The sequence below is a fragment of the Jaculus jaculus genome, chromosome 13 (assembly GCF_020740685.1).
Source record: "Jaculus jaculus isolate mJacJac1 chromosome 13, mJacJac1.mat.Y.cur, whole genome shotgun sequence".
Taxonomy (NCBI): domain Eukaryota; kingdom Metazoa; phylum Chordata; class Mammalia; order Rodentia; family Dipodidae; genus Jaculus; species Jaculus jaculus.
Window position 1 is genome coordinate 49,721,721 of NC_059114.1, and position 72,089 is coordinate 49,793,809.

Below are 72,089 nucleotides of genomic sequence, written 5' to 3' on the forward strand. Positions count from 1 at the left end.
GCAAGTGGGTTTACATATTTGGAATGCAGAGTATTAAAATCAAAATCTCCTAACTACTTCTGCTGAAAAATAAAATATAGATGCTGTTATTGTGCCTCCTTCCTAATTCATGATATAGATTTGATCCTCTAATCAAAAGAATTTTTGTTTTAGTATTTGCAGATTACAATTGGAACATAAATGACTTTTTTTTTTTTCTTTCAGCTGAGCATTGTGGTGCAAGCCCATATTATGAGTATGTAGGAAGCTGAGACAGGAGGGTTGGAAGTTGGAGGTCAGCCTGGGATGTAAGACGACTCTGTTTCAAACAACAAAAACAACCACAACAACTATCAAACTGAAACACATTGTAATTTTCAAGACCTAGGCATTTTATTTTCACTTGAAAAGCTAACAAGAGGGTACTAAGGAGGTGACTCGTTAGGTAGAGCACTTGCTGCACAAGGGTGAGAACCTGAGTTAAGATTCTTGGGACCCACTTAAAGGCCTGTTACAATAAAGAGGATCTGCAACCCAAGTTCCCCTACAGCAAAGCAAGGTGGAGATAGGAGAATTCTGGGAGCTGGTAGGCCAGCCATTCTGGCTTTCACACCTGTAGTCACCAAAAAGACTTTGCCTCAAACAAGGTGGAAGGTGAGAACCAACACTTGGTATGAAAGTTTAAAAGAATGGCCCCCAGTATATTCAGGATTTTATTATAGTTTGTAATTTATATCTGTAGTCTCGTGGCTGAAGGATGTATCTATCACTGGGCAGATGTTAGGGTCCAGCTTTATGGTGTGGTGGTGGATTTGAAATTCAAATCTAAAGATAAGCAAAGTGCTGAGTTCTGCTTGGAGTTGCTTGTGTGTGTGTTTGGCTTGTGGCTTCTCCCTTTCTCTACTTGGTCCTTTAAACAGGAGCAGACTATTTTTTGCCATTATTGAACTTCCCCTGGATTTGTAAGCTTCAATAAATCCCTTTCTTTATAACCGTGCCATGTGTAGAAGTTTATCTCAGCAGCATGAGGCCATTGACTACATGTGGTGTGGTCTTCAGACTTCGACACTCATGTACCAGCACATGTACATCATACTTACACACACACACACACACACAGACATCATCATAATAAAACCCTAATGTTACTTTATTTTTAAAATTAATTTACTTTTTATAACAACTTCCATGATTGTAAACAATATCCCATGGTAATTCTCTCCCTCCCCCCACTTTCCCTTTTGAAACTCTGTTCTCTATCATATTCCCTCCCCCTTTCAATCAGTCTCTCTTTTATTTTGATATCATGATCTTTTACCTCCTATTATGATGGTCTTGTGTAGGTAGTGTCAGGCACTGTGAGGTCATGGATATCCAGACCATTTTGTGTCAGGAGAAGCACATTGTAAGGAGTCCTACCCTTCCTTTGACTCTTACATTCTTTCTGTCATCTCTTCCACAAAGGGCCCTGAGCCTTGGAAGGTGTGACAGAGATATTCTAGTGCTGAGAACTCTGTCACTTCTTCCTAGCACCATGATGCCTTCTGAGTCATCCCAAGGTCACTTCCATCTGAAAAGAGAAGGTTCTCTACCAAAAGTGAGAGTAGCATTAATATATGTGTATGAGCATTAAAAGAAATGGTTACTGGGTAGTTTGGTGAGCATAGTATATACACTTATCCAGACAGCAGCAGACATTACACTCCTAGTGCTCAACTACCCCTGTTGTAGGTTGTCATTGTTAGGCATGTATTCTCTCCCATGGAGCGGGCCTCCAGTCCAATTAGAGGACAGCTGGTTTCCACCACGACAGACGTGCCACTATTGCACTCATTGGCTCATTTGGCCTGGCTGGCCACATATAATAAGGCTTGCAGTGTCCACTGTTGAGTATCTTCACTGGGGATTTCTCTTCCATTGAACTTCCTGTAGCATGGCTTTTTCCAGCTTTCTGTCAGATGGCATAAATGGAGGAGGTTTTCAGCTCAGTGCCAGCAGGATTTCTCAGTGGCCTTGCAGCCCAAGTTATGGAGTCTTCAGCAATAGGGTCTTACCATCTATTTCTGGTGGGAAACCAAGGGCCTCAGCAATGGCCTGTAATGTTTTGGGGGCATCAGGGACCTCCCTGGCCAACAACTCATTGGAAGGTATCCCATCCCTGGCACTTAAAATTTTCTAGTAACAATCTTTGGCTCCTGAGTGTTCCATTGTCCAAAAAAGTAGGTTTCCATATGATTTATTTATATCCTCTTAGATTTTTATTAGTACTCCCTCCACCTTTCCTTTACTCAATCTCTTCCCCTGACCCCACTTAAGCCTTTTCACCCTATTAATCTATTCTTCTACTTACAAATATACAATACCATCCTATTAAGTATCTCCTCACTTCCTTTCTATTCCCTTTATATCTCCTTTCTAGCTTACTGGCCTTTGCTACTGAGATTTCTTCCTACTCACACAGAAGTCTAATCATCTATAGCTAGAATCCACATATGAGGGGGAACATATGATGTTTGGCTTTCTGGGCCTGGGTTACCTCACTAAGTATAATTCTTTCCAGATCCATCCATTGCCCTTAAAATTTCATAACTTAATTTTTCTTTACCACTGAGTAGAATTTCATTGTGTACATGTGCATATCTTCATTATCCACTCAGTTGAGGGACATATAGGCTGGTTCCCTTCCCCAGCTATTGTTCCCAGCTATAATAGAGCAACAATAAACATGGTTGAGCAAGTATCTCTAAGGTAGTGAGATGAGTCCTTAGGATATATGCCTAGGAGTGCTATAGCAGGGTCATATGGTAGATGTATAGATCTATTTTTAGTTGTGTTAGGAACCTCCACACTGATTTCCACAATGGCTGGACCAGATTGCATTCCCACCAATAGTGTAAGAGGGTTCCTCTTTTTCCGCATCCTTGCCAACATTTATGGTCATTTATTTTCATGATGGTAGCCAATTTGACAGGCATGAGATGGAATCTCAATGTAGTTTTTATCTGCATTTCCCTGATGACTAGGGATGTAGAAAATTATTTTTAGATGTTCATATGACATCAATATTTCTTCTTTTGAGAACTCTCTATTTAGTTCCATAGCCCATTCTTTAATTGGGTTGTTTGATTTCTTATTATTTAATTTTTTGAGTTTTTATATCTTCTAGATATTAATCCCATAACAGATGTATAGCTGGCAAAGATTTTTTCTCATATTGTAGCTTGCCTCTTTGCTTTAATCACAGTGTCCTTTACTGTACAAAATCTTTGTAATTTCACGAGGTCCCAGCAATTTTTATTTATTTTTATTTCCTGAGCAATTAAGGTTACATTCAAAAAGTCTTTGCCAAGACCAATAGGTTGAAGGCTTTCCTCTACTTTTCCCCCTAATAGTTTCAGAGTTTCAGGTCTGATGTTAAGGTCTTTAATCTATTTTTTCTTAATTCTTGTGCATAGAGAGAGAGAGAAGGATCTATTTTCATTCTTCTACAGAAACATATTCAGTCTCCCCAGCACCATTTGCTGAAGAGGCTGTCTTTTCTCCAATGAGTATTTTTGGAATTTTTATCGAATATCAGGTGGCTATAACTACCTGGACTTTCATCTGGGTCCTCTATTCTGTTCCATTGATCTACATGTCTGCTTCTGTGCCAGTACCATGCTGTTTTTGTTACTATGGCTCTGTAGTACAGGTTAAAATCAGGTATGGTGATACCACCAGCCTTATTTTTGTTGTTCAATATTGTTTTAGATATTTGAGATTTTTTTTTTTCAAGTTAGGGTCTCATTCTAGCTCAGGCTGATCTGTAATTCACTATGTAGTCTCAGGGTGGCCTCAAACTCATGGTGATCCTCCTACCTCTGCTTCTTGAGTACTGGGATTAAAGGTGTGTGCCATCACTCCTGGCACCTAATGAATTTTTTGATTGTTTTTCTATTTACATGAACAATGCCATTGGAATTTTGATGGGGATTGCATTAAATGTGTAGATTGCTTTTGGTAAGATTATCATTTTCACAATATTGATTCTTACATTCCAAGAACAAGGGATGTCTTTCCATTTCCTAGTGTCTTCTGTAATTTCTCACTTGAATGTTTTAAAGTTTTCCTTGTAGAGATCCTTCAATTCCTTAGTTAGGTTTATTCCAAGATACTTTATTTATTTATTTATTTATTTTTGATGCATTTGTGAATGGGAGTGATTCTTTTATTTCATCCTCTGTGTGTTTGTTGTTAGCATATAGGAAGGCAACTGATTTCTGTGTGGTTATTTTGTATCCTGCTATGTGGCTGTAGGTGTTTATCAGCTCTAACAGTTTGCTGGTAGAGTCTTTATGGTCCTTTATGTATAGAATTATGTCATCTGCAAATAGTGATAACTTGATCTCTTCCTTTGCAATTTATATCTCTTTTTGTGTATCTTTTGCCTTATTGCTATGTCTAAGACTTCCAGTACTATATTAAATAAAAGTAGGGACAGTGGACACCCTTGTCTTGTTCCTGACTTTAGTGGAAAAGCTTTCAGTTTTCCTCATTTAGTGATATGTTGGCTGTAGGCTTGTCATAAATAGCCTTTATTATGTTGAGATATCTTCCTTCTATTTCCAGTCTCTGTAGGACTTTTATCATGAAAGGATGTTGGATTTTGTCAAATGCTTTCTATGCATCTAATGAGAAGATCATGTGATTTTTGTCCTTCAGTCCATTTATATAATGTATTACATTTATCAATTTGCATATATTGAACCATCCCTCCACCTCTAAGATAAAGCCTACTTGGTCAGGGTGAATGATCTTTCTGATACATTCTTTTATTCTGTTTGCCAATACTTTGTTGAGAATTTTGGCATCTATGTTCATGAAGGAGGTTGGTCTGCCATTTTCTTTTTTTATTCTATCTTTGCCTAGTTTTGGTATCATGGTGATGCTGGCTTTGCGAAAGGAGTTTGGTAGGATTCCTTCTTTTTCTATTTTATGGAAAAGTTTAAGAAGCAATGGTGATAGTTCTTCCCTGAAGGTCTGGTAAAATTTACCAGTGAATCCATCTGGGCCCAGAGATTTTTAGCTGGGAGATTTTTGTTAACTGCTCAGATCACCATACTTGTTATAGGTCTATTTAAGTGATTAATCTCATCTTGATTTAATTTAGGTAGGTCATATAAATCAAGGAAATCATCCCTTTCTTTCAGATTTTCAAACTTAGTGGAATATATGTTCCTATATTGTGTCCCTATGATTTTTTGAATTTCTCTGTTGTGAAACTGCCTTTTCATCTCTAATTTTATTAATTTGTGTCTCTTCTCTCTCTCTTTTGATGAGAATTGCTAAGGGTTTATCAATCTTGTTTATCCTTTCAAAGAACCAACTCTTTGTTTCCTTGATTCTTTGGATTGTTTAATTTTTAATAATAATAATAATTTTTAGTTTCTATTATGTTAATTTCTGCCCCAATCTTTATTATTTCTTCCCATCTACTGATTTTTGGTTTGCCTTATTCTTCTTTTTCCAAGGCTTTAAGGTGAAGCATTAGGTTGTTTACTTGAGACCCTTCTCATTTCTTAATGTAGGGACTTAAAGCTATAAATTTTCCTCTTAGGACTGCCTTCATTGTGTCCTAAAGGTTTTCGTATGTTGTGTTCTCATTATCATTTGACTGTACGAATTTTCTGATTTCCTTCTTGATTTATTCATTGACCCATTCATCATTTAGTAGTGTATTGGAAACTTAGTAGTGTATTGTTTAGTTTCCATGATTTTGTGTATGCTCTATATTTTTTCTTGCCATTGATTTATAGTTTGATTCCATTGTGATCAGATACAAGGCAAAGAATTATTTCAATTTCCTGTACTTAAGATTTCCTGTATCTAAGATGCTAAGATTTGCTTTGTGTCCTAATATATGATCTATTTTAGAGAATGTTCCATGTGCTGCTGAAAAGAATGTGTATTCTGCAGAATTTGGATGAAATGTCCTGTATATATCTGTTAGGTCCATTTGTTCTATGAGCTCATTTAATCCAGATGCCTCTCTGTTTATTTTTTTGCTGGGATGACCTGTCAATTGATGAGAATGGGGTGTTGAAGTTACCCACTACAACTGTGTTTTGTGTCTGTGACCTTTGTTCAAATAGCATTTGTTTGATGAATTTGGGAACACCCCCATGTTAGGTGCATATATGTTTAGGATTGTAATATCCTCCGGTTGGAGTGTGCCTTTAATCAGTGTAAAGTGACCTTCCTTATCTTTCCTGACTAATGTTGGACTAAAGCCTACCTTGTCAGATATTAGGATAGCAACCCCTGCTTGTTTTCTAGGGCTTGTTTGCTTGAAACACCATTTTCCAACCTCTTACCCTAAGATAATGTCCATCCTTTGTAGAAAGGTGAGTTCTTAGAGGCAACAAATTGAAGGATCCTGTCTTTTAACCCAGTCTGCAAACCTATGTCTTTTGCTTGGGGCATTGAGGCCATTGATATTGAGAGATATTATTGAAAGGTATGGATTTATCTTTGCCATTTTTTTTTGTAGTTCTGGTTTTACCATTGCTCTCTTGTGACAACTAGTATTTGAGTATGGTTTGTTTTCTCCAGGTTGCTTACATATGTGCTTTTCTTTCTCTTCAGCATGGAGGATTATTTAAAGTATTTTCTGTAGAGCTGATTTTGTCTTCATATATTTTGTTAGCCTGCTTTTGTCATGGAATGTCCTGATTTCTCTGTCTGTTTGAATGGATAGCTTTGCAGGGTAAAGTAATCTTGGTTGACAGTTGTTATCTTTCAGAACTTGGAATACATCACTCCAAGCTCTCTGGCTTTAAAGTTTTTGTTGAGTAATCTGCTGTGATCCTGATAGGCTTGACTTTGTATGTAACTTGATTTTTCTCTCTAACTGCTTTCAATACATTTTCTTTGCTTTGTATGTTTGGTAGTTTAATTATAATATGATGAGGAGAGGTTGTTTCCAGGTTTTGTCTGTTTGGTGTTCTAAAGGCTTCCTGTATCTGCACTGGTAACTCTTTCTCAATTCAGGGGAAGTTTTCATGCATGATTTTGTTGAAAATGCCTAGTATGTGTTTGGAGTTAAATTCTTCTCCTTCTATTAAACCCTAAATTCTTATGTTTTATCTTTTCATGGTGTCCCAAATATCTTGAAATTCCCATTCATACTTTCCTATTAGTTTGTCTTTCTCTTTGTTGGACTGTATTAGATCTGCCACCTGATCTTCTAGTTTAGGTATTCTGTCCTCTCTTTCATCCATTCTACTGGTGGGATTTTCTACAGAGTTTTTTATTTCATTGAATCTGTTCTTCATTGCTAGTAATTCTGTCTGGTTTTTCTTTATTATTTCTATTTCCTTATTTATTCCCTATGTCTTGTATTGACCTCTGTATTTCATTAAATTTGTTTCCTGTGCCTTCTTTGATTCTTTTGATTTACTCTTTGACTTCTTTGAACATATTTACAATCATTGCTTTGAAATCTTTCTCAGGCATTTCCTCTAACTTATTCTCACTGTAGGTCATTTCTGATGCATTAATACTTTTTGGTGGATTTATATTGTATTCATTTTTGGTGTTTCTTGTGTTATAATGTACATTTTTAAAATTTTTATTTTTTGAGGTAGGGTCTTACCCTAGCTCAGGCTGACCTGGAATTCACTGTGTAGTCTCAGGGTGGCCTCATACTCATGGCTATCCTCCTATCTCTGCCTCCTGAGTGCTGGGTAAAGGTATGCACCACCACACCCAGCATAATGTACATTTTTTTTGTATCTTGGATTAATTTAATGCTTGGATTTTCTAATTAGTTGCAATATTATTAGATGTATTAATCAATCCGATGTTATATATCTTCAGGGTAGGAGTTTAAGGTGCTAGGTGTGGCTCTTAAGACTCTCAGAGTATCTACAAAAGTGACCCTAGATGTTGGGTTTGCCTGCTATGAGAGTATTCAAGCAGGCTTAGTGGAACAAACTACAGGCAGATTCTTAAATTTAACTAAACAATGTACACATTCAATGAAAAACAGCTCAGAGTATTTATGCGAGTATGTATTATGACAACCAGGTCCTCTAACAAAGTTACAGTCCCTTAGGATGTGTGTTACCCCACACCCTTAATCCTGTCAACTAGGAGGCTAACATTTCTGGTCTGTTGAGGGATCCAAGTCAGCTTGTGACCAAATGAGACCCTTCCCTAATGAATAACAGAACAGGAAACAAAGCCAGTATAAATCAGGAAGCAACAAATGACAAGCCCAAAATATAGCTTATTTAAGAATGGCAAAACTGAACATCCATCCATAAGATTTAGCATATAATTTATCCTAATATGGGAGGTGCAATTAGCACTCCTGTAGCCTATATAACAAGCTTATTTGGTGGGTTCTGACCTGTTGTAATCCCAGTTACCTTTTCAGATGATTTTGCTCTCATTTATACTGCACTTGTGCTTGGGTTGCTCTTTGCTGGGCTGTGGGTTTAGGTAGGCTGGCTGGGTCGCTGGATCTCTGCTTTGGTCACTGCTGCTGGGTTCTGTAAGTTCCCTTCCCCAGGTCTATGGTGCTTGCTCTGGCGGTGGGGGAGGGGAGGCTGTGGATGATGGTTCTAGTTCTCCCGCTAGTCCATGTGATCCTCTACCTCATGAGCTGCTCTTCCGTTGGTCACTGCAGTCCTCCCTTCACGTTTTTTGAATTTTTGAGGAGCTGTGGTGTGAGTGGAGAATCCCCTCACCTGGCTTTTCCTGCTGCTCAAGCCCAGCCTTGCAGCTGTTGCCCCATGGACGTGGTGCTGTGGCAGGGGAGCCACTTCTGCCTGCCTGTGTGTTCTGTAGATACTGTGGGTCTCTCCTACTTCCCTGCTTCAGTTGGTAATTTCTCATACACCTCACTTTTTAGTAGAAGAGTTTATTTTGCTGTTTTTTTTTTTTTTTGGCTTTTTCTCCCCTAGGCTACTTTGGCATGGTTCCTACACCACCATCTTAACCGTAAGTCCCCCTAATGTTACTTTCTCCAAGAAGCCTAATGCTTAAAATCATACTAATGTGGGGTGATTATGCAAACAAATCTGCTTTATGATAAGCATTTATTTTCATAAGAAATGAATTGCTTACTATAAATAAGGCTTGCTTTATTTACTTTATTAACTACGAAAAACATTTATTTGTTAAGATATTTTTGAATAGATGCATTGCTGATCTATTAAACTCACCTATCTAGTATTTGTCAAGTTGTTCTTTTAAAAACCACTTAGTCAGTAGTTGTTGTAGCTGGGTTTATTTGAAAGGAAAGGTACTCATTATAAAATAGGATAGATATTTCTATCTTAGTTATTGAAATCTAGCTGCAGATTGATTTTTGGATTAGCAAATGTTGGCAACTGACTTTTGCTGTTGTTACAGCTTATACTAGTTCTTTTCCATATCTGTTGCCATGGAGGAAACATATTTTATAGTACAGTCCCTGGAGTCTACATGTGTTCCAATCCCAGTTCTACCCATTCCTAATCATGTGATCAAGAGCAAAGTATAAACTTTTATGCAACATAAATTTTCCATTGGTATGCTAGAGATAAGAATGTTTCCATGACTTTCTGGAAAAATTAAAATGTGCTGTTGCATGAAAAACGCTTAGAGGTATTCCCAAAGGTTAGTAAAAAGCATAGCTTTCAGAAGGCTTTGCCTGCACACCTCATTCTTTCTCTATTATAATATGTTTAGTTTTGGGAAAAATAAAAGAAAATATTCTCTTCCACACTTCAGAGATTGTATGTGAGAGTAAAGAGTGGTTTTATGCTCAACTTAGGAAAACTGGTTTTTTCTTTTTTGCTTTTTAGTTTAAAAAATTTTATTTATTTATTTCTTTGAGACAGAGAGAGGGAGGGAGGGAGGAAGGGACAGAGGGAGAGAGAGGGAGAGAGAGAATTGGTACGCCAGGGCCTCTAGGCACTGCACACAAACTCTAGTCGCATGTGCCACCATATGCATCTGGCTAATGTGGGACCTGGAGAATCATACCTGGGTCTTTAGGCTTCATAGGCATGTGTTTTAACTGCTAAGCATCTCTCCAGCCCAAATGGTACTTTTTTAACAAAGAAAGGTTTTATAGGTTGCACTACTTATAATTGAGAAGAAAGTGATATATGGCAACTTTAACACTCATACCATCTTGTTAAGAGAATTGTTACTGGGACCTTTAATATATGAGCATATTGAAAATTAGTCATATTCTTATTGAGTTGTCCTCTTTTGTCCACTCTTCCCTGCCCCTTCTCCCCTGCCTCCATTCCATGGAGAGCCCTCATCAGTGGGGACATTGCTAATCACTTTGGGGTCACAAATGTACCAGTTTGTCCCAATACTGCTCCATAGTATGCCTTCCAACCCTGAGGCTCTTGCATTCTTTCAGCCCACTCTTCTGCAATGTTCCCTGAGTGTTGGAGGGGATGTTAGAAGTCTGCTTTAGTGTTGACCTCCTAGAAGCCTCTTATTTTCTGCTTTAATGAGTTTTTGTCTCCTCAGTGTCCACTGCTTTCTCCCTGGAGAAGATTCCCTAGCTGGCATTGAAAGCAGCATTCATATTTAACTCCCCACATCCTCTGCCATGTTTCATGGACCCTGGTTGGTGTGATAGAGATGATTCATCTTCTGCTGGGCCCTTGGATTTCTCTTCCTGTTATTTTGATGGGTATTGGATCTCCCTGGTCTTCATTCATTACCACCTGTAAAAAGCAGGTTCTCTAATCAATAGTGAGAACACTGATTAAAGAGGATCAGCATATACTTTTAGATGGATATAATCTCTTTAGCCAAAGAACACTGGAAGTTTTCTTCTACAGTCTATAACTTTCTAAGCTTTAATCTTCGGACTTGGTTCTCAGTACCAGCCATGAATTCCCTCTCTCTGTGCAGGCCTCATATCCAGAAAGCATGAAGCCCCGCTCCCCAGCTGCACGCCATTGCTGAAACACTTGGTTACCTACTGGAACTAGATGGTAAGACTGTATTGGTGAAGACACCACAGGCTGTGGCTGTAGGACATTGAGAAATCAAGCTAGAACTGACGTGGAAGTAATCTCCCTGCAGGGTAGCTGTGGTAGTGCTGGGAGGTGCTATGTGACCTGCTAGGGGACAGAGGTCACCAACAGTATGAATAAGCAGAACATCCTGCAAACTACAAAGTCAGGCAGCCTGGCAAGATGAACCAACCAGTGCAATAGTAGCATGTATGGGGTTTAATCAGCTGCTCTCATACCATTCTTTTGTGGAGCCCCTTTGTGGAAGCTTGTGATCCAGGAATTTACCCAACTCAACTCCCTTCTCTGTTGAAGCATGGTCTTCAGAAAGGTACATAGTGCATCAACTGACAGACCTCTTTGTGATTTACTGTGTATGCATTTTATTATTATTATCAGCAGTTTGGAATGGAATTTTAAGTAGAACCATTTCTTCTTAGATTTAGACTGTTTAACTAGTAGTTAACTTTGCTGTTGAAAAATTTTACACCACTATTATTTTTCTTGGTATTGATAGCTTGTTTTCTTTTTGTAAGTTTTTAGGATATTTGCATCTGTGACACTCTGAGGTTTTGTATTGGTGCATTTTTAATTGCTTTAATCATTTAAGCAAAGCATAGATGCATATATTTCAGTTTTGTAAAACTGTCTTATTTATTTGAATTATTTCTACCCACCATCTTTCCTGTTACCTCATTTTGGTAGATTTCTTATTTACTGATTCTTTGGGATCTACCCGAGTGAGGCATTAACTGCTTATGATTCCTTAGGAAAGGTTGGGGCCCTTATGCCCTCCTCCTCATCTGGGTCCAGTGTTGTCCAGGTCTTGGGCAGGTCACAACAGGCACTCTGAAGTCATGAATGCAATGGCCATGTCATGCCTGGATGACAGATTTCCATAGAACTCCTCCCTATCCTCTGGCGACTATATTCTTTCTGCTCCCTGTTCCATACTGATCCCTGAACCTTGGATGGAGTGATATGGATATCGCATTTAGCATGGAAGACTTCAGAGTTACTTATTCTCAGGACTTTGATGAGTTTTGAGTCTCTTCAGTAGTCACCACCATCTGCAAAGAGAAGCTAACTAACAAAGATGAGAATATTACAAATCTTTGGGCATAGACATACATATTTAGGGGTCAATTTGATGAACATACAACATATTAACTTAGCTAAATGATAGCAGTGGCTTCCATCTTAGGGCCTGTGATTGCCCCAGCCATGACTGACTAGGTTTTCAGTATCTCCATGAAGTGGCATTCAAATCCAGTCAGGGAGAAGTTGGTTACCCCCCTAACATCCATGTCACAATTGCACCACCGAGCACATGCTGCCTGGCTGATCAGCTGTACAGCTCACAGGGCCCGCTGCTGTGTCAGATTATTGATGACTTTTCTCACCCAGTGGCTGCAAAGCATCTTTTGGCACTGACAGCTAGCTAGCAGGGAGGAAGCTTCCAGATCAGTTCCAGCTTCAGTTTTCAATGTACTGTAACTTAAAGGAGTGGTATCTTCAAGAGGGTCTTTCCATCTAGCTTTGGTGGACAACCAAGAGCATTAGCAATAGCCTGTATTGTTTTGGGGTTCCATATGCCTCTCTGGACAGAAACTTAATCCTATCTATGGTAATGAGATTTTCTCATGATAATCTATAGTTTCTGGGAGTGTAATTATTCACCCACACAGGTCCTTCTGTTAAAACTCTTGTAATGTTTTATATATATTTATGGAGAGAGAGAGAGAGAGAGAGAGAGAGAGAGAGGGAAAGTGAGAGAGAGAGAGAGAGAGAGATTATATAGTGTATGTGGGTTTTCAGCTGCTGCAAATGAACTGCAGATGCATGTATCACTTTGAGCATCTGGTTTTTACCTAGGTACTAGGGAATTGAGCCCTGGCCAACAGGTTTTACAAGCAAGTGCTTTTTCACCATTGAGCCATCTCTACAGCCCCTGAAATTATATTTTTAATTGGCTAACAAAGAAGTAGATCTCCATTTGTTTTTTTTTTTTATTATCTTGAGTTTCAGTTAATCTTCCTACCTTCTCTCCTTCATTCTTTTATTCCTATCCACCCTTCAGCTGTTATATTCCCAGTATTCCATACCTTTATACAACTGACAGAGGATTAATATCTAGAATATACAAAGAACTAAAAAAACTAAAAAGCACGGGGCGTGGTGGAGCACACCTTTAATCCCAGCACTCGGGAGGTAGGAGGATTACCATGAGTTTGAGGCCACCCTGAGAATACCGAATGAATTCCAGGTGAGCCTGGACTGGAGTGAAACCTTACTTCGAAAAAAACTAAAAAAAAACCCAAAAAACAAAACAAAACGAAAAAAACCCCAAAACTAAAAAAGCTAGAAAACAAATAACCCAATGAAAAAGTGGGCTATGGAAGTGAATGGAAAGTTCTAAAAGGAATAAATACAAACAGTAAATCTTTTTAAATGTTCACTCTTCTTGGCTGTCAGGGAATGCAAAGTAAAAGTACTTTGAAATTCCATCTCCCTCTAGTCAGAATGGCTATCATCAAGAATCAAATAGCAACAAAGCTGGTGGATGGGAGTGAACAGTGGTATAGCCGCTGTGGAAATCAGTGTGGAGGCTTTTCAAAAACCTTCAATTAGTGGTACCTACCTGTACCACTTCTGGGCATACACCCTGAAGACTCTTTACCATACTTCAGAGATAATTACTCATACATGTTTACTGTTGCCCTGTTTACAGTATCTAGGAAATAGAGTTAGCCTAAATACCCATGGATAATAAAAATGTGGTACACATATACAATGGAGTTTCATTAAGCTGTAAAGAAAAAAAAATTACCAAGTTTGTAGGAAAATGGATGTATCTGGAAAAGATAATACTAAGTGAAATAACTCAGGGTCAGAAAGAAAAATGCCACATGATCTCTCTCATATATTGATTCTAACTTAGAAATTTTAATATATGTATGCAAGTAGGAGTGAGAATCAACAGAAGTCAGGAAGCTAGCAATGAGATGAGAGAAAATGGAAGAGGGATGGGCTGAAGGAGAGAGAACAGTGCAATACATGAAGACCTTTTATTACTGCAATTGGAACTCCAGAGACTTGTTGCTGGTTAGAATTAACACACTTGAAGATTTGTCACTGACAAGAGTTGTTGAACATGGAGCTATAGAGTTTGATGTTTGCCCTGTTTAAATCTTGTATTGGTTAAATATTTCTTTGCTATGCCCAATGCCATCTTTTGCAGTGTGAGTTTTTACTCTGTGCCATTATGTTTTCTGGAGGGATTTTTTTAGTATTATGGCTCAGTTAAAAGACCTTGGACTATGGAGATGTTTGAACATCATTAGGAGTGATAAGAACCAGGGAGACTTTTAAAGTTGGATAAATGTATTGCATTTTACATCATATATGGTGGTGTGATTCAGGTGTCCCTCATAAAGTTAGGTGTTCTGAATGCTAGGTTCCCAGCTGATAGAGATTTGGAAATTAACACCTCCTGGAGGCAGTGTATTGTTGGGGATGAGCTTATGGGTATTATAGCCAGTTTCCCCATGCCAGTGTTTGGCATATTATTCTGTCCCTGTTGTATATGTTATGCTGGCCAGGAGGTGATGTCCACCCTTTGCTCATGCCATTATTTCCCCCTGCCATCATGGAGCTTCCCCTCAAGTCTGTAAGCCAAAATGAACCTTTTTTCCACAAGCTGCTCTCGGCTGGGTGATTTCTGCCAGCAATGTGAGCCTGACTGCAACATTGCTCTAATCTTTTTGATTATTATTAATCTGACTAACTTGTGATTTAATTTTTCCAAGTCATATATGTTTAAGAATTTATTCATTTTTTAAGATTTTCCAGTTATTTTGAATATTATTGTTTAACTATGTCAAACAACTAATTCTCTAGATTTAATTGGAACCTATAATATTCTTCTTCTTCTTATGTCTAATTTTGTTAATTTGGTTTCCCTATCTCCCTTTTAGCTATTGTGTCTAGGAGTTTGTCATTCTTATTTTTTCAAAGGGCCAATTCTATATTTGATTCTATGTATTATTCTTTTAGTCATGATTCCACTAATTTCTGCCCTGATATTGTTTATTTCTTGCTATACACTGCCTTTGGGTTTGTATCATTATTGCTTTTTCTAGGACCCTGAGGTGAATCCTTATGTTATTTATCTGAGATAATTTTAATTTTAATGTAAGCATTCATAAACTTTCCTCTTAGAATTGTCTCAGTGTGTCCAAAAGGTTCTAGTAAGTTGTACATTTGGTTTGATTCTAGGAATTTTTTTTAATTCCCTCCTTGACTTCTTCAGTAATACATTTGCCAGTTAAAACTATATTGTTCAGTCTTGATGTGCTGCATAGGTCCTGAAGTTTTGCATATCACTGGTTTCTACTTTTATTTTGCTGTAACATGTTAATTTCTATACTTCGGATATTTTTTGATGATGGCTAATTTCCAAGAGAACTTGTTTTCTCTTTGTTAATTGTGTAGCCTTCTCATATTGTTTTGTTAATGTGATATATTTCTTCTCAATGAAGATATTAGTTATACTAATTTGAGGTTTTCCTCTACTGTTTTTTTTTTTTGTCTCTTCTTTGTTTTTATCTTTTCTTTCATGTTAGAAGGAGGTTGAAAAGTACAGGACTGTTTGAGCAGGTCTTGGTCTCAAATCTTGCTTATTTTGAAAATAATACTTTCTGAGTTCTTGGGTTGTTCTCTCTGTTAAGGTTTATGGACATACCCGAGGCTGTGGGTTATACATGCTATTTGATTTATGATGCTGCTACAAATTATAGTAAATGCTCATTTTTCCTCTGGAGGAGGGCCAAAAGCCTAAGGAGCTGGGGTCAGTGATGTAAGCATTGTTTGCTGCATGAACTGACTCTGGTAAGAACTCTGCGCCTCAAGGATCAGGCAGTCTTTCTTGCTTGGCAACATTTTTTTTTTAATTTAATTTATTAGTTTTCTTTTCAGTAAATACAGACAGTTTGGTACCATTACTTAGGCTCATCTGTGATCTACCCCTCCCATTAGACCCTCCTTGTTAATGAAAATGGGTCGTGCATTGTGGGGTTAGCCCCCACTTATTGGTATGATAAATGTCTCTGCAAATCATGACCCAACATGTTACTCTGACATTCTTTCCGCCCCCTCTTCCGCAAGATTTCCCTGAGCCATGTTGGGTTCATTTTTGGTCTGCTTCAGTGCTGAGGTGTTGGGGGCCTCTGAGGCTTTGGCTCTCTGATTTGGTAGGAGTTGATTTTTCTCTGGGTCGATCTCCTCCCCCTTTGTGCTGGTATCCGGTTCACAGGAAAACATCACCCTTGCTTATTTCGATTGCTTGGCAACATTTTGATGGAATCACATATCATTGTTGGGAGAGTTAAGTGTATCTTTATGTGACTGCAGTGGAGGTTCGCTGGTTTTAATGGTATCCTTTCATTACTATTTGATATAACCATGAGCATATCAACTTTTCTTAGTTCTTGAGTTTTATGAGTCATTGAGCCCAAAGATGATTTTGGGTACCCCCTAGCATACAAATGACTCCTAACTGCCTATCCACATTTCATGTAAATCACTTAGTGCATACTTAGATTCTCAGAACATGAAGAAAAAAAAAAGCTTCATTTCATAATGGAGCAGTGATGTTCAACTGTCCCTAAGGTCTTAGAAGCTACATAGTTGTTTTAAAATGCCAGTTTCCCTTGAGACTGACCTGCTGAAATAGTAAATTAAATACTAATCTTTTAATATTTTATGTGAGAAAATGGGAATTATGTCTACCTTACTTCTTTTTCATGCAGACATATAGCCACACTTGCAAGAAAAACCACAACTGCAATTATTTAAATTGAATTTACCATTTTCACCCACAGAAACCCCCTTTTACTTGAAAGCATGATTAATGAACAAACTACAGTAGTGCAGGTGTGAGTATCTGGAAGACATTTTAATCCTGCCGCTTAAAGGAAACAACTGACAGAATTTTCTTCCAATGAAAATATCAAGCTTAACAAAATTAAACATTTAGAAAACTCGACAGATTCCCAATACAGAATATTCTGATCAGTTTAGTGCTAACATTAGCAAGTGTGGTTTTCTGTACATTATATAATGAAATTTGCCAACACTATATATCTCAGTTCACTATATGACTATATAACTTAATGAACATCTAGACCCTTGCCATTGATATATGAATGATATTTAAAAACCAAGTATGAGGAAAAGATACATTTCCAGTGCAAGATGGACCAAAATATTTTAATGTAAAAGAGCAAAAATGTTCATTAGTGTGGCATTAGATTCTGCCTTGCAGTTAACCTTTAAGGAATTACTGCTTTGCAATTTATGGTATAGATTCAGTGTGCCATCATCTGAAAAGGGCTATTAAAATACTACTTTCTATTCTAATTGCATCTTACTGGGAGGGTACATTTTCTTCATATGCTTTGGTCAAAGTAGAATATTATAACTGGTTAAATGTGGAAATATGTGTAAGGTCCAGATGCCTCTTATTAAGACTGACATTAAAGAGATTGCATGCAACATGCAGCTCCACCATTGAATCATTTTCTGTCTTGGAAAATATAACTATTTTCATACATTATATTTTAAAGTTATGTTTGGGTTTATTATTGTTATTTTGGAATGTATTAACAAATATTTTTAAGTGCTCATTTAATTTTTAAAAAAATTTTTTAAATTAGTTTTCTATTCAGCAAATACAGGCAGTTTGGTACCATTATTAGGCTCATCCATGACCTACCCCCTCCCCAGTAGCCCCTCCTTATATGGGTCGTGCGTTGTGGAGTTAGCCTACAGTTATTGGTACGATAAATGTCTCTGCATATCATGACCCAACATGTGGCTCTGACATACTTTCTGCCCCCTCTTCCACAAAATTTCCCTGAGCTATGTTGGGTTCATTTTTGAGATGAGTTACATTTTATACTTGCCACTATTGCTTTGGCACAGGGGAATTAAACAGATGTCTGAGATGTATAATTTCTTTCTACATGACTGTCTCATGGAGTTTATCCATCTTACATAAGGGAGGAGGAACTTCTGCTCCGCTCTCTCTCCATGCTCCACATTGAAGTCGTTTTTCACCTGTGTTGAATGCCTATGAGCCACAGACCATTGGAAGCTTCAGGTATCATGAGTCAGGGGGAGATGGAGCCTCAGCAGTGTAACGAAGGCACTCCATGGAGCCCAGGGTGACTCTGAGGGATGTCAGTAAGCTCTGTCAGGTATGTTTTCCTTCATAGTCAACAAATGTTCATGTGGTACTCACTGTGTGTAAACTGGCACTGTAGCCACTTGAGAGGAGGCCATAACCCTTATCTTTTCTCTTACATGAGAAATTACATTGCCTACATAATAAGGAATGACTGAAGTGAATACTTTATAAAATCATGGCACTATCAAGAGTTAAAGTATAGTATCTAGCTTCTAGAATTTGCAGCATTAAAATTATGAAAATGAAGAACCCGAGGAGGACTGCTTCTGACTACACTATGAAAGTTACTTCATGAACTCATAGCAGCTGTAGTTTCCTGCACAAGACTGAGCCTGGGGGAAGGGATAAAACCCCACATGCCTCCCAAAGTAGCTAATGGCAGCCAACAGTTGCTAGGAGGGGGGGGGACATTTTCTTTAGTGGAATAGCCACTGATAAGTTGCCCATTCTCTAGTAAATAATAACCTTTCACCCATGATCATGCACACTACCCTAATTTAACTGAGTATGTGAAAAAGACCATTAACAAACAACAACCCCAAAAGAAAGCATGAGAGAAGGATGGGGATTAATTGGGAAGAAGCAGCATCTCAGTAGAAGGGAGTTAGGAGGAAGTAATTGGGAGAATAAGATCAAAATGCATTACATCCGTGTTTGAAAATTGTATCAAAATTAAAAAAAAATATTTCTTTTCAAATTGTATTCATGCATCATTAGACTTTATACCACACTTGGAATTCAGATAGTTTCCTACAATCTAGATTTTTCTTTTCATATGAATAGAGTCATTTGGGATATTTTAGTGATAGATAGGTATTTAGTAATAATGGTGACTAAGCAATGAAAAATAAAATTTGACTTGACAGGATAGACCACATAAACAGAATTACATTAGACAGAGGCAAGACAACGAGCTGTAATGAGGTCTAATGTTGTTTGCAGCAGTTCATGTGCTACTACTGGTCAGTGAAAGTTTAAAGCACAACAGAAGTATATTCTGCAGTAATGCATTTTACTTTGGCTCCACAGGAACTTAGATATGTAAATTACTGCAAAGTAATTAAAAATATTTTCCCCTCAATAAACAATCCTCTTTAACCAATGCCCTCTAATTTCTTGATAACATAGACAATACTATCTAATACGAAGCAATGGTCTCTTTAAAATTAACTGAATATTGAATCAACCACTGTCTAGCACTAATGATAAAAGAAGGGGTGAAATATTGAACCATAGAGGAAGCTGAGAGAATAGATAAATAATATGTGAATCATGATGACTAAGTTAACAAAGGACTACTAATTTACATCCTGGACTTAGAGGAGTAACAATGTCTTTCAATTTCTTGCCTTGTTCTAAAAAGTTCTAAAGCTTAAAGGGGTGTGTGTGTGTGTGTGTGTGTGTGTGTGTGTGTGTGTGTGTGTAGAGGGAGAGGAAAGTTGCTGCATAAATACATGGGTAGTAACATGAAGCAAGAGATTACATAATTATATTGAGAACTTTATTTATATAAATATTGCATAATGGTCATATTATTATTGGGTTATACTCTCAAGGTCCCTGTCCTCCTAACCCCATTCAACTGAGGGTCCTCTATCCTCCAGTGGGGTTATTGGTATTCACTATGGGGTCATGAATATGCCAGTCAATCTCTGGGAAAGGGGACAATGCCTCAGAACATGCTTCCCCTCACGTGGTTCTTACATTCTTCTAGGCCCCTCTTTACAATGTTCCTCTTTTAATGTCAAACTCTCAATAGCCTCTAACTTTCTGCAACGAGTCTCAGTGTCTACTGCCATCTCCGTGGAGGAGGTTCTCAAGCTGGCAGTAAGAGCAGCTCTTACACTGAATCTGCCATTTCTTCTGTAGTGCTTCCTGGGCCCCTGACAGATGTGATGGAGATGCCTCGTCTTGTGCTAGGCAGTCAGATTTCTTTTCTTGTCATACTGATAGGTCTTATGTCTTCCTGGTATTCATTACTATCTATGAAAAGCACATTTTTCTAGCCAACAGTGAGAGCAGCATTGATCAAAGGGGGAAAACATAGATATTTAGAAGCTTTTCTGATGTGCATAGCCTCTCCTTTTAGCCAAAGAAAGTGGAAGTGTCCCTCTGTGGCTTATGATAGTCTAAGCCATAGGCTTGGTTCTCAGTACCAGGTAGGACTTCCTTCCCACTGATGGGTCTCATATCCCATCAGAGAGCAGTTGATTATGCCCATAGTGCCTGTGGCACTATTGCATTGATGTGTATGTCTTACCTGGGTGGTTGATTTTATAGCTTCCAGTATCCATTGCTTGTTCACATTGTTGGTGACCATTATACCCCAGTAGCTCATATAGCACTTTGTTGCACTATGAGACCAAATCAGCACACAGCAGCCTTCCATCTCAGTTCCAACATTATATCTCAACATCCTGTAACCACAGCCTGTGGTGCCTTCAGGAAGAAAGAATTACTATTTAGATCTTGTAGGTAACCAAATGCTTTGGCAATGACCTGCATACCAACAGCATATGGTATCTTTGGCAGTAGTGTCTTACCATTAACCTTTGGTGGGTAAATAAGTGCTCTGACAGAAAGCTGTCTTCTTTAGGGAAACCTCGTAGGTCTCTCTGGTCAATAACTCATTGTGGATGTCTGCATCCTAGTACTGAGGGTTACAGGCCAGTGCCAAGGGAAAAGAAGAAAGAAAATGATAGGTAATATAAAAGAGAAAGAGAGAAGAGAGGAGGAGAGCGAGAGAGAGGGAGAGAGACAGACAGAGAGAGAGAGAGAGCGAGAGAGAGGGAGAAAGACAGACAGAGAGAGCGAGAGAGAGAGAGATAAACAGACAGACAGAGATAGATAGAGAGAGATTCAGAGAGAGAGAGAGAGAGAGAGATAAACAGGAGAAGATTAAGGCTAGTCTTCATCATACCCTTTCCAGGGTCCTTGATTCAGGTGTTCCCTCCAAGGACCCGATGAAGATGTGAAGTGGGTGTTTGCCATTTGTATTTCTTCCTCTGAAAACTCCCTGTTCAGTTCTCTGCCCCATTTTGTGAGTGGGCTGTTTGATTTTTTATTGTTTAGGTTTTTGAGTTATTTGAAGAATCTAGAAATTAGGCCTGACAGGTTGTATAGCCAGCAAAACTTTCTCCCATTCTGTGGGTAATCTATTGTCTCTGCTTCTTGTATGTGTGTCTGTGAAAACAACTCTTCAGCTTCATGGGTCCCAGTGGTTGAGGAATGGTTTAATTTCCTGAGCTACTGGGGTTTTGTTCAGGAAGCCTTTTCCCACTCCCATATCATGGAATGTTCCTCCTATTTTTTCTTCCAGTAGTAGCAGGGTTTCTAGTCTTGTGTTGGGGTCTTTGATCCATTTGTACTTTATTTATTTGTTAGAGACAGAGAGGGGGGAGAGAAAGAGAATGGGCATGCCAGGGCCTCTAGCCTCTGCAAACAAACTCCAGATGCACATATCAATATGTGCATCTGGCTTATGTGGGACATGGAGAATCAAACCTGGGTCCTTAGGCTCTGTAGGCATGTGCCTTAACCACTAAGCCACCTCTCCAGCCCTGGACTTGATTTTTGTACATGGCGAGATCTGTGGATCTAATTTCATTTTCCTGCATATGGTTATGCCTTTTGTCCAGCACCATTTGTTGAAGATGCTGTCTTTTTTTCCAGTCTACATTATTAGGGCCTTTGTTGAATATCAAGTATCTCTAGTTACTTGACCCAAAGTCTGGGTCCTCTATTCTGTTCCATTGGTCTAAAGTCCTGTTTTAATGCCAGTACCACATTTTTTTTTTGTTACTATGGCTTTGTAATATAGCTTTATATCAGGTATGGTGATGCCTCCAGAGGTGTATCTTTTGCTGAGGATGTGTGTATATATCTGGGGCCTTCTGCCATTCCATAAGAATATTTTGAGATCATTTTTTCCATCACTGTGAAGAAAAATGTAGGGATGGATCTCTATATTTTTATGATGGAGGCACTTATAGCTCTTCTCTCTTAGGTCTACCTTCATTGTGTCTCATAAGTTTTGGTATATTTTATTTCTATTGGAATTCAGTTCTAGAAATTTTTTGATGTCTTTAACTGCCATTCATTGTTCAATAACGTCTTGTTAAATTTCCAGGATTGATGTATTTTCTGTTGTTTTTCCCATTGTTAATTTCTAGCTTTATTGCACTGTGGTGAGATATAATACAGGAAATCATTTCAGTTTTCCTGAATTCAAGGAGACTTGTTTGACGGACTAATATGTGATCTATTTTTTGAGAAAGTTTCATGAACTGCTCAGAAGAATGTTTATTCTTTGTGGTTTATCAGGAATGTTTTGTAAATGTCTGTTAAGTTAATTTGATTTATGGTGTTGTTTTGCTCCATAATTTCTCAAATTTTCTTCAGATGATAGTTCTACTGACAATAGTGGGACACTAATGTCCCCCATTGATATTGCGTTGGATTCATCTCTAATTTGATGCCTAGTAGAGTTTGCTTTATAAAATTTGGGACACTTGTGTTTCTTGATATTTTTATGATTATAATATATCCTTGTTGAATTGTTTCCTTGATTAATATGAAGGGGTCTTCTTTATCTCTTTTGAATACTTTTGGTTTTGAAGTCTGTTTTGCAGGTATTAGTATAGTCCCACCTGCTTGTTTCTTATTTCCATTTGCTTATAATATCTTTTTCCATTATTTCACCCTGAGGTTGTATTTCTTTAATGATCAGGTGGGTTTCTGAAGGACAGGAAATGGATGGATGCAGTTTTCTGACCTAGCCTGTTAACCTGTATCTTTTGAATGGTGAGATGAGTCCATTGACATTCAGAGTTACAATTGTATGGTACATGTTAATCCCTATCAATTTGAAGGTGTTGTGGAGTTTGATGTTGTGGTAGTTTGCATGTATGGCCCCTGGTATATTCAGTGTATTATTAGTTTGTAGTCTGGACCTGCAGCCACCTGGCTGGAAGGGGCATCACTGGGCTGATGTTAGGGCCCAGCCCTATGTTGTGGTGGTGGATTTGCAGCTCCAATCTAAAGATGCACAAAGTGCCTGGAGTTCTTGAAGTGTGTTTATTTGTGGTGTGGCTTTTAGATTTGCTCTCTCTGTCTGCTTGGACCTGAGAAAGAAGACTAGTTTCTTCTGCCATTATGGAACTTCCCCCAGAGCTGTAAGCTTCAATAAATATACCTTCTTCCATAATTGTGCCTTGTTTGGAAATTCATCTCAGTGACCCAAAGCTGTCTACTGTAGTTATCTTCTTGATTTTCATTTTATTTCCCATCTGTTCTAGTTTAGATTATTGTTTTTTTATTCCATGTTGTAGCCTCTCCAGTATGTTTGTTCTTCTCTTTAGTACAAAATATTTCATCTAGTATTCTGTGTTGGGCTACCTCTGTGCACTTTACATCAGCTTTTATGAAGGAAAATTTTTCTTTTACCTGCTATTATAAAGGATAATTTTGCTGGGTATAGCAATTTGGGTTGGCATCAGTGGTCTTTCAAGATTTGAAATATTCCATTCTAACCTCTTTTGGCTTTTAAAATTTCCATTGAAAAGTTGGATGTAATTTTGATGGGCTTACCTTTGTATGTGATGAGCTGTTTTTCCATTGCATATTTTAGTACTTTCCCTTTGTTTTATGTGTTTAGGTTTTTTTTTTTTTTTTTTTTTTCTCGAGGTAGGGTCTCACTCTGGCTCAAGCTGACCTTCAGTGGTGACCTTCAAGGGTGGCCTTGAACTCATGGTGATCCTCTTGCCTCTGCCTCCCAAGTGCTGGGATTAAAGGCATGCAACACCACGCCTGGCTAAGTGTTTTAATTATAATGTGACATGGAGAATTTCTTCTCTGGTCCTGTGTATTTGGTGTTTTGTTCTGTTTCCTTTAACTGGATGGGCCTCTTTACTTGTAAAATTCACAAAATATTTTTGTATAATTGTATTGAAGATATTCTCTATGTTTTTAGCCTGTAGTTCTTCCTCTTCTTGTGTACCCATGATTTTAATGTTTGGTCTTTTTTAAGTGTCCCACATTTTCCTCATGTTTTGTTCCTATTTTTTAACTTGTTATTGATTTTGGCTTCCTGATATATCTCCTCTGTCTTGTCTTTAAGCCCTGATATCTGTCCTCCACATGATTTATTCTTCTGGTAAGGCTTTCTTGGGAGTTTTTTAAATGGGTTATTTCATTTTTGTTTTCCATATATATTTTTTTTATTTTTGCATGTATCTTCTAATTTTGGTTTTTTAAAGTTTTATTTTATATGTAATATGATAGCTTGTACTCTTCCATCCTATTTCCCCAGCCCTCACCACCCAGGATGCCCTGTTCCATGGTATTATTCCACTGTGGGGAATGAAGGTCACAGTTAGTCCCTGTGGGATAACAGGGGCCTCTGTCTCAGGGTAGTCCTATCTACTCTGTGGCTCTTAGAATATTTCTGATCCCTGTTTGCAATGTTCTATAAGCCATGGCTACCTTGTTGGCAGTCTGATTTAGAGTTGAGTTGAAACCTCTGGATTTCTGTTTTGAAAGGATTTAATTGATTATCATGTCTGTCACCATCACCCTAAAGCTGGTTGTCAGGCTAGCAGATAGAACAGCATTCATGTCACCACTTCATCTATAATTTCTCCTGGACTCTGGCCTATGTGGTTGAAGTGGCACATCTCATGATGGGCAATAGGATAGCTTCTTGTCTTACATGGATCTGCTCATTTTCTCTGCCATCTGCCCCCAGGAAGCATGCTTTCCAGTTGTGCACCTGCCCCCAGTGAGCATATGTCCCACTCCATTAGGCTTTTCTTTAGCATCTCCATTTCTTTATTGAATTCTGTTTCACTTCTTGATTAGACTTTCTTATTGTCTCTTGGAATTAATTCTGCATTTTATATTGTTGACATTGAGTTTATTCCACTGTCCATTAAGTTCAATTTTTGTCCATTTCATTCAAACTATTGAGATGTTTTTTAATTCTCTTCCATTTTTCCAGATGCCTGTTGAGTTCTTTTTGTTATTTCTCTTCCATTTCCTTCAGCTGATTGTTTATGGCCTCATTAAGTTTGTTGAATATGGCTAACATAATTGCATTTTAGACTTGTATGTCCAGAGTTTTCTTTAAGTAGTTTTCTTTTTTTTTTTTTTTCAAAGCTGTGAAAATGCAATAAAGAGCACAACACATTTTGGTCACTTTATTAAATGACATTAAATAGTTTAAATTTCAACTACTAAACAACACTTTGAATGGTGACAACACAGATAGTATATTGTCATACTTGAATGCTTTTCTTTAAAAACACAATTCCAGTCCTTATACAGCCTTACAGGAAGAAGTTACATCTTTTCTACAGTACTTAAGATACGCAATACAGAACTGAAAAGCAGTCTAACAGAAACAAAGGCAAGTCTTCACAGCTGTATGATTTCAGCAGCCAAAGCTGGATGATGGACTGAACCATTACTATACAACTGGGACAAAGCATATACATTATCACAATACTAAGCAAAAACACTTTACACCCAAAGAAATAAAACAGGTTACAAAATGTGGAGAATTTAGCAGGCAAAACTGTATTACAAACAACAACTTAAATTGTCATTTTAAGCCATTGCAACTATTTAAAACATCTAAAACAAATATAAAAATGAGCCTTTTAGTACCTTATTGATGTGACTTTTGTCTTTAAATATTTGTTAGAACATGATGTTATTCTCAAAGTACATATTATGTAGCTAAAATGTTAAGTGAGAAGAGTGTATGCAAAGTGGTCCAAGTCTTTGAGTAGTTTTCACTGGAGGATTCTACTGTGGGACAAGGCATTCTTGGTGGAGTTATCTTGCTTTACTCTCTTGTGTTATTTGTTTTGTGTTGGGATTTGCCCATCTGGAGATATTCCCTCTGTCTTGCTGAGAGTGCAGCAGCAGCAGCTCTTGTGTCGTCTGTGCTAGTGGTCTAGTTAGTCTTGAGTCAGGTATGCAGGGGATGGTCATCTATCCATGGGTTTGGCCTGGGTACACTGAAAGCTGGATAGGCTTCTCCCTGTATATGCAGTCTCCAAGAAGATCTGTTCTGGACCTTTGGTGGCATAGTCAGTGTCTGGGTCTGGGAATTATGATCTGCTCAGATTCCCTACTCAGGTAGCATGTAGGCAGACAGACAGGGTTTAAGGTTAGAGCCAAATGGGGCAGATTCCCAATCTCAGTGAGTGGGGGTCATGGTATTACCCACTTGGTGTGGGTGGTTGGGTTGGGGAAGTGTTCACCTACACCTGTGGGTTCCTGGGTCCTTGCTCCAGGGCTGGCCGCAGTGTCCCTGAAGGCACCCAGCCAACTGGGTTGGGTGAGTGTGCAAAAGCAAAAGACTTTTGGGATATAGTTTCAGTGAACAGCTCTCTTATTGTCTGGGAAATGGGTTTATAAGCAGTTGAAGGTGGGAAGAGGACCCTAAGGGGATTGGTGGGTTTAAATGTTGCTAGTCTATGCCTAGAGATGTTCTTTCTGTCGTATAGGGGTCAGCTGCAGCATGTAGGGAGAGGGTGATCTACAGAGGGTTGCTGGACTGTGTGAAGGCTGCTGGCTGATAACTAGTTTCCTAGGCAACTGGCTAAAGATCACAGGGCTATGAGCAAAGCCTAAGTTCAGGTATGTGGGGCTTGGGGAGGGAGTGGCCTCCTGTAGCCCAGGGGTCCTTAGCCTTGCCTGGCAGCTCAGGCCCCTCTCCTGAAGGCTCCAGCCTGTGCCTGGAAGTGTCTGACATGTACCCTGTGAAGCCTACTTATTATCCAAGGCTAGGGAGTATGATTAGCTCAGGATTCCATACTCTGCCATTGCACACAGGCAGGAAGGCCTAGATTTGATTGACAAATGTCAATCATAGAGACCCACAAAGAGTTTATGTTTGTATCTGAAATTCTAGCAGCCATTTAGAAAACATGTCGGGTGAGGTATACTTGAGATATAAACATATTTGTGTCTGCAGAGATGCAAATATATCCTTGAGCCTGGGGATAGGAAGATGTTTTCTGAAATCATAATAAGTATGGCATAATGAGATATAATGAGTAATCTTCTCAACAGAGAATTACATTGTAGTGATACATTTCTATTGGTGGCTGACTGGGTAAGCATCCATGCAGGTCCATGACTTCCCACCCAACCACAATTTAGCAAAATAGTTCTAATCAGGGGCAACTACACTTTGGACTATGTACTAGCTAGGTAGAAGGAATAGAATTTTCACCTGAGGCAACAGTGATCTGGCAAAGAATTTCAAATAGTTGGTCTTGCCCTGCTTTCCTGCCTTTTGTGCTGTTATAATTTTAGAAAGTTGAGAAATGACTAAGTATAAGTTGGTCACACAGAGAAGGCAGTGGCTTTGAGGATCAAAGTTAGAACTGAAGAAAAAAAAAACTAAGGCTCATTATATGCATTAAGCAGCTCATAACTCCCTATTCTCATTCATTGTAGAACCACACAAGTGCACCAATACAGGTTTTTTTTTTAATCATCTAGATGAATGGGCATTTGTGTAAGCACAGACTTATCTAGAGTATGCATAAAATGAATGCATGCCTCAATGATCCTTCCTGTCTTTCCAAGACTCAGTGCAGCTGATTCAGATTCACCCACTTTGTACAAGTTTAACAGTCATTGTTTGAATGGGATTGTCTGCAGTGCCTGGGATTGTGTTACTGGAAGTTTTAGGAGGATTGTTTTGCCAGAGTGGACTAATGTCTAATTTTCTTCCATTTGCAACAAGGTTAAAGGACATATTGATATTACAAAAGGGACAACAATACTGTATTCACAAAACTGAGCTCTTTTTGTCAAGAAGTGATAGTTTCTTCATAAATAAATGGTAGAGCTATAAAGCCCACAGTGACGTGTAGCCTGCCTACCCCTGCTGTATGTTCTGTTAGAGTTGTGCCTAGTGCACCTTTCACACCTTTCAATGTCTATAATCCTCAAAAAGTCAAAACCATAGCTCACAAAATGAAAATGCATCAGTGGTTTTACTTGAATCTTCAACTAATGCAAGAACACTGAGATGAAAGTCTGGTTGCAAGAGCATTTGAAGAACTGGGGCATTTATAGCAAATCCAATAAGATATTAGGAGATGGTGGCTAAGTTAAATTGGAATCTGGTTAGTGACGTAAAAGGCAATGCATAGATTATAACATGGAGTTACTTTCCCTGATAGAAATAATTTGGATGAAATTTCTTAATACTCCCTTTCTGGAATTGGTTTAATATAGTTAATCTGACTTATCAGGCACCCTAATCTCAGTAAAGGTGATATAGCTTTTATTGTGTTTTAATATTAATTTTTATTAATTTATCCTGAAAGAATATACATGGTTTTCTTTTGTATTAAAGAGATTTCTTGGGCTTATGGCCAAAATAGTATCCACCTAACCACACTTCAGCTCCCAGGGTAACATCATGCAAGGTCTCCAGTGTGAGTAGGTCTTAGCAGAACTGTAGGGCAAGGTCATGGAGGGGCACAGTAGGAAATCTGCTGATTCCCATGCTCTCAGGTAGTTCACTAGACCTCCAGACCACCTTAATCACTTGTTCCAGCCACCACACCCATGGCCAGGTTCTCTGCTGTGCTATCTGTAGGCTCTGCTGACAGGGGTATGAGCACCTTCCCCTCTCTCCTAAGCCAACCAGTCCCATGCCATCCTCTCCCAAGCTAACCAGCCCATGCCAGCCCCTCCCTCCTAAGCCAAACAGCCTGTGCTGTCCCCTCCTGAGCCAACTGTCCAGCCCTGCACTGGCCCCTCCCCTCAAACCAATGGCCCCATGCTGTCCTCTCCCTCCCAAGCAGACTGGCCCATGCCATTCCCTGTCTCCCGGAGACTGCCCCACTTCATTGGTCTATGGCCCTCTCATACTGCTGTCTGTGTCCACTCATACTTCCTTGCCTCCCAGATTCCCTTCTCCACTGAGTCTGTAGCACCCACTTTTCCTGTCTCCTAGAGGCCCGTCCCCCAGTATGTCCAACTCATGCCTGGCTCCTGCAGGTTCCACAGTCTGAGTCATGTCTACTTGCACTCCTGCCTCTTGCCATGCTTCCCTGTCTTGCATCCTTGGTGGACTGGCCTGCAGGCTGTCGCCCCTTCTAGTAGATCCTCCACACCCCGTGTTGCCTATAGGAACCCTTGTGTGTGCCCTTTAGCCACTGCCCACGTTTCGCTCATACCAACACACTTCCTGATCTCTCCTGGTCTGTGGAGCCCACAGACCCTCACCATCTCTCCAACAATCTGCCCCATTGCCAATGACTACTTTGGGCATTGCTTCAGTCCCAGAAGGGGCACACAGAAAAACCAGGCCATCTCCTGCCTGGAGGAACAAGTGAGTCCTCCTTAAACTGTCCATGTAAATTTAACAGGAGAGCATGGGCAAGTGGTCTGGCACTGGAGCCAGAGGCAGCTTGCAGCTGAGGCCAGGGAGAAGGGATCCCAGATGTCCAGTCCCACCAGTGAGCACCAGGCCAGGGTGGCTGGTTTACTTATGCCTTTCACAACCTGCCCACCACAGAGTACATCACTAGTCTATTCTAGTTGAACATAAAAGGGAACAGTTACTGAAAACACTATAAGGGAAAAATCCTGCTCCCTCCTTAATTAAATAAGATTCCCACACTGTGATGGGCAGACCACACAAAAGAAATGGAAGGAATCTCAACAAGGTTGCCTAGTTCCACAATGGCAGTCTCCAACCAAACTATTGAAGAGGCAACAGGAATAGAACCCCAAAATGAAGATGTAAGATATGTGATTCTGACCAAGAAAATGGCAGAACTGGCAGCAAATCATCATCATCATCAACAACAACAACAAAAGCCACATAAATGAAATCCACCCCGTAGTCTTTACTAGGCTGGACCTAATAGACAAAATCCAGTCAGACCTCAAAAGAGAGTTAAGTGAATTGAAAATGAGCAAAAAATAGAGGACCTCAATAATCAGCTGATTAAGCTGAATGAAAACATATATAAATGAAAGAATGAATTCCAAGAAACATTAAGAAAATCAAAAAATGACCTGAAACTGGAACTCAACAAAGGGATAAACACTATGTAGAAAAGGGAATAGAAAATACAAACCAAATTCAACTAGTGCAACCCTCTCTAGGAGCCCTCAAGAACAGAGCTAATCTTGTGGCAGGAAGAACCTCAGAGTTCAAAGACAAAACAAAATAAACAGTTTAGCAGTCCAAAAACTTTAATAAGTTCAAAAATTCTTGTGAACAGAACATGAGGGAACTGTGGGATACCCCAAAATGTCCTAACATTTGGATGATGGTATACCAAACGAGGAAGAAATTCAGACCAAAAGTCATGGAGAACTTATACAACAAAATTATTGACGAAAACTCTCACAGCCTCTCAAAAGAGAGTCCTGTTAGATACAATAAGCTAAAAGAACTCCAAACAGACTGCCCTAAAGGAGAAACTCTCCAAGACACATTTCTGTTAGAACTCTAAACAATGAGAACAAGGAGAAAGTTCTAGAAGCAGCAAGAGAGAAACAACACATTACATACAAAGGCAATTCCATCAGAATTACCTCATATTTCTCAGTGGAAACCCTGAAAGATAGAAAGGCTGAAATGAGCACTTCAAAGTCTAAAAAGCTATGGGTTCCAACCCAAACTACTGTACCAAGTGAAAGTATCCCTCATATAGATGAGGCAAGAAAAACTTTCCATGATAAAAGCCATCTCTATGATTATATGATCACAAAGCCAAACCTATGGAGAATACTTCAGGGAATTCTCCACACAGAAGAGTTAAACAACCAACATCAAGAGCCTACAAAACTCAAACTACAATAACCAAAACTAGTGAAGTTTCAAAAAAGTACCAAGTCCAAAAAACACCAAATCCCATAAAGCACCACAACATGGCAAGGATTCAATAAAAACAGCTGCTACCTTAAATATTAATGGCCTTATTTCACCCATATAAAGATACAAATTAACTAGGTGGATCAGGAAAATGGACCCTTTACATTGCTATCTTCAAGAAACACACTCCATCACTAAAGACATGCACCTCTTCAGGTTGAAAGGATGGAAAATGATATTCAAAGCCAACAGAAATAAGAAACAAACAGGAGTTGCTATACTAATATCTGATAAAATAGACTTCAACCAAAAGTAATCAAAAAGGACAAAGAAGGACACTTCTTATTCATCAAGGGAACAATCCAACAGGAGCACATCATAATCATAAATTTATATGCACCAAACTCAGGTGTACCACAGTTTAGAAAACAAAACATACTTGAGAACAAAACAGAAATAAATGCCAGTACCATCATAGTTGAAAACTTCAATACCCTACTATCATCAATAGATGGATCATCCTAACAGAAAATCAACAGGGAAGTAAGAGAGCTCAACAACACCATAGATCAACTAGACCTAATGGCAATCTATTGAACATTTTATTCAAAATATACAGAATACACATTCTTCTCAGCAGCCCATAGAACTTTCTCCAAAATAGATCATATATTAGGCCATAAACTCTGCCTCCATATATTCAGGAAAGTTGACATAATTTCCTGCATAATATCAGATCACAATGCTATAAAGCTAGAAATTAACAACAAGAGACACTCAAGGAATTTCAACAGCTCCTGGAGATTGAACTTTTAAACAATCAATGGGGAGTAGAAGAAATCAAAATGGAAGTTGTAAAATTTCTAAACTTGAATGACAATGAGAACACAATTTACCCAAACTTATGACACAAAATGAAGGAAGTCCTTAGAGGAAAATTCATAACACTAAATGCCTTCTTAACAAAGATAAAGTGATCCAAAATTAATAACCTAACTGTCTATATAAAGGCATTGGAAAAGTAAGAAGAATCCAGCCCAAAGAGCTCCAGAAGGAAAGAAATAATCAAGATCACAGCCGAAATTAATGAAATGGAAAGTAAGAAAAGAACATTGATAAAAACAAAGGGCTGATTCTTTGAAAAAAATCAACAAGATTGCTAAATCACTGGCCAATTTGATCAAGTAAAAAAAAAGAATGATGATTCAAATTAACAAAATTATAAATGAAATAGGAGCGGTCACAATAGACATACATGAAATTGGAAGAATCATCAGACCTACTTCCAAAACTTCTACTCCAAAAAGTTGGATAATCTTGAAAAAATGGATATGTTCCCAGACACATACAACCTACCAAAACTAAACTCAGAGTAGATCAATATCCTAAAGAAACCTATAACCCATAGAGATTGAAAAGGTAACAAACAACCTCCCCCAAAAGGAGGCTTCTCAGGACCAGATGGATTCTCACCTGAATTCTATTAAACTTTCATGGAAGAACTGAAACCAATTTTTCTCAAACTGTTCCACATAATTGTAGAACAGAAAATGATCCACAACTCCTGTTATAAAGGTAGCATCACCCTAATACCAAAACCAGATGGAGACACATTGAGAATAGAAGACTATAGGTCTATATCCCTGATGAACTCAGATGCAAAGATCCTGAACAAAATCCTCACAAACTGAATTCAACAGCACATCAAAAGCATTATCCACTTTCATCCCAGGGATGCAGAGGTGGTTCAATATATGGAAATTGGTCAACTTATTGCACCACAAAAATAAACTCAACCACAAGAACCACATAATCATTTCAATAGATGCAGAGGTCTTTGACAAAATACAATATCGCTTCATGATCAAAGTGCTGGACGGAATAGGCATGGGGAATTTATATCTCAAAATAATAAAGGCTATATTTAAAGCACCCAGAGTGCAAATAATAGTTAATGGGGAAAGACTCAAGGAGTTCCCATCGAGATCCGGAGCAAGACAGAGGTGCCTTCTCACCACTGTTCTTCAACATAGTACTAGAAGTCCTAGCCCAAGCAATATGATAAGAGAAGGAAATAAAAGGGATAAAGTTGGAAAAGAAGAAGTCAAGCTTGCCCTATTTGCAGATGACAAGATCCTAAACATAAGTGACCCAAAAGTTTCTATCCCAAAACTTCTAAAGGTGATCAATTCCTTCAGTAAAGTGGCAGGATACAAAATAAACACACAAAAATCAGTGGTCTTTGCATATGCAAAGGACAAATATACAGAAAAATAAATTGGCAAGACTGTTCCATTTTCTTTGGCAACAAAAAACATTAACACTAGTGTAATAACAGTAACAAAGTATGTGGAAGTCCTATATAATGAAAACAAAAACATTCAAGAAAGAAACTGAGGAGGACTTGAGAAGATGGAAAGGCCTCCTATGCTCCTGGCTAGGTAGAATTAATATTGTGAAAATGACAATTCTACCAAAAGCATTATACAGATTTCACACAATACCAATATAAATTCCAGCATTATTCCTCACAGAGATAGAAACAATGATCTCAAAACTCTTATGGAATGGTAGCATATCCTTAGCCAAAGAAACACCTCTGAAAGCATCACTATGCCTGATCTAAAGCTATAGCACAAAGCTATAGTAACAAAAACAGCATGGTATTGGCATAAAAACAGAAATATAGATGAATGGAACAGAATTGAAGACCCAGGCTTTAGGTCAGGTCACTACAGCTATTTGATTTTTAAAAAAATATATTCTATTTATTTATTAGAGAGAGAATGGGCATGCCAGGGCCTCCAGCCATTGCAAATGAACCCAAGATACATGTGCTCCCTTGTACTTCTGGCTTATGTGGATCCTGGAGAGTTGAATCAAGAGCCTTTGGCTTTGCAGGCAAACCTTAACCGCTAAGCCATCTCTCCAGCTGCCTCCACACCGTTTTAAGTATATTTCATCTACTTATTTTTGACAAAGGTGCCAATAATGTAGAGTGGCAAAAAGGCAGCATCTTCAACAAATGGTGCTGGACAAATTGCACAGCCATATACAGAAAAATGAAACTAGACCCGCACACCTCACCATTCACAAAAATCAAGTCCAAATGGATTATACAACTCAACAGAAGACTTGAAATTCTTCTCCCACTTGAAGAACAAAAAAGGATGGAATATCTACATTATAGGATTGGGGAAAGACTTCCTGAAAAAAAAAAACCCAGTAGCCCCAGAACTTAAACAGTCACTCAACTAATGGGATATCATGAATCTAAAAAGCTTTTGCACAAACAGTATAAGCATAGCCAATAGGTTATCCACTAAATGGGAGAAGATCTTCACCAGCTAGACCACTGACAGAAGCCTACTATCTACAATCTGCAAAGAACTCAAAAACCAAACAATAAAAACTCAAACAACCCACTCCAAAAATGGGGCAGAGAACTGAATAGGGAGTTCTCTGAGGAAGATATTCAAATGCCTAACACATATTTAAGAATATGTTCAACATCCCTAGCCATCCCCTAATGGTTATTAATACAAATTAAAACAACTATGAGATTCCACCTTACTCCAGTAAGGATGGCAGTCATTAAAATGTCTAACAACAGGGCTGGAGAGATGGCTCACTGGCTAAGGCACTTGACTGAAAAGCCAAAGGACTCAGGTTTGATTACTCAGGACCCATGTAAGCCAGATGCACAAGGGGGCACACACATCTGGAGTTCATCTGCAGTGCCTAGAGGCCCTGGCCTGCCCATTCTCTCTCTCTCTCTCTCTTCCTATTTCTCTCTCTTTCAAATGAATAACTAAAAGCAAAATATTAAAAAATTCTAACAACACTAAATGTTGAGAAGGATGTGGGGAAAGAGGAACGAACCCCCATTCATTGTTGGTGGGAAAGTACACTTGTACAATCACTAAGGATATTCCTGAAAAGGATGAACATAGAGCTACCGACAGACCCAGGTATTTCCTTACTGGTCATTTATGCTAAAAAAGTCCATACTTCACTACGTATTTTCTCAGCCACGTTCTTAGCTGTTCAATTCATTATGGCTTAGAACTGGAATCAACCCAGTTGCCCATAATTGGATGAATGGGTAACTAAGCTGTGGTACATTTACACAATGGAATTCTACTCAGCAGTAAGAAAAAAAAAATGACACAACGAAATTTGCAGAAAAATGGTTGGACATGAAACATCATATTCAATGAACTCACAAAATCACTGAAAGAGAATCATCACATAGTCTTACTTATCTCTAATTCCTAACCTGGATCAGCTTGAGCTGCTGACATACTTGATAGACAATCCAAGGACCAAATAATAGGGAGGGAAAGGCTTGGAGGGAGGAAAAAGGTAGGAAGGGAAAACAAAAATGAACCCAAAATGAACTGGTACCATGGAAACCTTTATCCTTGAAGATAGACTAAAAGGTTGAACCCTCAACAGAAGCATGGGGGGAGCCCTGGAGAGGGTGGGATGAAGCCTAACCTTAACATTTTTCTTCTCTTATTTTTCCCCTTGGCTCTGACCTGTAACTTCCAGCACCAGGATGTGATTATGGCTCATATTGAGCTGTTGATTGAAGGGACTTGCAAGGTCTTCAGTTTGGTGAGCATATATATGTATTTAGCCAGACACTAGCAGGTGTTACACCCCTAGAGCTCATGGCCTCCCCCATCATAGGTTTTCAATACTAGACCTGTATTCCCTCATGTGGAGTGGGCCTCCAGTCCAATTAGTGAGCAGTTTGTTTCTCCCATAACAGAAATACCACTAATGTACCCAGTGGCTCATTTGGCTTGGCTGACCAAACTTAAGGCTTGCAGTATGCATTGTAAGCAGTGTCCCCCTGTTATTTATCTCCACTGATGACTTTTCTCTCTCACAGGGCTGAATTTGACAGCTGATATACTTGGAGGAGGTTTTAAGCATAGCTCTAGCAAGACTTCTCAGTGATCTTGCAGCCCAAGCATGTGGAGTCTTCAGCAACAGGGTCTTACTATCTATTCCTGGTGGGAAACCAAGAACCTTGGCAATAGCCTGTAATGTTTTGGGAGCATCAGGGATCTCCCTTGTCAACAACTGATTGGAAGGTATCCCATCCCTGACACTGAATTTTTTCTAGTAACAATCTATGGCTTCTGGGTGCACCATTGTCCAAAAAAGTAGGTTTCTATATGGCTTATTCATAGCCTCTTAGATTTTGATTAAGATTTTACCTTTGAATGATGTGTTAAAAACCAGGGAAATGTTCTCTGATTGGCTGAGCACTCCATTGATAAGGAATAAGGAAAATGATTTTCCTCTGCTTACACTGAGCAAGCAGGGCTGTTCCTCCTTTCTGCAAAGATATTTTTTGGAATATAATGGACCAGAATCTTCATCTCAATGTTTTGGTTCATAAATAAAGTTTTCCCAGGGCTAGAGTGATTTATATGTCTTTTTTTAAAACACTAAGATATATCTCCAAGTCCACCACTGTATTCTTTCTAGAAATACAAATGTCCAGGGAGACAACACTTCAGTCAGGGTAGTACAATGTAGTAACAATTTGGCTCTGCCATGGTTATGGTCTTTTGGCTTTTTTTGTGATTCTTTTTAAGATGGGAGAAATTAGCTCTATAACTAAAGAAACAAATAATTGCAGAGGTAATGTTAATGGCAAAGGGAAATGTTTATAGGACAAAAGAAAACAGTTTTACATGAGTTTTTTTTTTTTTTTTAAATCTCTACACTGCACACATTTCTCTTTAATCAGGCTAGGGCTGTTTGTAGGAGCAAATACTTTAGACCAGTGATTCTCAAAATGGCCCAGAACCAGCAGCATTAGCATTATTGCTAATTATACAGAAGTGAAAACTGTTAGACGTCATGTGACATCAGGTTTTTGAAGTAGAAGCTCCGGGGCTGGGACACCAGCAGTCATCTAATCTGTTATTTGGGTTTCTCTGATGAAGGCTACCGTTTGGGAATGTCTGCCATTGCCATCCACTCACGAACTAGTTCCAGCATGTCTCCTGATTTTCTACAGTAATCTGCTTCTTCCCTATTCTGCATTGTTAATTCTTTATCAACTAACATTGCCTAAGTGCTACCATGAGGTTACTCTCAGAACTATGGGTTTGGTAGTAACTGAAAAAATAACTCACACAAAGGAAGCATTTTAGTATGATGAGAAGATGGTTTCTTCAGGAAGGTCTATAAAGATTGGATGAACCGTCAACTATTTTGGGTGTCTCCAGTCAGGAAGTGCTAGCAGGTAGAGGATGGACCAAGCCAGTGTGAATTTGCACAGTTTTCTCAAGGCAAATAGTATTAGAAGGCATAATTTTCTAACTGAAAAATCACAGCAGAATCAAGTTGATTCGTACAGTGCAGAGCAAAGGACAGACATTCAGTGTATTTTGTATTGTATCACTGGTCCACTTAGGAAACAGTAATGACAAGTTACACATGTTTTTAACTGGTAGAATTTTGGTGACATTTGTGCCTCTTGTTACCAGAATTGGTTAACGTGTGCGGTGCTGCCTTTCACTTACTTTGTGCGGCCTTACAAGAGGGGGTGCATTTTACCTCTCTTTATCTACAAATGGTATCTTCTCTCCCCCAAAGGTGGGCTCACTCTTATCCAAAAACTCTAGGGGTCTCAGAACAACTACCCATTTGCTCAAGTAATCTGTCCTGGAACATTTACAGATGATATTAAACCACATAAATTCTATTTCTAAAATTCCTCAAGTGATCTCTTCGAATTCTCTTCAAGTTTTATTAATCTAAGCAAACAGAACACCTGGGATTGATTATAAACATTTCCAAAATTCTTGTTATATTTCCCCAAACATAAATATGATTTGCTTGTCTTTCATGACAAAGATCAGAAGAATTAATCCAAAACAGGGAAAAATACGTAGTAACAGAAACATAATTACTAGCATGTGTGTTTCAGTACTGTAGCACCGAGTTTGACCCTAAAGCAAACATGACATTAAAAAATGTGAGGAAGAAAAAGGAGACCTAAATTTATATAACAGTGTTTTTCTTAAAGTTAAAAAGGGAATAATCTCTGTTAGTGTAACTACCAACCCACGAGCCATAATCCTGTGCAGCTTTAGGAACACAGCGTGTTTATGCATTTCCTGTGTCACTCGTTTTTCATGAAGCAGAATTGCTTTTATGGACTGCAGAATTACTCCTGCGGTCTTAGGATCCTTGTTGCTTCTGAGCTTGGTTTGGAAGGAACAGTCATTACTTTTAAAATTGTCAGTGGTTATTGCAGTTTCTATGGCCATTTTGTTGTAACTTTGAAGAGGTGTTCCAAATATCTATAACTAAGTATGAGCAAGATACACATGTTCTTTTTTCCCCTAGGAAGGCTGTTGCTTGAGTGGATTTTATTTTTTTAAACTTACTTTTCAGGAAAATTTTCTATGTGATGACTCCATCAGTTGCCATTTTTCTATTTTTAAAATATTTTATTTAATTTTTAATTTTTTTTGTTTTTTTGAGGTAGGGTGTCACTCTGGCCCAGGCTGACCTGGAATTCACTATGTAATCTCAGGGTGGGTGGCCTCGAACTTATGGTGATCCACCTACCTCTGCCTCCCAAGTGTTGGGATTAAAGGCATGTGCCACCACGTCTGGCTAAATATTTTATTTTTATGTATTTATTTAAGAGGCAGGGAGGGAGGGAGGAAGGAAGGAAGGAAGAGAGAGAGAGAGGGAGAGAGAGAGACTAAGGAAGGGGAATGGGTATGCCAGGACCCTCAGCCACTGCAAACAAACTCCAGACACATGCGCCACCTTGTGCATCAGACTTACACGAGTTTTGGGGAATCGAACCTGGGTCCTTTTGCTTTGTAGGCAAGTGCTTTAACCACTAAGCCATCTCTCTAGCCACTTATATTGATTTTCAATTCTGGCTTCTGACTTTTGTGTTCTTTAGATTAAACATTTTGTGTTTTAATTTAGTATAAGAAACAAAAACAACAATAGTGGAATATTCTTTGAGAACTTCTACAAATAAGAAGATGAAGTCTCTCACAGAGGCTCCCAAGACCTCATCACTGACGCAGACCTAAAATGAACCCAACATGGCTCAGGAAAATTTGTGGAAGAGGGGGCAGAGAGAATGTCAGAGCCACATGTTGGGTCATGATATACAGAGACATTTTCCTCCTACCCATAACTGAGAGCTAAACCCACAATGCATGGCCCATATACCCCAACAAGGAGGGGTCAGGGGGAGGAGGGAGGACAGGGAGGAAGCTAACAATGGTACCAACTTGACTGTATTCACTGAGTACAAAACTAATTTTAAAAAATAAAAAAGAATACTGTTTGAAAAGAATTCAAAAAATAAAAAAAATAAGGTGAAGTCTCTGACTGGAGAGATGGTTCAGTGGTTAAGGCACTTGCCTGCAAAGCCTAATGACCCAGGTTTGATTTCCCAGTACCCAGGTAAAGCCAGATGCACAAAGTGGCACATCTGGAGTTCATTTACAGTGGCTGGAGGCCCTTGTGTGGCCATTCTCTCTGTCAGTCTCTCTTTTCTTTATATCTCTGTGCTTGCAAATAAATAATTAACTAAAAGCAGGTGAAGTCTGATCATACCTCCTTAAGACAAAGACAAGTCAATTAAGAACGGTTTTGTTTAGCATGAAACTATTGGTTGGCTATGTGTGTGTGTGGCTCAAAGCTGTGCCTAGATGCAGTCCTACCCAGACTATCTTTAAAGAGGAAAGCAGAACAAGTGTGGGCAGCCATTTAGACTGTGCAGATACCTCTGCTGCATACATTCCCCTTTCCCAGTCAGGATGGAATCCTTGGGTGTGCCAGGCTGGGAGGAATCCTCTGCTTCTGCGAGTCTGGATGAAGATGGAGATGCAGTCTTTTTTTTGTTTGTTTGCTTGTTTTCTATGCTCAAATAAAACACAGGATATTTTTATACTTATGGGTTACCAAATAATCCTCAAAAGGGGTAATGAGATCAAACTCTAGGCAGTTAAAATTTTTTTAAGAAATGTGAGCTTGATGTGGCAGCACTCGGGAGGCAGGAGGATGATCAAGGAGAAAAAGATACAGGGAGACAAAGAAGAAAGAGCAGGAGAAGGAGGAAGGGGGAAATGGGGAAGAGGAAGGGGAGAGTTTCTCAGTTCCTCTAAGCCCTTTCCTAGTTCTCCATCATTAACCTGGAATTTCAGTTCCATAATAGCAAAAATGTGCATGGTGCCATATATTATATACTATGACTCTAGAAAACAAATCCCAATATAGTAGGGAAATGAAGGAGTACTGATTATAGAATATGCTTCACTAGAAACAAAATCAGAGAGTGGAAAGATTGCAACTTTGAGTATCAAATTTATTTCCAAAATGTAACTGAAATTGTCATGTGGTAGGATTTCTTAATACATAGCTTATGAAATTGAAAATGACATATTTTTTTTGCTGGAATAGCACCATGTTGCCTTGTAGGTAACAATAAAAGGCTCAGGGGGCAACAAAACATGTCTGTACATTTCAACACCATCCTGACTAACACTTAAAAATACTTCTTTGCACATCCCCACACAACTTAGGTTGATTGTCTTTGTGTTCTTGTGTACTCTAACCATTCTCCCTCACCAGCTAGTACAGTCTTAGTGACTTTGCAAATATGTTTCCCTGGTACTGCCTGACTCTTGAGTGTTGTTTTAATCCTAACATAGTGCTCTGGCCCAAAAAGGAAACAAATAATGATAACTGTAAAATTAATATAGCACAATGAGCCATCTACATTTTATAGTTCTAAGGTTTTATTCCTGGCAGTAGAAATGTGCTTGGTGCTTAATTTTATATTATACTGCAACCCAAGAGTTTATGTCTGGCAGGTTTAAATAGAGAAAAAGAGTATTTTTAAAATAGCCTAGTAGTAACTATTGGTATGAATCAAGTAATTTTGGACTAGGAATGGATAATGAGTGAAACCTACTGTGTTCTATAATTTTTCTGCAATTGCTTGTTTCTGACATGAAAAGTGAGCAAATGTAGAACACACATTTTTCTTAGCACAGAGGGTACCTGTGATACATTTTTTTGACCTAGGGAGACTGAAGGATGAGGAGAGACATCTTGCATTAGTTTTCTCTTTGGTTTCCCAGACCACTGGACTTCCCCGGATGGTGAAGCAGGAAGAGACATGAAGGACATGAGTGTGATTTCTTATGCTGGGATAACATTAGAACCTACCTTTCAAGTCTCTTGCCAGCATTAAATGATTAATGATATGTAATGTAGAGCACAGAGATGGCACATGGTACTCAATAAATATTACAGCCGTGTTACTAACGGTGGCGTTTGGGCTTCTCCATATAAATGTCCAATCTCAGTTTGCAGTACACAGATATTTCCCTCCTCATTGTTAAGTTGTATGGATACAGAGCACATACTGAGTGGGGCACATTCACCATGTGAGATTCTCTTCCCTCCAGGTCCAGGGTTTACAGCTCTGCTCAGCTCTATCTATAACTGCTACCATATGACTCTTATTAGATGCTGGCCAGAACCTCCTACCAAGAAAAGAGTTAATTTATTTTTAGCCTGTCCACCAGTCCTCCACGTATCACCGCCTTCTTCACTGCTGGACACTATTTTGGGAAGAGTCTGGTTTTCAAATCATATTCAAGAATTAGAGACAGTCTCTTTTTCAGATATCAGACACTGCAGTCTTAATCTAAGCAAAAATCCCTACCTCTCACTGAATTACAGTTTTCTCACTTTCTTGGCTTTCTCCTGATTTAGGATTAGAAGGAAACTCAAAGTAGAGAAGGAGAGCATAGTTTGAAATTTTGTGATTCCTCCCAGAGTTTTTTAAATCTCTTCATTCTTCTCTTTGAAGTTGTTTCTCGTTCTTTTAGGGTGAGGGTGGGGAAAAAAGAAGAGAAGGGATAGGTAAGGATAGCATAACTGAGCTGCTGTAACTGCCCTGCACAATAATGTCCAAAGGTGCTTCTCACAGCACTTTGATGGGTTCTTATGGTCTCACTGCAGAGAACCTTCTGCCTGGGTTGCCTCTCAGCTCTGCCTCTGGTGGTGCACTTCAAGTCTGCCTGGTGCAGCTGGTTCTCATGAAAGCAGTATCCTGGCCTACCTCTTGGGTATATTTGTTCCTGCTCTCACTGCATGACCCTCCCAGGTCCCCATCAGAGCTAGCTGACCAACCAAGATCCCCTGGGCTTGGAGGAAATGGACAGATTATCTCAACGACTCCCAGCTGCAGGTACCCTACTGAAGTTCCTTTGTTAACGTCAAGGTTCCCATTTCTCCCGAAGTATGCACCACATGCATCCCTGCAAGAGTGTTTGGGAAAGTGATCACTTGAAAGCAACCTAAATTGTCCTCAACAGCAGAATACTAGTTATAAAACCATCTAATAATATAATGCAATAAACACAAAGAATAAAATGGGATCTACTTATGCGGGCTTCCAAACTCTTTTAGGTAGGGAGAAAGCCCACAATAGCACAATATGTACAACACAACACCTCACAGTCTCACATTTGTAAGAGTATCTGCTAAACCACTTGGAAAATCCTCAATCCTGTGAGCAGGAGCTGGTAGTAGAGAAGGCCTTTTGACTTCTGTTCTGTTCTTTTATATTGGTTGGCTCACACATTTGCTGTAAACCGAAGAGAACAAGCTTAGATTTGTGTGTGTGTGTGAGTGTGTGTGTGAAGAAAATCTCCACTTATGCAGAAATCAATATTTATAAGACATCTAAATAAGAAGTTACTTAGTTACTTATCATGTATTTCATATTGCCCTGCATACTTATGCTTCAACACGAATAAAGCACAATTTCAACATGGAGAAAGATAAGTGTGGAAAAAAATATTGAGATATGTGACTTTGAGCTGGTGAGTTTATCTGTCTGTATAAAGTAAAAGCATCAAATGAAATTATATTTAGTTTTTATATGTTACAAACTATACATTGTGTTTATCATTGTATGTGCCCCTAAATTACTGTTATTCAGTATTCATTAGAAATATTAATTTCACTGAAGAGAAGAGGTGTGAAGAACTTGTAATGGGTCAGTTTTTCATTTGTGGTTAGCATGCAGCCCCAGCCCTAAAAGTGTGGCATTGGTTGAGTTGTTCCAAATGTATAAGAAAAGAAAGTGAAATTTTTTGACCAACACTTCAGTAGTAATTACGGCTGGCCTTAAAATCCGTGATTTGAGGGTAGTCTCCTAACTTTTTCTAGAATACAGTGGAATAATCTCTCATCCATACTGAGTTTTTAAGAACTGAATCTGAGGACACGATGAATGGCAATTTTAGAAAATCCCACATCCCACACACAACAATCTCAGGGGGGTGAAAACATTATCTCTAATAATGTAATTCCTGAGCATTATAAACATGTTTTGCAGATGTATTTCTTGTTATTCTTCTTGTTTTCACTGCTTAATTTTCAACATACAATGATAACACAAGGTCCAGGCTGACCTGGGCCTCACAATCCCACACCTGCTTGCTGAGTACTGGTATTATAGGTGTGTGCTACCATGCCAGACTCAGTGAATCCCTCATTTAAAAAAATGGTTTTTCTTTACTCACATTGTCAAGTCACATAACAATTACATACTTTGGCTCTGACATAGTCCTAATAATATGAACACACATGTTTAATGCTCACCAACAGTCTGTATGTAGGTGCTTTCCTAAACATACAGATTATATAAAATTTTCTAGGACAGGGCCATGGGAAATAAAGTTCTCTGAATTTTTGCATGTTGATAATAATCTGCAAATGTCTTTCAGATATCAAAGTTTTTATGCATTTGTGGATGTGTATGTTTTGTGTGGGGTGCACATGTGTACAGGTATGTATGCATATGTGTCCATACATGCATACAGTCAGAGGAAAACCTTAAGTGTCATCCTCAGAAACATCTTTTTTGAAGACAGAGTCTCTCATTGGCCTAGAGTTTAACAATTAGGCTACACTGGCCAGCCAGTGAGACCTAGGGATCTTCCTGTTTCTACCTCTGGCCTCGGGCTGGGAGTGTAAGCTTATGCTACCATGCCTGACATTATACATGAACACTGGAGTCAAGTCATATTTTCATTTCTTCAGATTTGTACTTCAAAGTTTTACCAAAACTAAAGTCCCAGGCTCCCATTAACCTTCCTTGAGTAATGTAGCTGTTTTTCTTCTTGTGTAAAGCAATGCTATTGAAAATTTGATTGCAATCTAAATTTCTCCTTCCATATTTGCTTCTATTTTCACCTAGATATGTAAATACATATTTTACCCTAAGGTGAAATAATTATTTTATAAGAATATGTTTTTGAGCTTTGTCATTTTGGGTCATTATTCTCCCTTATGTTATGTAGTTTGTCACCACTAAATTACCTTGCTTGGTTTTAATGTTCAGAGTCCTATTATCTTTATATTGGATCCTTTATGTCTGAAATCAGCATTTTACCTTTCTAAATGTTATGTTTTTATCTCCTTGTATAATTCTTAAATTATTATACATTTTATTTATTTGCTCTTGGTGTTTCTGATGGTTTAATCATTTCTTCTAATGTTTTGGTCATTTGAACAATAAGTTATTCTTTAACTTCCATTCCTTTTCTTAAAATTTCATTTCATTTCTTATGTTTTCTAATTTATTTATAATGCTAGTAACTTTGGCTTTATTTGATTTAGTTGGTCACAGTTGGATGCTTTATGGGCAAAAATATTTGGAATGTTTTCATTTTCTTAGAGTTATTTTATATTTTTCCACTTATTTCTAATAGTCTTATATCAGGTCAACCAAGGAATTTTTTCCATTGCTAATAATTATGTCAAAATTTTTATCTAGAACTTCTGGAGTATGTGGCTTAAATTGGCTTAATGCTCCTTCTCATGTTGTATTGTGAAGTGTTCAAACATATTTGCTGTATGAGATTTCTTAGTTCTACTTCCTTCTTCTGCTTTTGTGAACCCATTCACTCATTCATGCACTTTCATTGTTTTTCAAACCTGCTGAGTTTGACTTTACCTCCCAAAGTGTTCCAAGCTGCGCTCTCCTCCTAGAGGGAGTCCTGCCTGTCCACTTTGGACAGTTCCATTGATCTAGACTGCTTTCTTCTCTATGTAGTTCCTTGGTATTCCTCCACTATTTCCTTGGGTTAAAAGCTGTCCAGATTTAGTGACTGTTTTTGAACTACCTGATTTGCCTCACGAGAAATGCCTGGTCCCTACTTTGATCTTACTTCCTCCACACCTCCCTGCAACACTAACGCCTTGTTAGTCTCATTGGATGCTGTCAGTTGGCTTGTAGGGAGAGGGGCGGAGTTATTTTGTCAAAGTTTTTCAAACATGCTTTTGTTTCACCATCTTAGGCATAGTTCTAATGCGGAGATAGAAAGAGATTCTTTATAAGTATGTGCTCTGACATAAATATGAAGTAATAACACCAAAATAACAGAATTCTTTTGTAAATATGCTATTTGTTGCTCTTCTCTTTGTAAGATCATGTGTTCTGATTCAGTGATAGAAAAAACTTAGTATTTTATTCATTAACTCAATAGGCAGTGAAAACCAGTGCTTAAAGATTTGTTAAGTTAATCTGGTCTATTGCATAATGCAGTAAATTATTTATTCAATTTTATTTATTTATTTGAGAGTGACAGAGACAGAAAGAGGCAGAGAGAGAGAGAGAGAGAGAGAGAGAGAGAGAGAGAGAGAGAGAGAGAGAAAGAGAGAGAGAATGGGTGCACCAGGGCTTCCAGAACGAACTCCAGACGCATGCATCCCCTTGTGCATCTGGCTAATGTGGGTCCTGGAGTATTAAGCCTAGAACTTGGGTCCTTAGGCTTCACAGGCAAGCTCTTAACTGCTAAGCCATCTCTCCAGCTCATAATGTAGTAAAATTTCAAAGTTCCTCTCATGTATTTCAATACCTAATTCCTTCTCTCACTTATAATTAATTCGTGGCTGCCGCTCTCAGTGCCCCACACAATAGAACCAGTATAAGAACAGATAGCTTTACTGTCTGTAACTTGAGATAAAACCACAGTGATCATCTTTACTTATTTGGTGCATCATCAGGTAATACTTGCCATATATCAATTAAATCGCAAAAATAAAAAAGTAAACATTATTTCTCCTTTTCTTTTTTCCCTTCTTTGTTGTGTGCTTTGTGCTTGTTTTGAATGATCTCAAAGAGAGCCCCAGGTGGCCCTGTCAGGACAGCATTATGTGCAGAGTGGTCTCCACCATGTGGTCCAGTTTCTTCCCATAAGGACAGTGAACTCACACAACACATTCACTGCCACTATATGTTCAAGCTGGCCTGGCATGTATTTCATTTGAGCAACTATATAGAAGCATATCTATATCTATATATCTATATCTATCTATATCTATCTCTATCTCTTATATCTATATCTATATATATACGTGAACATATACAGACATGCAGTTAAGTATTTATGTGATTTCCCATTATGTTAGGCAAATCACACTGAAATTCATCAGTAATTTTATCTATGTGTGCTTTATTTTTTTTCCAGCAAAATTGTTAGCCTTCATTAATCTTCTAGAACAATAAACAACAAGCTAGCTGAATTAGAGTCCACAGCTGAGGGCTGTCAAGGACCATCATGTTGTATGGCTGGCCATGCAGTAGGCTTGTTTGTACAAGAGTCACCACTAACATCCAAGTAATGTACTGTGCTACATACATCATCTTCTAGTCACCCAGAGACCCTTGGTGAAGAACTCATCACTATCTTATAACACCACTATCTCAAAATGTGCTTATGTGATCCAGACAGCAAGCATGCAGCTCTGGGAGAGTGTCAGGCCAGTGATGAAATGCTTCTGCCTAGAAAGGAACTATGCACTGCTACTCATAACATTAACCAGACTTACTTCTTGGTCCTGCCCAATGAAACCGTGACAGGAAGTGCAGTCCTTTGCGTCCAGGAGGCAGAGCTGCTTGGGAGTGAGTGTGTGAAATGTCTGCCTTAGTATGAGGTTCCTTACTGTGTTAAATCAAATGAAATCAAACCACCTAATGAATTAATATCTCTTTAATGTTCTCTCTCTCTCTCTCTCTGTTTTGCTTTTTGAGGTAGGGTCTCACTCTAGCTCAGGCTGACCTGAAATTCACCAGGTAGTGTCGGGGTGGCCTTGAACTCCTCCTATCTCTGCCTCCCGAGTGCTGGGATTAAAGGTGTGTGCCATCAAGCCTGGCTTTGTGTTCTGTCTTAATTGCTGTGATATGTCTCTAATTTTAACTCTTGGATGCCTGGTACTAGGTTTCTCTTATGTTGTCCATGTCAAGATTGTAAGCTGAGCAGACATTTCACTTGGAGACTAAGCTAGGAACAGACTTCAGAAGGAAAAGATAATCTTCTGTAAATGTGCAATGAGGTGAATCAAAGGGACTATGAGATACAGTTACCCATGAATTATGAGAAATTTTTATCCTGAAAAAGAGTATGGAGAAAAAGACTGTTTTTCTTTATCAAAAATGCCAGTGAGGGCTGGAGACATGGTTTAGCAGTTAAGCGCTTGCCTGTGAAGCCTAAGGACCCCAGTTCAAGGCTCGACTCCCCAGGACCCACGTTAGCCAAATGCACAAGGGGGCGCACACGTCTGGAGTTCATTTGCAGTAGCTGGAAGCCCTGGTGTGCCCATTCTCTCTCCCTCTACCTGCCTCTTTCTCTCTCTGTCTGTTGCTCACAAATAAATGAATAAAAGTGAGAAAAAAATCTAAAAAATGCCAGTGAATGAATATTTCTGAAATATTACCAGAATACAGATGATGGGTTCATATCTATTTCTGTGAATCACCTGTGCATTTAGAAGTGGAAAGAAAAAGCATTTCCTCTGGGAATTTTGACCCTCATTTTATGTATTGATTGAAAAAGCTGATTACTAACCTGTATTTTTATAACTTCCTATAGTCATTTTTTTTATCATTGACTATACTGTAAAAATAAAAGTAAGCAGAAGCATAAAGAGAAATAGATAAATCCATTTAGTATATTTGTACTCTATAGATGTCAATACTAAGGTCAGTGTTTATGTTATTGAATGGTTGAGAGGAAAGATTTAAAGAACTTGAGTTCAAAAGGTGAAGATTCCTTTTCTAAACTGAGCAAGGTCCTAGGGGCCTTCTGCTGATTCCCACAGGATTAATAAGGCATAGGCCTGTCCAAGATCATTCCTAGAGTCTTAGTATTATTGGAAACTTTGCAAATTACCTTGTTATAAATAGTTTTCTGCTTCTTCCCCAACAGAATTCTTAGATTGCTGAGTTGGCACAGCAGAATTATTTCCATTCCTTTCATATTATTATTTATATAACTCTTTACTAACTTTCCAATATTTCTTGCCTAATGGCTCTTAAAATCAGCAGTCGGAGCACTTTGGGGAGATAGCCTGTGGGAGTGTTGGAGTTTAGGACAAAGATTGGATGGAGACTGTTCTTTCTGATCTTTTCAGTCAGAGAAGAGAGGGGCTACCCCTGAGGTAAAAACCAAGAGATTTATCAACAGGAGGTTCAAGACATAGACTTGGTACGAAAAAGTAAGGGAGAAAATAATGTGGAAGAAATATTGCACTTATGAGTTTGCTTGTATTTTCATTTTAGTTTGAAATATCTATTGTGAAAGTAATAAATGCTTGTTATAAATAACTAAGAGATACACAAAAATTTAGTAATAAGAAAACTTCTCATATATCTGTCTCCAGAAATAACTGTCACCAACAGTTTATTTATTTTATTCCAGAATGTATTTTAAGTTTCTTTTTTTTAAATTTAATTAAATAGTTATGTATTCAGTAAATACAGCCAGTTTGGTACCATTATTAGGCTCATCCGTGGCCTATCCCTCCCCTTGGCCCCTCCTTGTTGAGGTATATGGGTCATGCACTGTGGAGTTAGCCCACAGTTATGGGTAAGTCAATGTCTCTGCATATCATTCCCCAACATGTGGCTCTGACATTCTTTCTGCCCCCTCTTCAGCAAAATTTCCCTGAGCCGTGTTGGGTTCATTTTTGGTCTGCTTCCGTGATGAGGTGTTGGGGGCCTCTGGGGCTCTGGCTCTCTGATTTGGTAGGAGTTGATTTTTCTCTGTGTTGATCTCCTTCCCCCTTGCGTTGGTATCTGGTTCATCAGGAAAACAGCACTCTTGATTGTTTCACCAATTTTTCTTAGTTTCAGCTGGGGCCCTATTGAGGTATGATGGGGTGGCTCTCTCCTTAGGATCTACATCTATCTGAAAAAGAGAAGCAGAATCTCCAACGGAGAGTAGGTTAGCACCAGGACAAATGAGATAACTCTTGCTTTTCTATAGAGAATTTAATAGGTGTAGGCCCTCTTGTAGCCCATGATTGTTGGTAGCTTGATACTAGAAAGTTAGTTTATGTTTGGATATGGTTCTGACTTGTTTCCAAGCTCTAGCTATGGGTCCCATACCACTGAAGGAATCAGTTAGCCAAATCAAGAGGAGTTGGTTCCTCATCATGGCTGTGTGCCACTGTTGCACTTGTGTGGGCATCACGACAGGTTATTTGCTGCTAAGTAGGTTAGACCATGAGTTGCTTGGACAGATATTGGTCATTTTCCCCCAGCTGCCCATGTAGCACCTTCTGGCACTAGATGCACTGACTGTCTGGGGACTGACTCTCTTCCATCTTCCAGCCATGCCATTCCATTTTACATGTCAACCACATAAGGTGTCTTCAGCAGTAGGGTCTTACCACTAATCTTTGGTGGGTCATAAAGTACTCTGACAGAAAACTGCCTGTCTTTTAGGAAACCTTGTAGGTCTCTTTGGATGATAGCCCCATACTGGTACTGGGAGTTACAGGTCAGTGCCCACTAAGAGAAGGAGGAAAAAGATAACTAATATACAACAGTTAGAGAGGAGAGACAGAGGGAGAGGGAGAGGGAGGGAGGGAAGATGTAGAAGATTAAGGTTAGTCTTCATCATACTCTCTCCGGTATCTTGTGGTTCAGGTGTTTCCTGTAAGGGCCTGGTGAAGGTTCAGCCATTTGGTCTGCCTTTTAGGAAGTAGAATTTTGTCGTGCCATTGCTTTTGGGTCTAGTTTTGTGTTTCCCACCCCATAGATGCCCTTCCCTTCCTCCCCATCCATCCTAGTGTCTAGTCCACAAGATGCTTACTGGGTATGTAAGGTATCTTGGGTAGATTCAGGTTAGGTGCTGTAGATGAGCGAGACTATGTGGTGATTTTTTTTTTTTTTTTTTTTTTTTTGTGATTGGGTAAGTTCACTGAGAATGATCTGTTCCAGGTTCAACCATTTTTCCTCAAATTTAATTGTGTCATTTTTGCTTACTGCTGTATAGAATTCCATTGTGTAGATATACCATATCTTAGTTATCCATTCTTCAAGTGTTGGATATCTGGGTTGATTCCAGCTTTTAGCTATTACGAATTGAGCCACTACAAATATGGTTCAACAAATCTCTCTGGTCTGTGGTTTGAAGGTTTTAGGGTAGATGCCCAGTAAGGGAATCACTGGGTCTGTTGGTGTCTCTATAGTCAGCTTTTATAGGAGTCTCCATATTGCTTTCCAAAGTGGTTGTACCATCTTATATTCCCACTAACAGTGGAAGAGTGTTCCTACTTCTCCACATCCCTGCCAGCATTTATTTTCATTTGATTTTTTGATATTTGATATCCTTGTTGGGGTAAGGTGGAATCTCATAGTTGTTTTAATTTGCATTTATTTGATGATTAGGGATGATGAACATTTTCTTTAGTGTGTGTTTGCCATTTGTATTTCTTCCTCTGTGAACTGCCTGTTCAGCTCTTTGCCCCATTTTGTGAGTGGGGTGTTTGACTTCTTAGTGTTTGGGTCATGCATTGTGGGGTTAGCCATCAGTTATGGGTAAGAGGCCATGTGTCTATGCATAATGTTCCAACATGTGGCTCTAACAATCTTTCTGCCCCTTCTTCCATGAGTTTCTCTGAGGCATGTTGGGTTTGTTTTAGGTCTACTTCAGTGATGAATTCTTAGGAGCTTCTGTGTCTCTGGATACCTGGTTTGGTAGGAATTGAGTGTTCTCTGTGTCTATCTCTTTCACCCTTGTGCTGTTACCAGGTTATCCAAGAAAGCAGTAATCTTGCTCATTTCCCCAATTACTCTATGGTCTCAGCTGGGGCTTTGGTGAGGTTCGATGTCTCTCCTTAGGATCTTGTGCCCTCATCTTTGAAGGTTGGGGTGTGTGTGTGTGTGTGTGTGTGTGTGTGTGTGTGTGTGTGTGTTCTCCAGCCTTTGTTAAATTATTTTTTCTATTTTGAGATAGAGTCTCACTAATTTTCCTCTGCCAGATTTGAACTCAATTGTAGATCAGGTAAGTCTCCCACTTGTGATCATTCTCTCTTAACCTCACAAGTAGCTAGAATTAGAGATATGCACTGCCATGTTTTTTTTCTTCTTTTCATAAATTTATTAGCTCATAATCTTTCTTATCTGAGTTATCTATTAAATACTTATATTTTTCTTCTTTAAAAATGTTTTATTTATTTATTTATTTATTTACTTTAGAGAGAGAGAGAGAGGGAGAGAGAGAGGAAGAGGCAGAGAGAAAGACAGAATGGGTATCCCAGGGCCTGTAGTCACTGCAAATGAACTCCAAATGCATGTGCCCCCTTGTGTACCTGGCTTATGTGGGTCCTGGTGAATTGAACCAGGATCCTTAGGCTTCACAGACAAACACCTTAACCACTAGGCCATTTCCCCAGGTCCCTAAATATCTATATATTTCTACTTTTGTCTATTAAAAGCCCTAATCTTGTACTGATTAATATATAAAAATTTATGAATATGTTTCACAGGTTTTATATATGTTGTCTATGCCTTTTAATTATTGCTTCTATTTTCCTCATTTTATTTGTGATACATAACTTTCAGTTTTTTTTAAAAATTTTTTTTGTTTATTTTTATTTATTTGAAAGCGAGGGACAGAGAGAGAGAAATAGGCAATATATAGAGAGAGACAGAATGGGCAATCCAGGGCCTCTGGCCACTGCAAACAAACTCCAGACGCGTGCGCCCCCTTGTGCATCTGGCTAACGTGGGTCCTGGGGAATCGAGCCTCGAACCAGGGTCCTTAGGCTTCACAGGCAAGTGCTTAACCACTAAGCCATCTCTCCAGCCCGATAACTTTCACTTTTTAATATGTTCATATCTATAGTACATGCTATGATTAGAAATGCTGCTCCCATTCTCAGTTTATAAGAGGTACAATGGTTTCCTGTAGTTCCTTTGTGAACTTAAGTTCTTTCTTGATATATAAATTTATCATGATAGCAACTTACTTTGAAGCAATATAAAACATGGATTTAAATTAATTATTTTCTATTAACAATATTAAAGAAATTTAAAGTAATTGTTCATTTTAGAGAGAGTGAGAGTGAGTGAGCGAGAGGGTGAGAGGGAGAGAGATGGAGAATTGACAGGCTAGGGCCTCAACCACTGCAATCAAACTCGAGATGCTTACACCACACCTAGTGGGCGTGTTGACCTTGTGCTTGCCTTACCTTTATGTGTCTGACTTATGTGGGATCTAGAGAGTTGAACATGGGTCCTTAGGCTTTGCAGGCAAGTGCCTTAACTACTAAGCCATCTCTCCAGCCCCTAACAATTTTATATATGTATATAATGTACTCTGATCATAATCTCCTCCCATTACCTTCTCTGGACCCCCTCTATTTTCTGAATTGCCTTTTCCAACAAGCTGACTCATTGTACAACTTGCTTTTTGAATAATTAATTACCCCCCTCTGCTTATTTTAAATGCCATCTACTAATATCAAATATTAAATTTCTATAGTTGGATGTATTTTATCTTATTAATTCTGGCTTTCTACTTCGGTGCTGATGATGTGATATATTTTTATATTACATTAGTGTATAATATATTTGAATACTTAGAGATTTTTATTTTCCTTTCTATACAGACAACCACCTTAAGTACTAAAGTTTCAGTAGAGATATTTATTTTTATAATATTGAATTTATAGATTAATCTGAGAAAAAATTATACATTTAAACTGAATCTTTCAAGGAAAAAATAGTACTATCTTTTTAAGTCTTCATTTATGTCCTGCAGTAGAGTTATATATTTTCCTTTTAATGAGGACTATGCCTATCTGGTTAAGCTTTTCTGGAATGTTTTATAGTTTTTGTTTCAACAATATATATTCTTCTATCCACTATGTTTTCTAAGAAAATACAAAACCATTAATTTGCATACTTGTTTTAGGTCCAGCAAAATTCTCATTACCTTATTTTCTTCTGGTACTGGTTTAACTTTAGTTTGGTTTTCTAGATAGACAATAATGCAGTCTTTAATTAGTAATGATGCTATCACAACAGACACCAATAATACAACAGTAGCCCCCCCAATTTTTGTACTTTATAAGAAATAATTTGGAAAAATTTTGTGACATAAGTGGGCTATCGTTACCAGGAATTAATTTGTATTAATAGTATGTTTAAATTCTATGAATTTATGTTGTAAGCATGCCCCTTACCTAATTTTGTGTCCTCTAATAAAAAACATTTTTTCATATTCATTATTTATGCACCATATCATAGGATTATTATTTTTTCAATTAAGAACATACTTTGTGAAGGTGGCTGCATAGCGCAGTAACACCAATGCAGCCTAGGGAGGAATTTAAACAAAACTGTAGCAAAATATACTCTTCATCTGAAAAGTAAAGGTATGTAAGCTTTATTTGCCTCAGTAGAGAAGCATGAGAGACTAAGATCTATCAGAAAGGGGGAAACCATCCAGAATCCCACCGAGGCACTTGCAGACCTGGAACCAGGTGGATCTGCATGGGTATGTGCACCTGCTCAGCACCCAGCTATGGAGGCAGAGACCAAACAAGCGGATTTTCCAACCTCATCAGCCTCCTTGCAAAGTCAAGAAACCCGAAGAGGAGACAACAGAGATTAGCTGGGGAGCTACTGAAGGGGACACAGGTGGGACCATCTGTGCAGTTCCAGTACAACGCCAGGCTTCCTGTACTGTCCCATCCCCCAACTGACAGCACCAACCCTCTGGAGAACTCATTCAGCTCCCCACGGCAGGTCATCCAGCACAGCTGATCAGAACACCAGCAGCACAACACAGAGGGACTGAGGTGGGCATGCAGAATGGTGAGATTTGAAGCCACCCCAAAAGGTAACAATGCTGACTGACAAAAAAGCAAGTACACAGGCCTGCGCTAGAAGTGCTAATCTCTCTTTCCATGTCAGGGCAGGTTATGGGTTACATATTCTTGACTGGCTTCACCATTCTAAATGAAGCTGTATTTGGGGTTGACTATTATTACCTTTGCTGCTTTCAGATTCATAGGGCCATTGTCTTTTTCTTCTGTCATTATTGGGGGCAGGGTCTGGTTCAGAGTCAGGCTGACCTGGAACCCATTTCAGAACAGAAATCTCAACCTCCCAGCTGATAGGATTAAGGGTGTAGGGCAACACACACCCTTAGGGATTTTGGCTTTATGGAGTTATCTGTTTGTTTCAATCCCCACACTTGCATACTTTGTGCTGGTTTTTATTGAATGTATACATTGCTCAGCTGAATTTTATAATTTGTCAGTAAATTGCTCCACGCATTCCACTAGAATTCTTGAATAGCAGGCAAACTCAACACCTAAGATTACTTCTGCTGTTGGACTTGAGTAAAAGAGCTACACTTGGCACCTGAAGCACTTCCTCTGAAGGTACAGAAAGTTGGATTTCCAGATCTAAAAGCAACATAGATAATTAGAAAACCCAAGCATCAAATCAAGTCAGAATGCAAAAATTTATACATTATAATACAAGTAACACAAAGAATCAAGACAATGCAATCCCACCAAAAACTGTCAATCCATCAGAAATGACCCTCACTGAGACTGTTTTAGATGAAATGCCTGACAAACACTTCAAAAAATGATTTTACTTATACTCAAAGAAATCAAAGAAGAAATCAAAAGAAGAAAACAAATAAAGAAGGAAACAAACTCCTGAAGGAATTCCAAGAGCTCACAGGAAACCAGCATAATGAAATGAGGAGGTCATTAAAAGACATGAACAAGGAAAGAGAAAAGCTGAAGAAAAACCAGGCATAAATACTAGCACTGACAAACACAGTCAGTCAAATAAAAAACTCTGTGTAAAGTCTCGCCAGTAGAATGGATAAAGGAGAGAATAGAATATCTAAACTGGAAGACCCAGTGGCAGACCTAATACAGTCCATCAAACAGAAAGACAAGCTAATAGGAAAGTATGAATGATAATTTCAAGATGTCTGGGACACTAACAAAAGATCCAAGCATAAGAATTCAGGATATAGTAGAAGGAGAACAATTTCAATCCAGAGGCTTATTAGGCATTTTTCATAAAATCAAAGAAGAAAAATTTCCATAAATTGGAAAAGAAAAGCAAATGCAGATATAGGAAGCTTTTAGAACATCAAACAGACAAAACCTGGAAATAACCTCTCCTTGTCATGTTATAATTAAACTATGAAATACACAAACCTAAGAAAATGTATTGAAAGCAGTTAGAGAGAAAAAGCAAATCACTTTAAAAGGCAATCTTATCAGGATTACAGCAGATTACTCAACACAAATCTTAAAAGCCAGAAGGGTTTGGAATGACATATTCTAAGTTCTGAAAGATAACAACTGACGACCAATAAATTTTATCCTGAAAATCTATCTATCCAAATTGAAGGAGAAATAACGACACTCCACAACAGAAACAGGCTCATTCTCAGTGAACTTACCCAATCACAGAAAAAAAATCAACACATAGTCTCACTCATCTACAACACCTAACCTGAATCTACCCAAGACACCTTACATACTCAGCAAGCACCTCATGGACTAGACAATAGGATGGAAGGGAGGGCGGGGAGGGTATAGAAGGATGGAAAACAGTAATCTGGACCCAAACGGCATTGGTACCATAAAATTATGCTTCCTAAAAGTCAGACCAAATGGCTGAACCTTCACTAGACCTTTACAGGAAACACCTGAACCACAAGACACTGGAGAGGGTAGGATCAAGACTGACCTAAATCTTCTACATCTTCCCTCCCTCCCTCTCCCCTCTCCCCTCTATCTCTCTCCTCTCTAACTCTTGTATATTAGTTATGTTTTTCCTCAGTTTATTAGTGGGCACTGGCCTGTAACCCCCACTTCCAGCTTGGGGCTACCATCCACAATGAGCTTTTGATCAGAGAAACCTACAAGGTTTCCCAAAACAATGACAGACTTCTGTCAGAGTACTTGATGACCCACCAAAGGCCAGTGGTAAGATCCTATTGCTGAAGACTCTATATGCAGCTGATACGCAAAATCGAGCAGCATGGCTGGAAGCCAGGAGAGAGTCAGTTCTCAGACAGTCAGCGTGTCTAGTGCCAGAAGGCGCTACATGGGCGACTGGGGGAAACGACCAATATCTGTCCAAGCAACTCATTGTCTAATCTAATTAGCAACAAATAACCTGACATGATGCCCACACAAGTGCAATGGTGGCGCACAGCCATGATGAGGAATCAACTACTCTTGATTTGGCTAACTGATCCACTCAGTGGTACTAGACCCATAGCTGGAGCTGGGAAACAAGTCAGAACCATACCCAAACACAAGCCCACTCTACAATATTAAGCTATCATCAATCATGGGGAACAAGAGGGCCTATACCTATCAATCTGTCTATCAAAAAAGTAAGTGTTGTTTCAATTTTCTTGGTGCTAACTTACTCTCCGTTGGAGAATCTGCTTCTCTTTTTCAGATAGATGCAGATCCTATGGAAAGAGCTGCACCAACATACCTCAAAAGGGGCCCAACTGAAACTAAGGACAATTGGTGAAACAAACAGGGGTGATGTTTTCCTGTGAACCGGATACCATCACAAAGGGGAAGGAGATCAACACAGAGAAAAATCAACTCCTATCAAATCAGAGAGCCAGAGCCTCAGAGGCCCCCAACACCTCAGCACTGAAGCAGACCAAAAATGAACCCAACATGGCTCAGGGAAATTTTGCGGAAGAGGGGGCAGAAAGAATGTCAGAGTCACATGTTGGGTCATGATTTGCAGAGACATTTAGCATACCAATAACTGGGGACTAACCCCACAGTGCACGACCCATTTACATCAACAAGGAGGGTCTAATGGGAGGGGTTAGATCATAGATGAGCCTAAACAATGGTACCAAACTGCCTGTATTTGATGAAAAGAAAACTAATAAATCAAATTAAAAAAAAAAAGAAACAGGCTAAAGTAATTTGTGATAACTAACCCAGCTCAACAGAAAATACTTGAAGGAATCCTTCGTACTGAAGAGAAAGCAAAGAGCATACATGAGGAAACAGGAAAAAAAAAAAACCCACTAAAATAACACTTAAAATAAGAGAGTAAAGGGAAAAGGAAGCACTACAAAACAAGAAGAATGGAGAGAATAAGTATATACCTTTAAATAACAACTCAATATCAGTGGCCTCAAGCCCCCAACCAAAAGACACAGACTTGCAAACTGGATTAAAAGGCAGATTCCTGATGATTGTTGCTTCCACGAAACTCATCTCTTAGTGAAAAACAGACACTGTCTTAGGGTGAAATGATGGAAAATGGCATGTCAAGCAAAAGGCCCTAGGAAACAAGCAGGGTTTGCTATCCTAATATCCAACAGGATACACTTCAAACCAACATTAATGAGGAAAGATAAAGAAGGTCACTTTATACTGATTAAAGGAACACTTCGACAGGAGGACATTACAATCCTAAACATATATGCACCTAATTTGGGGCTTCCAATTTCATCAAACAAACACTATTAGAATAAAGGTCACAGATAACACCAAACGCAATTGTAGTGGGTAACTTCAACACCTCATTCTCATCAATTGACAGGTCATTCTGGCAAAGAATAAACAGAGAGACATCTGGACCAAATGATGTCATAGAACAAATGGACCTAACAGATAACTACAGAACGTTTCATCCAAATGCTGCAGAACATACATTTTTCTCAGCAGCACATGGAACATTCTCCAAAATAGACCATATATTAAGGCACAAAGCAAACCTTAACAAATACAGGAAAATTGAAGTAATCCCTTGAACTCTATCTGACCACAGTGGGATCAAACTACAAATTAGGAACAAGAAAAGCTACAGAGCATACAGAAATTCATGGAGACTAAAAGTACACTATTTAATGATGAGTGGGTTATTGAAGAAATAAAAAAGGAAATCAAGGGCTGGAGGGATGTCTTATCAGTTAAGGCATTTGTCTGCAAAGCCAAAGGACCCAGGTTTGATTCCCCAGGACCCATGTAAACCATATGCACAAGGGGGCACACACATCTGGAGTTTATTTGCAGAGACTGGAGCCCTGGCTCAACCAGTCTCTTTCTCTCCCTCTTTTTCTGCCTCTTTCTTTCTGTCAAATAAATAAATAACTAAAAATGAAAAAAGGAAATCAATACATTCAAACAATCATATGATGATGAGAATACAACATACCAAAACCTTTGGGACACAATGAAGACAGTCCTAAGAGGGAAATTTTTTAGCTCTAAGTGCTTATATTAAGAAATTAGAAGTTCACAAGTAAGCAATTTAATGCTTAACCTTAAAAAAAGAAAACCATACTTAAGGCCTTGGAAAAAGAACAAGGCAAAACAAAAATCAGTAGACAGGAATAAATAATAAGGACTAGGGCAGAAATTAATGAAATAGAAACAAACAAAAACAGTTCAAAGAATTAATGAAACAAAGAGTTGTTTCTTTGACAGGATAAACAAGATTAATAAACATTTAACAAATCTGGCCAGAAGAAAGAGAGAAGAGGCAAAAATTAATAAAGATGAAAAGGTACCATTACAACAGATATCAAAGACATTCAGAAAACCATAAGGACATAATTAAGAATATGTATGCCTCTAAGTTTGAAAATTTAAAAGAAATGAATGATTTTCTTGCTTCATATGATATAGAAAAATTAAATCTAGATAAGATAAATCATTTAAATAGACCTATAACAAGTACAGAGATCCAAGCAGTTATAAAAAGTCTCCCAACTAAAAAATGTCCAGCACAGATGGATTCACTGATGAATTTTACCAGACATTCATGGAAGAACTATCACCAATGCTTCTCAAACTTTTCCATAAAATAGAAAAGGAAGGAATTCTACCAAACTCCTACAAAGCTAGCATCACCCTGATACCAAAACCAGACAAAGACAGGAAGAAAAAAGAAAAAAAGAAAATTGCAAACCAATCTCCCTCATGAATGTAGATGCAAAAATTCTCAACAAAATATTGGCAAACAGAATATAAGAATATATCAGAAAGATCATTTATCTTTACCAAGTAGGCTTCATCCCAGAGATGCAGGGATGGTTCAACATACGCAAATCAATAAATGTAATGCATTATATAAATTAGCTGAAGGACAAAAATCACATGATAATCTCATTAGATGCAGAGAAAGCATTTGACAAAATTTAACATCCCTTCATGATAAAAGTCCTACAGAGACTGTGAATAGAAGGAACAGATCTCAACATAATAAAGGATATTTATGACAAGCCTGCAGCCAACATAATACTAAATGGAGAAAAACTTGAAGCTTTTCCACTAAAATCAGGAACAAGACAAGGGTGTCCATTTTTCTCACTTTTATTTAATACAGGATTGGAAGTCTTAGCCATAGCAATAAGGCAAGAGACACACATTAAAAGGGATACAAATTGGAAAGGAAGAGATCAAATTATCATTATTTGCAGATGATATGATTCTATACTTAAAGGATCCTAGAGACTCTACCAGCAAACTGTTAGAGCTGATAAACATCTATATCCATTAAGCAGGATACAAAATAAATGCACCAAAATCAGTAGTCTTCCTATATTTTAACAACAAACACACAAGAGGATGAAATCAGAGAATCACTCACATTCACAATTGCATCCCAAAAAAGTACCTTGGAATAAATCTAACCAAGGAAGTGAAAGATCTCTATAATGAGAACTTCAAAATACTCAAGTATGAATTTGCAGAAGACACTAGGAGATGGAAAGATATCCCGCGTTCTTGGATTGAAAGAATCAATATTGTGAAAATGTCAAACTTACCAAAAGTAATCTCCACATTTAATGCAATCCCCATTAAAATTCCAACGGCATTCTTCTCAGAAATAGAAAAAACAATCCTAAAATTCATTTGGAAGCACAAAAAAACCTTAAATAGCCAAAACAATCATGAGCACCAAAAATAAGGCTGGTGGTATCACCATACCCAATTTTAGGCTGCATTACAGAGCCATAGTAACAAAAACAGCATGGCACTGGCACAAAGACAGACACGAAGATCCATGAAACAGAATAGAGGACCCAGATGTTAACCTAGGCAGCCACAGTAGTCTGATTTCTGACAAAAATGCCAAAAATATTTATTGGAGAAAAGACAGCTTCTTCAACAGTGATGTTGGGAAAATTGGATATCTATATGTAGAAGGATGAAAATAGATCCTTGTCTTTTTCCATGCATAAGAATCAAGTCCAAATGGATCAAAGACCTTAATATCAGACCTGAAACTCTGATACTACTAGAGGAAAATGTAGGGGAAGCCCTTCAACACATTGGCATAGGCAATGACTTTCTGAATATAACCCCAATTGCTCACAAAATAAAACCACTATTCAACCACTGTGATCTCATGAAATGACAAAGCTTTTGTACAGCAAAGGACACTGTAAATAGAGCAAAGAAATGATACATCTGACAGAGGATTGATATATAGAATATACAAAGAACTCAAAAAGCAAAACAAGAAATCAAACAATCCAATTAAAAATGGGCTATGGAATTAAATAGAGAGTTCTCAAAGGAAGAGATACAGATGTCATATAAACATCTAAAAAAAGTGTTCTACATCCATAGCCATCAGGGGAATGCAAACTAAAAGTACTTTGAGATTCCATCTCATTCCTGTCAAAATGGTTACCATCAAGAAAACAAATGTAAATGTAAATGTTGGTGAGGATGTGGAAAAAGGGGAACCCTTCTTCACTGTTGATGGGAATGTAATCTGGTACAGTCATTGTGGAAATCAGTGTGGAGGTCCTTGAGACAGCTAAAAATAGATTTACTATGTGACACAGCTATAGCACTTCTATATACCCTGATGACTTCTCACTACCTTAGAGATACTTGCACAACCATGTTTATTGCTGCTCTATTCATAATAGCTAATGAATGGAACCAGCCTACATATCCCTCAACAGATAAATGGATAATAAAGATGTGGTATATTTATACAATGCAGTTCTATTCAGTGGTAAAGGAAAATGAAATTATGAAATTTACAGGGAAATGTATGAATCTGGAAGCGATTATACTAAGTGATGTAACCCAAGCCCGGAAAGCAAACATCATTTGTTATTTCTCATATGTGGATCCTACTTACAAATGTTTAGACTTGTGTGTGAGCTGGAACCAAAAATAAGTAGTAGAAGCCAGTAAGCTAGAAAAAGGCTGTAAGAGAGAGAGTTGAGTGAAGGATTTTAAAGGATGGTATTGTATATATGTAAATAGAAGAACAAATTACAGGGAGTAGAAAGGCCTAAGTGAGGTCAGGGGAAGAGATTAAGAGAAGGGTGGGGGAGGGTCAATCATAATTCAAGATATTCTGAATAAGACATATGAAAGCCTACTTTTTTGGATAATGGCACATCCAGAGGCCATAGATTGCTACTAGAAAAATTTCAGTTCCAGGGATGGGATACCTTCCAGTGTGGTCCCTGCCGCCTCCATAACATTACAGGCTATTGCCAAGGCCCTTGCTTTCCCACAAGTAACATATAGTAAGGCAAGTAACATATAGTAAGTAAATATTTATTTGGGATCTCTCTGTCTTTTTTATGAAGGCATTTAGTACTTTGATTTTTTTTCCCTTAGGACTGCCTTTATTCTGTCCAATAAGTTTTGGTAGGTTGTGTTTTCATTATCATTCAATTCTAGAAATTTTACAATTTCTTCTTAATTTCTTCCATAACCCATTCATTGTTTAAAACTGTGTTGTTCAGTTTCTAGGAGCTGCTGGAATACCCTTTTCTCTTGTTGTTAATTTCTAGCTTTAAAGCATTATGATCTGATATGATTCAGAAAGTTATGTCAATTTTCCTGAATTTATGGAGGCATGCTTTATGGCCTTATATATGATGTATGTTGGAGAATGTTCTGTGGGCTGCTGAGAAGAATGTATATTTTGTGGAATTAGGGTGGAATGTTCTGTATATATCCATTAGTTCTAGTTGTTCTGTGGTGTAATTGATCTCTATTATTTCCCTGTTGATTTTCTGCTTGGATGAATTTTCTATTGATGACAGTGGAGTATTGAAGTCCCCAACTATGGTGGTGATGTTGTGTATTTCTGTTCTGTTGTTAAGTGGGTTTTGTTTAATAAACTGTGGTGTCCCTGTGTTTGGTGTATATTAATTTACAATTGTAATATCCTCATGTTGGAACATTACACTCATGATTAAGAAGTGGACTTGTTTGTCCTTTTTGATTGCTTTTGGTTTTAAGTCTATTTCATCAGATATTAATATAGCAACACCTGCTTGTTTCTTATTTTCATTTGCTTGGAATATAATTTTCCATTTTTCACCCTGAGGGGATGCCTGTCTTTAGTGGTGAGGTGGGTTTTTTGAAGATAGCAGATATATGTGTCCATTTTTCTGATCTACCCTGTTAACTTGTGTCCTTTGATGGGTGACTTAAGACCATTAATTTTTAAGGTTCTAACTCTTGAGTTTCAATTTAATTCCTGCCATGATGGGGTGCTTTCCTGGGCTGTGTACTTGTTTTAGCCTGCTCTACTTTTAGTTATTGTGATCTGCTTCTTGTAGGGTCTCGAGACTGGCTTTAAACGTGAATAGGATTGGTGTAGGATGGGGCTGTAACGACAAATGTGCTGATTGTGGAGAATGCAAATACATCAGCGGTACCTGGAGAACTGTGTGGTGGGAACTGAGAGCTCTGGCCTTCTCAATCCATTTTCATATACTCTTCAGCACACAGAAACAAGGAGCTGGGAAACCAGGACCTGGGAATCTGTGGGACGAGGAGCAAGAGACCAGCTCCCACAGTGGCCTGTGCATCCTCTGGTTCAGGGGAACAGGGATTTGGGGACCTAGGGACTGGTCAGTAAGCAAGCCAGAGAAAAAGGCATGTTTCTGCAGCATACATGCAGGGACCAGGTCTTCCCAAGCCAGCAGCAGGTGTACTTGGGCCAGGGAACTGGGAAGTGGGGAAGGAACCCGTAAATATGGCCTACTCACTCTGCATGTGCGCCCTCTGGAGCAGAGGAACCAGGCTAGAACTATTATTATAAGTAATATCCATATACATCTCCTTTTAAGGCTATTGGATTTACATTATTTTCATCAATAGATGCAATGAGTTTTATTGACTTATTTGGTTTCTTTCATAGAATATTTTCACTTGTGAATCCTTTGTTTTAAATCATATTTCAGTTAGGTATATTTATGATTCATGTATATTTCTCATTCAGAAAGACCTTTTGAGGGATATCAGTTCAGTTATCAGACATTCCTTCTGTTTTTCACATGATGGCCTGTTTGAATATGTACTTCTTGAGTTCCATTCCCTTTTCTCCAACATTCTTCAAATAGGATTCCTTGGTCTATTTAGTCTTCCTTCAGTGTTGCTGAGGTTAAGTCAAGATTGTCTTTCTTTGAAAAAATAAAATATGAAAGCAGTCTTTCCCTTAGAACTTATGAGTCTATTTGTCTTTGAAACTCAATATTTTTTTGAGGCAAGGTTTCACTGTGGTTGAGTGACCTTGTAACCAAGGCGGGCCTTTTGCTCATCCGCATCCTTTGCCCTCTATTCCTCAATATGGTCACATATATGTGACCAGCTGCCTCAACTTCCTGCTGCCATGCCTTCCCCACCATAATACAGTGTAACCTTGATGTGTTAGCTGAACAAACTTTAACTTCCTTAAGTTGCTTCTTATTAGAACACAATTAGACGGTAAGTAAAACAGAATATTGGTACTGAGAAGTGGAGCCATGCTTTGATAAACCTGATCATGTCATTTGTAGGACTTTGGAACTTCTAAGTGGGAGGAATGTAGAAAAGTTTGGAAATTCAAGCTACAGAAGTCCTTGAATACTGTATTCAGAACGTAGTGAGTCATTCTGTTGGGAGCTTGGAAGACAAGAATGTTGAAGGAAACATGGACAGTGGAGTCTGGCACATGAACTTTCAGAAGGGAATAAGTACTCTATTATGAATTGGGCCATAGGCAGCTCATGCTAAATGCTGTCAAAGAAATTTGGTTGTATTCTGTTCTGAGAATGTGAATAATGCTTAATTCAAAAGTAATGAGTTAATTTGGCAAAGAAAATCTCAAGATAGAATAGTCTTCATTCTGGTGCTGAAAAAGTAGCTGCAGTTGCTAAATAGATCAGTATTATGGGAAAATAGGAAATGTGCCATGAGGGTAACAAACGTATAACCTGTTGGAGGGTCTTCCTTGTGAAAATCCAAAGTCAATTGGAAGAACAAAGCCTGAACTAAGAGAGTTACATGCTTAAACACAACTGCCTAAGTAAATGTTTCAACAAGGTCAGCCTGGAAAGTGTATAGAGATCATTAAAGCTGATATACATGGTGACCAAGTTCTATCCCAAGATAGCATCAAAACTTAGGAGAGCCATCAGTGTGATACTGGTTTTGGAGGCATGAAAGATGCAGCATTGAGGGAGGGTGTATAAACCATTGAACCATAGTACTTGTGAGACACAGAGGCCAAGCAATGCGTGACAAGGTTGAAGTTTCTGAAAGGAGACCCTGAGAGGCCACTGTGTGGAATACAAAGGCAAAGTTTTTTTTTAAAAATATATTTTATTTATTTATTTGAGAGAGAGAGAAAGAGTCAGATAGAGAGAAAGAGAGAATGGGCACTCCAGGGCCTCTAGCCTGTGCAAACAAACTTCAGACGCATGTGTCCCCTTGAACACCTGGCTTATGTGGGTCCTGGGGAATCAAACCAGGTTCCCTAGGCTTTGCAGGCAAACACCTTAACCACTAAGCCATTTCCCCAGCCCTAAGGGCGAACTTCTAATTGCAATGGAAACTCCAGAATATTTGAGATACTTGAATCACAGGATGTCCTCAGAGGAAAACTAAAGGCTCAAAGTTTAGCTGGCCAAGAGAAAGGAAAAGGTATGAGTGCTGCATGCAGTGGAAATGGGGCGGTAGGTCTACTCAAGATCTTTGGTGCATGGATGATTCTATCATTAGTCACAGGTGCCAGACTCAGAGCTGCAGGATTTAGAGTTTGCCTTGCTAGACTTTGTTCTTGCTTTGATCTGACTTTTTCTTGCTGGTCCATGTCTCCCTTTTGGACTAGGGAATGATTACTCTGTGACATTATATGTTGTAAGCATGTAACTTGTTTCTGATGTTACAGGTGTTCAAAGTTAAGAGATTGCTTGACTCCCAGAAAATATGCTGCACTCACATGTATGAATAGTGTCAGAATGGTTAAAGACTACAGGAACTTTTTTTTTTTTTTTTTGGTTTTTCGAGGTAGGGTCTCACTCTGGTCCAGGCTGACCTGGAATTAACTCTATAGTCTCAGGGTGGCCTTGAACTCACCGCGATCCTCCTACCTCTGCCTCCCGAGTGCTGGGATTAAAGGCGTGCACCACCGCGCCCAGCAGGAACTTTTGAAATTGGAATGAATGCATTTTGCAATATAAGATGGCAATGTACCTGTGAGGAAAGGAAGAGAAGGTTGTGTTATAAAAGTTTTGTGTTTGAGTGTCAAGTTGAGAAGGGGTGATTAGTGCTGGCTAATCTCTGGTTGTCAACTTAATGGGGTTTAGAAGTATCATAGAAACAAATATATGGGAATGTCTGAGGAATTTCTTAGATTGGGTTAATTGAGGTGGAAGGACTCACCTTAACAATGTGTGGCACCATCCCATGGCTGGGGTCCTAGACTGAATTAATGAAGCTGAGCAGAAGTGTGTGCTGCTTCTGTTTCCTCACTGTGGACTGAGGCCCCAACATGACGGACTGTAACCTGGATCTGTAACATGAAATAAACTTCCCCTTCCTTCAGTTGCTTTTTGACATGTCACAGAAATAGGAAAATAACTAATACAGCTAGTAAAGCTTGAAACTATTATCATGTAAGAATGAGTATTCAGAAAGAGACTATGGCCAGGCATGGTGGCGCACGCCTTTAATCCCAGCACTCGGTAGGCATAGGTAGGAGGATCACCATGAGTTCGAGGCCACCCTGAGACTCCATAGTGAATTCCAGGTCAGCCTGAGGGGCTAGAGTGAGACCCTACCTCGAGCCCCCCCCCCACAAAAAAAAGAAAAAAAAGAGACTATGGAAATTTGAGATAAAGTAAAAAATAAGAACTTTTAAGCCATGTACAAAGATATTACAAAATCAGACATTTTCTCCTGCTTTGTGAAAAGCTAGAGAGAAACATTCAAATTAATATGACTAGAAGAAGATGTATACATACCATATATCAGGTATCTTTGGGAGCTGGGAGTTCTATCACAAAAATTAAAATTGTTGGATGTTTCGAGAGTCATTGGAACATCTAAAATTATTAAGACCTGAAATTAATGTGGTCTTGTGAATACTAAAAATTAATCATGTTTTAAATCAATAATTTTTGGAAAATTTTATACATACATATAATTTGTGTGATCAGATTCATTTCCATTTCCTTCTTTTGTGAGACTCATTATTTTAGGAGTCCATTGAAATTCTGAATTTATATAAAAATATTTACTTACTTATTTTTGCAACAGGAAAATTGTCAGCTCTACCTAAATTATTTTTTTTTAAAATTTTATCTTATGTATTTGAGAAAGAGAGAGAGAGAAAGAGGCAGATAAAGATAGAATGGGTGCACCAGAGCCTCTAGCCACTGCAAATGATCTCCAGATGCAGGCACCACATTGTGCATCTGGCTTACATGCTTACTGGGGAAACAAACCTGGATCCTTAGGCATCATAGGCAAGTGCCTTAGCCATTTCTCCAGCCCACAAATTCTTTCTTTTTTTTGTCTTTTCTGATCATAAGGCCCATTATGCTTTAAAATACATGAATAGAGCTGGAGAGATGGCTTAGCTGTTAAGGAGCTTGCCTGTGAAGCCTAAGGACACATATTTGATTCTCCAGGTCCCACATAAGCCAGATGCACAACGTGACACAAGCGTGCAAGGTTGCATAGGTGCACAAGGTGAAGCATGTGTCTGGAGTTTGCAGTGGCTGGAAGCCCTGGCATACCAATTCTCTCTATACATATAGTAAAAAATTACAAAAAATACCTGAATATACAAGGAAAGATCTTCATGTGTTTAACTTAGTCAAAGGACAGTTAGACTTCTTTTGGTGACCTACCTCTGGAGATTTTCTTTCCTTTGTTTTGTTTTTTTGAGGTACAGTCTCCCTCTAGCCCAGGCTGACCTAGAATTCACTATGTAGTCTTAGGATAGCCTCAAACTCACAGTGATCCTTTACCCTCTTTCTCTCAAGTGCTGGGATTAAAGATGTGTGCCCATTCCCTCACTTCTGGCTAGAGAGTTTTTTTTTTAAATTTAATTTATTAATTTTCATTTCAGTGAATACAGGCAGTTTGGTACCATTATTTAGGCTCATCTGTGATCTACCCCCTCCCATTAGACCCTCCTTGTTAATGAAAATGGGTCGTGCATTGTGGAGTTAGCCCCCAGTTATTAGTATGATAAATGTCTCTGCAAATCATGATCCAACATGTAACTCTGACATTCTTTCCGCCCCCTCTTCCGCAAGATTTCCCTGAGCCATGTTGGGTTCATTTTTGGTCTGCTTCAGTGCTGAGGTGTTGGGGGCCTCTGAGGCTTTGGCTCTCTGGTTTGGTAGGAGTTGATTTTTCTCTGCGTTGATCTCCTTCCCCTTTGTGATGGTATCCGGTTCACAGGAAAACATCACCCTTGCTAATTTCGCCAGTTGTCCTTAGTTTCAGTTGGGCCCCTTTTGAGGTATGTTGGGGAAGCTCTCTTCTTAGGATCTGCATCTATCTGGAAAAGAGAAGCAGATTCTCCAACGGAGAGTAAGTTAGCACCTGGAAAATTGAGATAACACTTACTTTTTTGATAGACAGTTTGATAGGTATAGGCCCTCTTATACCCCGTGATTGATGGTAGCTTGATATTGTAGAGTGGGCTTGTGTTTGGGTATGGTTCTGACTTGTTTCCCAGCTCCAGCTAAGGGTCTAGTACCACTGAGTGGATCAGTTAGCCAAATCAAGAGCAATTGATTCCTCACCATGGCTGTGTACCACTATTGCACTTGTGTGGGCATCACATCCGGTTATTTGTTGCTAGTTAGGTTAAACAATGTGTTGCTTGGACAGATCTTGGTCATTTCCCCCAGTCGCCTATGTAGCGCCTTCTGGCACTAGACACGCTGACTGTCTGGGGACTGACTCTCTCCTGGCTTCCAGCCATGTCATTCCATTTTACGCGTCAGCTGTGTATGGAGTCTTCAGCAATAGGGTCTTATCACTGGCCTTTGGTGGGTCATCAAGTACTCTGACAGAAGTCTGTCATTGTTTTGGGAAACCTTGTAGGTTTCTCTGATAAAAAGCTTGTTGTGGATGGTAGGCCCAAGCTGGAGTGGGGGTTACAGGTCAGTGTCCACTAAGAAATTGAGGAAAAAGATAACTAATATACAAGAGTTAGAGAGGAGAGAGATAGAGGGGAGAGGGGGAGAGGGAGGGAGGGAAGATGTAGGAGATTTAGGTCAGTCTTGATCCTACCCTCTCCAGTGTCTTGTGGTTCAGGTGTTTCCTGTAAGGGTCTAGTGAAGGTTCAGCCATTTGGTCTGTCTTTTAGGAAGTAGAATTTTATGGTACCATTGCCGTTTGTGTCCGGATTACTGTTTTCCACCCTTTGATTCCCTCCCCGCCCTCCCATCCATCTTATTGTCTAGTCCATGAGGTGCTTGCTGGGTATGTAAGGCATCTTGGGCAGATTCAGTTTAGGTGTTGCAGATGAATGAGACTATGTGTCGATTTTTTTTCTGTGATTGGGTAAGTTCGCTGAGAATGATCTGTTCCAGGTTCAACCATTTTTCCTCAAATTTCTTTATGTCGTTTTTTCTTACTGCTGTATAGAATTCCATTGTGTAGATATACCACATCTTTGTTATCCATTCTTCTAATGATGGACATCTGGGTTGATTCCAGCTTTTAGCTATTACGAATTGAGCTGCTACAAACATGGTTGAGCAAATCTCTCTGGCTTTTGGTTTGAAGGTTTTAGGGTACATGCCCAGTAATGGTATAACTGGGTCTGTTGGTATTTCTATAGTCAGCTTTTTCAGGAGTCTCCATATTGCTTTCCAAAGTGGTTGTACCATCCTGCATTCCCACCAACAGTGAATGAGTGTCCCTGCTTCTCCATGGCTAGAGAGTTTTTGACTGGCATATTTCTCTTTGTGATTATTTAAAGCTTGTTTTTGTCTTCAACCATCATTTTCACATAGTCAATTCAGACAAATAAGATAGTATGTCTGTTTGCTTACCTCTATTTCTTTTTTAAAAAAATTTATTTATTTGAGAGTGACAGACAGAGAGAGAAAGAGGCAGATAGACAGATAGAGAATGGGCACGCCAGGGCCTCTAGCCATTGCAAAGGAACTCCAGATGCATATGCCCCTTGTGCATCTAGCTAATGTGGGTCCTGGGGAATTGAGCCTTGAACCGGGGTCATTAGGCTTGACAGGCAAGCATGTAACCGCCAAGCCATCTCTCTAGCCCTTACCTCTATTTCTTATCTATCCTTAAGTATTTTTCTTCTTGCAAAGATTAATTCCTCTTTTGTGTTTCCTAAAAACTTTGTTGGATTTTCCTGCTTTGTGTATGATTTTTAAATTTTTTTTCTTACTTAAATAAACTCATGTGAGTGTTATAGTATCTAATGGAAGGGAAATTCTCTTGGATCAGATACTCTATCATAGTTTATGAACAATATTTACTTTAGCCTAGCATTTTATTAGAAAAACAATTTAAGGTATAATGAAAAGAAAAAGCAATTGTGTTTCTTCAGAAAATTTAGTGTATATTTTAAACTGTCTTAATATTCACCAGGATATCCAAGTGTACAGCTTTGAATTTTCTATCTAGATTGACAGAGAGACATGGATTAAAACAATAACGTCATAAGGCTTCTGAATCATAAGGTTTCTAAACAAACATTCTTAAAATTTCATAAGACACACAAAAATGTGATATTGCTTGATTATCCCCACCTGGGGTCAGAAAATATGAAACTTTGGAATATTTGACATAGAAGAATATTTTGAGAATATTTGATAGATCTATGTCCTTTCAACAGTGCTGACATCTTTATACACACATTTTTGTGCCATGCAATATTCAATTTTGCTAATTTAACAAAAGAAAATGTCTCATTAGTGAATAATTTGGCTTCATCAAGATGCTTATGGCTACCTGATTATATTGGCACATATGCAACAAATATAATTTAATATTCCAAATCTTATCAGTTATTCTAGTAGTAGTTAAAATTTAGGTTGCTTACTTTAAATTTTCTCTTCACATAGCTAACAAGTTTTCATACTAAATCTATAACTCAGTAGAAAAATATTCAATATAACTAACTTATTGGTGTCTAGGCTTAAATATAATATATATATTAAATACATACATTATATATATAGGCAGGGTCTCACTGTAATAAGAATGACTTGCAACTCTCTTTGTAGACCAGACTGGCCTTGAGGTCAGGATGATCTCCTACCTCAGCCTCCTGAATGGAGACGGTAAAGATGTGATCCATCACACATGGCTTGGAGTTTATTTTAATGTAGCTATGATCCTAGTGATGCTACATAACATCTCCAAACCTTTATGATTTAATGTGACATGACTTTATTCCCTTGCTCAAAGACTTGCATGTGAGTATACTCTGATCTAGTTGGGGTGCTGACTATGGGTGTGTCTGCTTTGCGTGCGTATTTACCATTCTTGCACCAGTTCTGATGGCAAACAGCAGGAACATGGGAACCAAACACAAGGATGCAAACACATTTAAGGCCTCCCTGCCCAGCAACCTCTAAAAGCTCATTGTCAAAATCAGTCATGCAACTAAATCCAAAATCCATGGGGCAAGGAAATACATCTTGCCCACAGAAGACTTGGGAAAAGTAAACGTGAGTCCTTACTGAACAGTAATCTAACAATCCACATTATTTTGTAGGTTTTACTAACCAGCACACAAGATTTAAACAGGTCTTTTGTGTGAAGTAATATGTGGATTAAACCCTTCTTCAAGGTTTCCAACAAAGATTTGGTGTAAAGTTGATTATAAATTTTCTAGTCCTTATTTTAGGACTCTGACATGATTTCCTATGTCCTTTCATAGCTATTTGTCTTGTTTTGGGTTATTTTCAATATAAACAAACACACACACACACGTGTGTGTCTGTGTATAGTGAATTGGTAAAGTCCATTCATTATTATTTCTTCACTGAAGGACAAATATATTCATGGTAGGGGAAAAGAAACAGAAGAATGGGTGCCCTGTCAAAATGTAGGGCTACATAAGGGCAGAAGACATGTCTGTATTTCTTTGCTGCGATTTGCCATACTCACCAGCCCAGTGCTTTGTGCAGAAGGCACTCAATGCGTACTCATTAAATATAATGAAACAATAGGTGGATTTTCGTGTATGTTTTTCTTTTCAGTTAGCATTGTTTTCAAGCTCTATCCACATTGTGTCATTACTTCATTATTTTTGTAAGAATTCATAATTTCTTTAATTTAGTAATTTCATATAATCAGTATATATTCAGGCAAA